The 72,089-nt window shown below is 50.0% G+C and overlaps 1 protein-coding gene and 2 long non-coding RNA genes across 3 annotated transcripts; 2 read left to right on the forward strand and 1 right to left on the reverse strand.

Annotated features, from left to right (window-relative positions):
- Positions 1 to 12,086: 12,086 nt before the first annotated feature.
- On the reverse strand, positions 12,087 to 28,395 carry LOC122390092 (histone-lysine N-methyltransferase PRDM9-like). The gene is made up of 11 exons (XM_043382753.1): positions 28,030 to 28,395; positions 17,616 to 17,848; positions 17,177 to 17,340; positions 16,825 to 16,901; positions 16,516 to 16,602; positions 16,276 to 16,352; positions 15,849 to 15,942; positions 14,476 to 14,582; positions 13,943 to 14,085; positions 13,435 to 13,571; positions 12,087 to 13,127 (listed from the first exon to the last, which is right to left on the reverse strand). The coding sequence occupies exons 1-11, from the start codon at positions 28,160 to 28,162 to the stop codon at positions 12,430 to 12,432; spliced, it is 1,950 nt and encodes a 649-aa protein (XP_043238688.1). The 5' UTR covers positions 28,163 to 28,395; the 3' UTR covers positions 12,087 to 12,429.
- A 25,775-nt stretch (positions 28,396 to 54,170) lies between these two features.
- LOC122390093 lies at positions 54,171 to 55,226 on the forward strand. The gene is made up of 2 exons (XR_006258080.1): positions 54,171 to 54,277; positions 55,116 to 55,226. It is a non-coding gene; the product is annotated as an uncharacterized LOC122390093 (long non-coding RNA).
- A 4,148-nt stretch (positions 55,227 to 59,374) lies between these two features.
- LOC122390094 lies at positions 59,375 to 64,268 on the forward strand. The gene is made up of 5 exons (XR_006258081.1): positions 59,375 to 59,473; positions 59,828 to 60,019; positions 60,605 to 60,813; positions 61,621 to 61,745; positions 62,542 to 64,268. It is a non-coding gene; the product is annotated as an uncharacterized LOC122390094 (long non-coding RNA).
- The last annotated feature ends 7,821 nt before the right edge of the window (positions 64,269 to 72,089 follow it).

The raw sequence follows: 72,089 nt of genomic DNA on the forward strand, positions 1-72,089 counted from the left end.
GACACTAAACCGTACACCAGTGTGCGTCACCAATTGTTTGGGTCGTTCAATGTTGGACGGTAAGTCAGTGAGCCTATGTGGTGAAGTCGGGGGAAGCCTCCAGGCGGTATACTTTTGTCACGGATCTCCTTGTTTGACGACCCCGCAATGATATGATCGCAGCTGTCGGGATTCCATCCCTTCCACGAATGAGAGCTAATACACGAGCCAGTGGCCAACGACCTCTGCTCCCTTCCCCATGCACTAGGACGATTTCTCCAACTTGGGGATTTGGGCCGGACGTCCGCGGGGGCTTGTGCTCCAAGGATACATCTTCTTTTGAGCATATCTCACTGCTTTTTGGGACGCTCCTCTGAAAAATGCCCGCGATCGTGCGCACACTTCCCCCAAATGACGCCGTAGCACTTTCCCGGCGAGCGGGACCGGGCTGCCACTGTTCGTGGCGCGGCCCAGCTGCAGTCTGGCCACGACTGATCCGATACGTTGGTCAGCACTGCACAGATCAGGGCCGTTCCATCGAATGGCCGGCTCCATGGCTGAATTGGCGTGGGTTTTAACTGCCGGTGCATGCCGAACACTTCTTTGACTGCGCTGACCATGCTTCCACTTTCGGGCGGACTGATGAGCCAGATACGGATGACCAGGTCCAGGTACGGCTTTGAGACAGCAGTTTGGCGCAGTAAAAGATGTTTCAGGAGCTCCTGATTCGTTTTCATGCCTTTGCATGCATCGGAATTCGGAGCGCAGCTCATTAAAAGATGGTTGACGATCTCCATAGAGCAGGTGATGGGGACGAGACCTGACCTGTATACAGACAGACGTCGTGACTGACATACCCATTTCTGTGAGGCGCCGGTCCTCTTGTTCAATCATAAACTCCATTGTAGAGCTCAATGGTACCTGAGAGAAGGGGATGGTCGTGGCGGAACATGTAGAGCACCTCAACGGCATGCTGCAAATCTCGTCTCTGGCCACATCTTGAGGCCGAGGGCTTTTTGTTTGATCGTATCTCCGCAGGACATAAGATCAATCAAACACTTTCCGTAGGAGGGCCGTTGGGTAACCGCCGTCATAACATCTATTGTCTATTGAAGTTCTGTCTGTAGCCATCACCATTCGAGAATAATTGTGTTTTCTCTGGATGGGGGGGGAGGCCGACTCGCTCGCCCCAGCACTGAACACATGTCTGCCCTCCTGACCCAAACAGCCTGTAGCCTGTTGAATTGATGTGGAAACCACAGAATTCAACATCGCCTTCCGCGAACTGACATTTGTCCGGGTTGAGTGTGATGCCGTGCTGGTCACATCTCTGCAGAATCTGCTGGACGTGCTGCAGATGAGAGGCGTAGTCAGCATCGTAGGCCAGGACGTCATCCACAACCTTACACGTGCGCAGGATGTCGCCGAGCGCGGCGTCACTGCGCTGGTTTTAGACGTCACTGGAGCTGACGATTCTGATTGGGGCCCTCTTGTACCGGTAGCGGCCCCACGGCGTGTTAAACACGTCAGGTCCCTGTCTTCTGACCGGATCGGATCTGGTGGTACCCCGCCTTACTGTCCAGCTTTGTGAAGTACGCAGCGCCGGGTGAGACGGAGGCGACTGCGTCTTGACGCGAGCGGACCGGGTACGTCGGTCGCTTCACGAACAGGTTTAGTTTCGTGAAATCCACGGTCAGCCGGCAGTTGGACACTGTGCCGTCTGACGACCGCTTGGCCACAGGAACGATCGGATTTATTTATTTATTTATTTATTGCACTTCATCAGATCGTTCCGCTAAAATAGGGCTATTCTCCGATCATCGTCATGACAATATGCATAGGTATGAAAAAAAAACACACATACACACACCAGATAAATTGAGAGGTACAATGACGGCATAGCAGTGACAAGTACTCTATCACGGCATAGACCTACCCGACTGCATTACTCTGGCGCAGTAAGTCCTTCATCTTGGCCTTAAACGTTGCTACACTCAGACCAGCCAAGCCGTTTTGCAGCGCCATTCGATTGTACAGGGAGGCGGCTCGGTGCACAAATCGACGTTTGCCATGGTTGTTTTTCGCACGACATACGGCTAAAAGGTGCGACTGTCTGGTGTCTCGACACACGTGCTCATGGTTATAGGACATATAAGAACGCAGTACATCAGGCTTCCCCGACTTAAGAATGCCATGCATCAGTGACATGTCCACATGCGCTAAAAACTCGGGTACACGCAGCCATGCAAGTTCGTCTAGCACATCAGAAACATGATCAAATTTTCGCCGCCCGGAGATAACTCTGGCTGAGAAGTTAAAAACTTTCTGTAATCTGGCTATGGTCGTGCGATTGGCGCTACCGTATACAGGACCACAGTACCGCACATGGGACAAAACGAGAGAGTCGACAAGCCGAGGTAAAATAGAATGTGGAACAATGTGTCTGATGTGCATGAGACCGATAAGAATGCCGAAGCAGCGGTTGATGATGGTGTTGATGTGCGCTTCCCAGGTGAGCTCGGGGTCCATGACCACACCAAGGTTTTTGACAGTTCGCGATAGCGCAAGGACCTGACCCATAAACTCGATCTGAGGAGGCTCGTCGATCCGAGCCAGCTGGCGACGGTCACCGCACATGAGGAGCTCTGTTTTGCTGGCATTGACCATCATACCGTGCTGGAGAAACCATGTGCACAGCGTGTCCAACACGTTCTCCAGAGCAAGCTTCAGTTCTGGAAGCCGGCTACGAGGGCCAGTTATCGCAACCTGGGTGTCGTCTGCATAGCGAACGGCCAAGATGCGGAAGCCGTTGACGCTGGATGGAATGTAACAGCCGATGCTGTTGCTCACGATGTTGAACAACAATGGGCCGAGGCATGAACCCTGGAAGGTGCCGATGTTAATGGGCAAGGGCTCAGAAAGTCTGTCACCCACTCGTACCCGCTGTGTGTGTCCGGCCAGGTAGCTGCGGATCCAGCCCGTGGATATCTGGAGCTGTTCCAGGCTGGTCAGCAAGGTGGCGTGATCCACAACGTCAAAGCAACGGCTTAAGTCAATCAGAGTTAAAAGGGTGACTTCGGAATGGTCCATGCCAGAGAGTATGTGATCGGTCATAGCTAAAAGAGCCGTGGTAGTTGAGTGACGTGCCATAAAACCATGTTGATCGGGACTAAAGAGACAATAGTGTTCGAGGTAGTTGGAGATCTGCTGGTGTACTAACTTCTCTACGATTTTACATATGACGGGTACATTAGTGATAGGTCGGAAGTTTGATGCCTGCGAGGGCTCGCCTCTCTTATGGAGAGGGATGACAACAGCGCACTTCCAGCTGGAAGGGACAGACTCAGTGACTATGCTACAGTTAATAATTTGCAGTAAAAGATGACCGATGTAGTTAAAGCATGATTTTAAAATTTTGACTGGCACGTCACCCGGTACACACGGGTCTTTGTTTGGCAGGCTAAAGAGCACGGTGTGAAGTTGATCAAGCGTCACTGGGATGATGTTCAGCCTTCCCGTGTGGACGCGTGGGAGCCGAACATCAAGAGGGTGTCGATCTGAGCGCTCAAACTCTGCCATCACTGTGTCGCGAGTAGTTCTACCGATAGAACAAAAATAATCATTCAGCTCTGAGGCAGTGAGATCAACAGGGGACACTGACGGGCCGCGCTTAGGAGCGATAACAGACTCCAGCTCCTTGAACAGACGCGACGGAGGAGCAGCACGCACACGCTCAGTAATATCGTCACGCCGGTCCTTCCTAATTGCACGCTTAGCTAACGCGTTCAGACGCTGATAGGTGTCAGCGTCAGCGCACCGCAAGGCCTCCCTGCGCTGCCGCATGACGTCCAGCGTATCCTCTGTGACCGCTGGAGGAGCGGGGTTACGGACCTTAAACCTACGGATGGGTGCATGTCTATCTAATAAGCGTGTCAATGCATGAGCAAAAGCATCCCACTGCTGCTCACAGGAAGCATCACGTCTGACCAGCGCGCGCCAGTCAACTCCTGCGACATCAGCCAAGAACGCACGCTCATCGAACACCCGCCAGTTACGTCCTGTTCGGTATACAGGCTTATGTCGAACACGCGGTATGGATGAGTGAACAATGACGCGGCGATGATGGGACACAAAATGACAAGTCTCGATAAAGCATGCAGGAGGGTTATTAAAATCACACAAGTCACGTGATAATAGCACCACATCCAAGATGGACTGGACGTCACCTCTGAAAAAAGTGGGCTGGCAAACGACATTACACAGTCCGAAGCGCTCCTCCAGCTCGAGGAGACGACGGTGACCGGCGGGACTCGTGCGCGCGTCCGAGTTCAGGTCACCTGTCACCGCAATCTTCTGAGACGGGTGGGCGGCGAGTACGGCCTGCAACTGCTCCTCTATGTAGTCGTAGTCGGCATCCACCTGAGTGGCACTCGTTGAAGGTGGTCGGTAGATGCAGCCGATGGTGGTGGCTCTCTTCTTATTTAGCTTAACACTAAGCCACAGTGACTCGGCGTGCGACTGTCCAGATGGCGCTGGTGTAGCAATCCGAGCCGCCTGCAGAGTATCACGAAGGTAGACAGCGACACCACCTCCAGCCTTCTTACGTCCCAGCGTCCTGTCCTGCCGGTACAGCCGGTATCCCGGTAGGCTGACGAGGCGGTTCGGTGTCCCAGTCTTGAGGTTGGTCTCAGTGAAACAGTAGATGTCAGTGTCTCTCTGCTGAAGCAGAGAGACACTGCTTCAACTGTAACCAAGAAGGCCCTGCGAGTCACTCTGCATTTGTGCCACCTGACTTTCGATGAACTGTCTGCAACACTCTACGAGCTCTCATTTTTTATCAATCTGCGTCCACTCACCCTGGGTGATGGGGAAGACCTACTGACCCCTGCCCACCTACTGTTCGGGGTAACCACCATAGACGGTGTTCTGTGCCCGACGCTGAAAGAGTCCTCTATCAGCAGGGCCTGGCGGCACCAGAAACGGATGTGTAACCAGCTGACCCGGCGTTGGTGCGCCGAGTATCTCAGCGCCCTGCGCTGCTGGAGCACGTCACCTCGCGGTCGGCCGAATCGCACGCCTCACGTCGGTGACGTCGTCCTCGTGCACGGCGAGGGACCGCGCGGCCGGTGGCCGGCAGCTCGGGTGGAGAGACTGCTGGCCGGGCCGGACGGCCACGCGAGAGCCGCCGTCATCCACTTGCGTGGGCGGATGACGCGCCGCCCGATCAGCCGGCTTTTCTTGCTGGAGGCGGCAGCCTGAGCCGCACCTGTGTGATATCTGTCGCCGCGAAGTGCTGCTCTGATCTATGTGCGTCGCGTTTAGTTTCTTTGTGATGTCTGATGCGCTAGACGTTTGGTTTTCGAAATCTATCTCGATTTCGAGTGGGGAGTATGTCGCGATTCCCCCTCCCCGCCTCGGCTGGGCGGGCCACGTAACTCCATATGCCGTGAGTACCCCTCCCCCTGCCTGACACCTGAGCGGGCCGCCGCGGTCGTCGCATGGAAAGTTACCGGGTGTGTGGACTGTAAAACTGATAATGATTGGCTGTTTTCGACCAATGGTTTGGGCTGTCTGTCTACTTTTATTTGGCAGCAATGTGGAAGCCTGCACTGAACGACCGTTTTCCAATACAGTTCACTACCAGAGGTCCACCCGTTTGTACCGCCGACCGACCGAATCAGCGTTCGTAACCACCATTAATCACATAAGGCAGCCTTGAGGACCACGCCTCCGTCGTAGTGGCCACTCTTGTTGTTTGGCGAAGCCAGTATACGACAGCCTTGAGGACCACGCCTCCGTCGTAGTGGCCACTCTTGTTGCTCGGCGAAGCCAGTATACGACAGCCTTGAGGACCACGCCTCCGTCGTAGTGGCCACTCTTGTTGCTCGGCGAAGCCAGCATACGACAGCCTTGAGGACCACGCCTCCGTCGTAGTGGCCACTCTTGTTGTTTGGCGAAGCCAGTATACGACAGCCTTGAGGACCACGCCTCCGTCGTAGTGGCCACTCTTGTTGCTTGGCGAAGCCAGTAGATACTTGTTTCCAGCTGGGATGCACTTTTCGCGGACTTGCATCAACCTCGATAGAGAGAGGGAGAGAGAGAGAGAGAGAGAATGGATGACACCATTCTGTGCAGTGCTGGGGCAAGACATATTTAAACGAAGTTTTGATATGATTTATGAACATTCTCTATGAACATTTTTATCGTGGCCAATGTGTTGAATCAAAACCTCGAAGTACGAGTCCGACAGGGCCAGCATTAGAAAGGTCGTGCCGCAGTATTTTCTGAGGCGCGTTGCAGTGAAGAGTTTGGGCTGATCGAGCTTCAGCTCCTCAACGACAGCCTTGAGGACCACGCCTCCGTCGTAGTGGCCACTCTTGTTGCTTGGCCAAGCCAGTATACGACAGCCTTGAGGACCACGCCTCCGCCGTAGTGGACACTCTTGTTGCTCGGCGAAGCCAGTATACGACAGCCTTGAGGACCACGCCTCCGTCGTAGTGGCCACTGCTTGGCGAAGCCAGTATACGACAGCCTTGAGGACCACGCCTCCGTCGTAGTGGCCACTCTTGTTGCTTGGCGAAGCCAGTATACGACAGCCTTGAGGACCACGCCTCCGTCGCAGTGGCCACTCTTGTTGCTTGGCGAAGCCAGTATACGACAGCCTTGAGGACCACGCCTCCGTCGTAGTGGCCACTCTTGTTGTTTGGCGAAGCCAGTATACGACAGCCTTGAGGACCACGCCTCCGTCGTAGTGGCCACTCTTATTGCTTGGCGAAGCCAGTATACGACAGCCTTGAGGACCACGCCTCCGTCGTAGTGGCCACTGCTTGGCGAAGCCAGTATACGACAGCCTTGAGGACCACGCCTCCGTCGTAGTGGCCACTCTTGTTGCTTGGCGAAGCCAGTATACGACAGCCTTGAGGACCACGCCTCCGTCGTAGTGGCCACTCTTGTTGTTTGGCGAAGCCAGTATACGACAGCCTTGAGGACCACGCCTCCGTCGTAGTGGCCACTCTTGTTGCTCGGCGAAGCCAGTATACGACAGCCTTGAGGACCACGCCTCCGTCGTAGTGGCCACTCTTGTTGCTCGGCGAAGCCAGCATACGACAGCCTTGAGGACCACGCCTCCGTCGTAGTGGCCACTCTTGTTGTTTGGCGAAGCCAGTATACGACAGCCTTGAGGACCACGCCTCCGTCGTAGTGGCCACTCTTGTTGCTTGGCGAAGCCAGTAGATACTTGTTTCCAGCTGGGATGCACTTTTCGCGGACTTGCATCAACCTCGATAGAGAGAGGGAGAGAGAGAGAGAGAGAGAGAGAGAGAGAGAGAGAGAGAGAGAGAGAGAGAGAGAGAGAGAGGAAAAAAACATTGGTTTTGGATTGAACAGCCCTTGTTGTTGTTCCGACAGCCCAGGTTGTCAGTTGAGCAGCCTAGGTTGTTGGTTGGTTAGCCTAGGTTGTTGCTTCAGCTTAGGTTGTTGGTTGGACAGCCTAGGCTGTTGGTTGGGCAGCCTATGTAGTTGGTTGGACAGCCTAGGTTATTGGTTGAACAGCCTGGGTTGTTGGTTGGACAGCCTAGGTTATTGGTTGGACAGCCTAGGTTGTTGGTTGGACAGCCTAGGTTGTTGGTTGGACAGCCTAGGCTGCTGCTTAGACAATGAACAGCCAACTACTATTTTCCTCTTCACAAATAACTATCTTCATTTGTCTCAAAGTCCGTAAAAACAGAGTCGTCACCAACTGTTTACCTATTGAAAAAAAAAACAGAAACCGCTTCACGAATCGACCAAAGGGTACCGTCGCATCTGCTCTTTGGTCCTTGCCGTTGCCCACCTTTACCCAGGCCTAGATCCGCACCTCCAGGTCAGCAATCGTTTTGACAACCTTGTCATTTACGGTACTGTCCAGCTGAAGGTGAGACACCTTTTCTCGCAAGAAACAGTTGAGGTCATGGGCAGCCTTTCCGCTGCATATGTTAAACACATTACAGGCGACCCCCCACCGCACCACAATTTCTAGTTGCCACACAGCACTGGGCTCCAACGAAGCCCCTCTCACACCCTCCACGGCTAGTGCAACGGCCGGTGATGGTGTGGGTCGCCAGCACCTCTTGCCCACAAGCCTTGTGGTCAGAGCACACACCGCCAGATGCTGCTCTTCCATAGGTCGGTTGAGATTGATGGCCTTGAGCTGGGCCTTTTCAATATAGGTGTGGTTGTCGAGCAGCACCTGAGGGCAAGAAGCATGAATATTGCATCAGTAGAAATATGTAGAGCTTGAAACATGACATATGCTCGTCGTCTAGCTTTCTTGCAAAATTATGGCACCAAGGTACCTATATCACTGCATCATACTCAAATGATGTTTATGATTGTATATGAATCTGAATTTGGTCAGCATGCAGCCCAGGATATAGTATGGCACCTTGTCCAAAACAGTTTGGAAACAATACTGAGGAAAATGCGCTCATCCGTACACTTGTTTTAATAAATTACCTAACAGCCCTTGTTAGCTCTTGAGTAGCGGCAACCCATTAAGTAAAGCCAAGACAAAAGACACATTTATAGCTGTTATAGCTGTTCGGGAAATAGCTAATAGCTCACCACTGGCTCGGTGCTCTTCATTAGCTCACTACTGGTCCATAGCTCCGCCAATGTTTACCGATGGCTCATAGCTCCACGTTAGCTCACTGCTGCGCTGTATCACCAAGGTTGACCGGATCCATTGTGACAAGCTGCTCTTGTATGACAGAAAATAGATGAAGCTGATATGAGATGCGGTGATGACCTGATGGTAATGGTGACGTGATGTATGGGGAACTGATGTGACCTGATGTGACCTGACCTGATATGACCTGACCTTGTGTCACACTGTGCGATCGACGCCAGCGCCTGATGCTGGTTCGTGTTGTTTGTGTGCGTGTTTGCTGGTGTGTGTTTTTGTTTCCCGAAGGCTCCCAGTGTTCATATCCGTGTTTTTGACGGTGTGTGATTGGCGGCGACAAACAATACAAAAATGTGTGTTACCGCTTGATATCGATGGCCTGTTTTCAACAATGTGACCGATATATCGTACCAAACTCGATCATGTCGTACACGGTCGTCCATAAACAGCTTGGTTTGCGGTCGCCAAGATGAAAATAAAAGTTTCACAATGATACATAGTTGAACTGTGGGTTGAATACAAGGTATGTCCTGTGTATTGTACTAATGACGCCGATTGTTCATGATGTGTACCTATATTTGTATGTTGATGATGTTAATACAACGATTCAGAACATTGGACAACGGCGTCTCTTTACTTTTGGAATGTACAACCTTATTTAGTCAGGTGTGCTGTTGTGTACGGGCCAAATCTTCAGAGGGTGACAGAGGTACACTTGAAATAAAGGTTATCAGGAACTTTGATTGGAAAAGCGTAGTTTTTCCGTTCGTGGCAATACAACGACTTCTTATTCAGCGTTTTAGTTATTGCCCTAGCTTAAACTGTAATGCCAATCGTTCATATCACACATTGCCCGTTCGCCAAGCCATCTATTCAATTTAAGGCTGAAGCAGTCATTCAACAGCCGGCAAATCACATTTCCTGACTTGTGGAAAAGTCTGTTTCATGCACCAACAGAGTACCGAACTCATGTCCCCGTGAATATATGTACGTAGCAGTACGTAGCATACGGCGTGCCGAGCAGAGCTAGTTGGCATGGGTGATTGTGTCATGCTGAATTTTCTGGGCGTATTCATGCGTACCCGCGAGGTTGTTTGGACCGACCGTGCAGCAGGTGGTTTAGTTCATGATCTGACCAACGAGGCACCGAGGTACCGTAGCTGACTGTCCATGGTAAGTCACCATGGTAAGTCACCATTTCTAGGGAAGTAGGTATCTGTGGAGGGACCCGTAATCTGTATGTGGTAAACGGATGGGCACTCCATTGCACACATACAAATCCAGGTATCATTTTGTCACACATCATATATGTAGGCATAGGCACAGGTATCTATTTGTTGGGAATGTTAAAACCCAGCTCACTAAAGTGACCGCATTCGAACCTTGTTCACGTCTGTTCCTAGCTGTGCTCCTATGTATATCGTCACAGGCTCCACTCTGACCTCTGCTCACGTCCCGCTCCCGTTTCCAGGCACACTCACCGACCCCTGCGCCTGTCCGGACGGCTGGCTCCTCTGTGCCGGCCGCTGTATCTCCTGGCGAACGACGTCCGCTAGTTTCTCCTCGGCGCGGTCCGGGTGCCAGCAGATGGGCGCTCACCTGGCGACCGCTCGGTCCGAGGCCGAACACCAGTGTACCCTGGGCTCCAAGTACGGCTGGGTGGGTGCCACTGATGAGGCTTCAGAGGGTATTTATGTTGGTGAGGATGGTCTAGGGGTGAGGGCTATCCCCACCACCTGGTGGCAGCCGGGTGAGCCAACTGACAACAGTTAAGTAACAGTTAAAGGGACTATCCCACCTTTAACATCGGGTTTGAGTTGAGATAGCCAAGTTTGCGGCGAGGTTCAGAAACCACTATCTATCTAGGTTGCAACCCCCGCGGCCTCTTGGTGTTGAAGAAATTCGTTCCCTTCATTTGAAAATGGGCCTTGTACAAGGCCCTATCTTCAACATGGAGCGACCGTTAGTGTGACGTCACCTCGTTTAGTCATTCTGATTTAAATGGGTTTGTTCGCTGAAAAATCGCTTTAAAGTTGGTCTGAACTTTGTTGTGGTGCCTACAGAGTAAAAAGAATCAGCTTTATGACAGTAATGTGGCCTGGGGAAGGAGGTAATTTTGGGCTGTGACGTCACATATTTGAAAGTTTGTGTTTGGAATATGGGAAGCCTAAGATGTTTAATGAAAAATAAATGCCAGAACCGTGTTCCTGGTCATCCAATCTATAAAGTCGGGCACAATTTAACTGGTTTTAACAACATTTTAGAAGGTGGGATAGTCCCTTTAAGTAAAAATTTACCGATTGTTTTGGCTTTCCCAACCAAGAAACTACAGCGCCCTTGAACAACAAATTGTTTTAATTCACTACTCGAATAACACATAGCACCTCCTACTACTATGCCGGTGTGTCTGTGAACCCGCCGCGTCTCGCCAGTTGACGTCCACGGAGTCCACAGGAGCAGCGGCGGGACGAACGGCCGTCTTGGACGTCAGCTACCGCCCAAACCAGGGCGGTACCGAGCCAAGATTACTTTACTACCTCAGAGCTTTACTGCTGGGACCGAGCTATGTCTCGACGTTGCTATGTAGCTCTATGTAGCATAGCTGTATGTCCCGACGCTGACCGGGGCCCAGGGGAAAAACAAAACAGAATAAGGATTAAATCGCGCAGTGGCACACAGACTGGCGGATCCAAACAGGCGCTATTGGACGCTGCAGGGGCATATCCTCACTTCAAATTCCAAAAACGCCTCTATCGCAAGCTGAGCAGGAGACATCTAGGGGATGGTCAAGGCCTGGCGCTTGTTAACATTTTAGTACGTTAGGCCCTATCAACACTCAATGAACATTGAACAAGGATACAGATGGATACAGATATCCTGCGGATCCATATACTATCTTTATCATACCTCCAGCCCCATCCACGCAGTATTTTGGTGATAAAGCTAATCATCCCTAACCAGACCTGACCACTACCTATGACTAACCAAGTTCAACCGGTTGACTTCTATCAACTGATTATCAATCTTTAGAACGTTGAAGGCTTTAGAACGTTGCGGTGATGTAGCTGAAACAATTGTCCTGAAGTCAATGGTTGATTTTTTCTGTTCACTCCAATATTATGAGCTCTGGTATAATCACGACCACCACAGAGTCTTACTGCACTGTTCCATTTCCCCCTAATGTAAATCACAGCTGCCGTTCGTCAGGCCCCGGGTCTCCCGTGATATAACCCGTCTGTGTTGGCGGTATGACCACACACACATACTGCAGTGTCGCGGACGGTGTGGCGCCGGCATGGTGCACCGAGACAGGTCACCATGAACGGCCGGACGGTAATGCACCGGCACTGTGCACCACGGCTGTCTAGCCGTATAGAGACTGTATAGGATAGACTGTTTTACCACAGCCAATGGTATGTGAACGGCATGTTTGAAACAGCCGAGATAGGCAAACACCAAATATATTGAACAGATGAAACTATAAAACATCAACACAACGCTCCATGAGGCATACCATTGCAGTATGAGCGAGCCATTTATCGATAGGGTCCAGTAACACAAAGAATAAAACTAATCACAAGGTTATTTAATAACGTAGCGCAATGTCATCGAGTCGTGTGCGTGCGACTAAGTCCAAAATTGATCAAGCAGCATGCACCAACGCCCCTAATCAACGATCACAGCCAACAGTCACATTGTTGCAATAAGTTGATCCACCGGCAATATCATGCAATATAAAATCACAATAGGCTCGTAACAACCACCCCGCCAGTACAGCTGCACACACATCAGCTGGTCACCGTGCACCTCTCGCTGTGTTTCCTCAGTTTACTGGGCGCCACAAATCCCTTACCACACCGCTCACACCTGTGTCGGTAGTCGTGTGTGTGCCGGGCGATGACGTGTTTCCTCATGTGCGACTGCTGCGTGAACCGTGCCGGGCAGAAGGAGCACCCGTACGGCCGCTCCCTCGTGTGAGTCCGCATGTGTGTGGTGAGGTGCTGTCGTGTGACGAACCGGGCCGAGCACACCTGGCACCGGTGCGGCTTCACTCCGTTGTGTGACTGCATGTGTCTGGTGTAATGAGACAGTCTGTTAAACACGGCGCCACACTGCTCACACTGACGCACCTTCTCCCCGGTGTGGATCCGTCTGTGGGTCGTTAGGACATTGGAGTAATTAAACGCCTTCCCACAGACGTCACACACGTACGGTCTCAGGCCGGTGTGTATGCGGCGGTGACGGGTCAGATCACTGAGCTGAATAAACGTCCTGCCGCACTCGTCACAGCGGTGTGGCCGCTCTCCCGTGTGGGTGAGGCGATGGTTACTGAAATGATGCACATCGTTCGTCGAGTACTCGCACCGCTCACACTTGTGCCGTCCGTTCCTGCCGATGTGACCGTGCCATGTCTTCACATGCCTGTCCAGCCGCTCCTGTCCCAGACAGGCGTAGTCGCAGTGGACGCAGCGGACCGTGGAGCCACCTGGCGAATGATACTGATTACCACAAACCAGCATACATGGATGTATGTGCGTGCTATCAACATGTGACATCATGTGCATTTTGTTGAAGCTCATAGTTGCGCTTGTCTACTTATCTATTAGATGAGGCGGCCAGTAATATAGATGTCGCTCTAGTCAGTCTGCCTTTGGGGATGGCAGTCAGCCGCCCATGAGTCATGCCTCGCGGAAAAAAATGATATTTTTCATGTGTTTTACTGATGGGCCAATTACTACTGAACATTTTGTAATATATCTATTCTATCGGAGATGCTATATTCGGTCGCCCACCTGACACGAAGGCTGTTGGCGGCGGGGCGGCGGCCGGAGCCTTCCTGAACGTCTGCACATTGATGTTGAGCTCCCGGGCGTAGGCGTCTCCATAGTAGACCAGCAGCTCGGAGCCCTTCACAATCGGCTTGTACGTCCTGTGGCCATGACGAAAGGTGCAACTATGAGTCAGAAAACGACGAGTCAGCACTGAATTTTGAATCTCGTGCGCACTGATCGCGATAACAATTAACACGTACCGAATACAATCACTGCTGCCAAAAAGGGTCACAGTGCAATAAAAATTGACTTATCACGAATGACCACAATGGAAAGAGTAGTAGAGCTCCGCTGCTGTTATTATTACCGAGTAATGTTCCAATAATTCAACAGTTGTTTCTGACTGCAAAGTACCAGCGCCCCATGACCATATGAGGCCGCGAACTGTATAGCTGAATGACGGCAGCCGTGAGAAGCAGTGAACAAGTTTCTATAGGGCAAGGTCTGCGCTAGACACGTTCACCGTTACCTGTAGTACATCTGGCCCTTGTACTGGAAGGCGATCAGGTTCTGCTCCTGCTCGAAGCGGGCACAGTTGACCAGCCGCAGCCAGTTGCTGGAGCTCGAGTCGCCGGCGTTCACGTAGTGGTGCACGCGGCGACACTTTTTGATCTGCAAAACCGATAGTGTGCATCAGTCAATACTCAATGGCCGTTTAGCGTTTAATTACAACACAAGAAGTTAAGAGTCACTAGTTATCGGGGGTGTCAGCATCACAGAGATGTTGAAGACTGTACTTTCTCATCCATGACAGCAATGTCAATCAGACACCGGCTTTTCTAACATCAAACCAGTAATACGACTTTGGGTAACTGATTCATTTTATTCTCTTCATGTACCACACTAATGCAAATATCTGAAATGGTTCAAAAATGGTTTTCTCTCAATTTCCCTGATTTCCCTGGCTGGTTCCGTTTTTGTTGTTTCCCGATAAGCGCGATTGATATTTAGATTCGAAAATACATCCCACGCAGACCCGCCCCAGACCCGCCACTCTCTCACCTCCCAGCTGTAGCCCGAGTCGGTGGCCTGGCGTCGGTCGGCGGTGACGATACCCTCGTAGGGACCGAACCTCAGCCGCGCCGGCAGGTCCTTCTCCGTCCAAATGCCTGTATGGACCGTGGGAAATTCAGGAGTAACGGTGGTGAACTGTCATAGACTAAGCACAGCTGCGGCTCAGTCTGGTGAGGGCGGAATGTGAGCAGTCGCATTGTGAAATACATCTCAGAAAGCCATAATGTATAATAAGTTACAGGCAGGGTTGGCATTTTTGCCGGCAAAAACTAGTTTATGCCATTTGCCGGTTTAAACCGGTTTTAACCGGCAAAAAGTGGCAAAAACTGGCAAAAACTCAAAACCATTACAATGATTTCCCTAGACATGCATTTGAATTGGAAACATTCTAAGGGGGATTCAGTGAAAGTTGTATGCTTTCAAAAAGAAGTAACCTATTGACCATTCGACCAGTGTTTCATACAATTAAAACATTTCCATGGGCTTCCCGCTTTCCATTAGTACCTAACCAGTACGTCTTTTTGGGGCGACAAATGAGCCAGTGCAAGAGTGATTGCTGCACATGCTGAAGTGCGAAGGGGTGCCTGCCATTCATTTGTGCACGTGACGGCACCCATACTCACTGGTTCCTAACAGTATCAGTACAAAATTTGAGCTCAATCGACGCAGCCGTTCTCGAGAACTTGAAGTGTCGTCCCACACGTGCGCTCGTAGAAAGTTGATCCCGACTGACTTATCTGCGACACCCATACTAATCCGTCTGTAACGGTGTTCCAAATTTGAGCGCAATCGGCAGAGCCATTCTCGAGATCTGGTCGAAAGCGACCCCTGCACGTGTGCACCTGCAATAGGTAGCACCCTAACCGTGATGCATGGAAATGCCAAGATTCTTCGGAAATGCATTGTCTGTCTGACGGATGTCTACCGACATGCATAGACATTGCAGCCCGGGTAGCTAATGGGGCAAACTTCAGAAACTTAGCGCGTCTCTTAAACATCCCGAAATGCATTTGTTCATTTCAAATCAATTGCTTACCAGAAAAGTTGCAAGCCTTGACTACCTGAGTTTTTGCCAGTTTTTGCCAGTTTTTGCCACCAGGGTTTCTGCCAGCCGGTTTAAACCGGTAAAAACCACTGGCAAAAACCAGTTTTTGCCACCCCTTGCCAACCCTGGTTACAGGAAAGGGAGGATAGTCAATGTGGTTACCGAGAAATTGGGAGAGCTGAGGAAACTGAACGACAACAATTTATTGACGCTACAAAAGAGCAATATGTATCAAAACGGCCTCAAGGATCGTAAGGCAGTAACTCGGGGGATCTAAATCGGCAGGCCGGATAAAATAAAATAATGAGGATTTTACCGGTGTTGGCTCCGGGGATTTTGGACCGGCCCGGGTTCAGGAACTCGGGACGGGTCTTGATGTCTCTCTCAGGATCGCCAGTGTCGAACGGGACCTGTGCACGCGTGTTGCGATGATCATAATAACGTCCAATTAAACGTTGGTTTTTACTCAAATGACAGTTTCAAAAATAATTATGACGGAAGACTTTCCTACTGAAATGTTTAAGCGGGTATTCTAACATGACAAAGGGAATAAGTGCCCATCGAAAAGTTGTTTAATGTGAGAAGCGAGAATATAACGAGCAACGGTAACGTGAGCTGTAACAAATAACAATAGCTTACACACATCTGGCATCAACGTGGTTACCAGTTCAAGGTTACATGCTGACAAATGCCATAACATGTAAAAATGGACCAATAGAGCGGCACCCTCCCGAGTTCCGTACCTTGGTGTCGGGTACGACCTCCAGCGGACCGTGGACAGGACAGTCGCCCTCCCACTCGCGGTCACACTCGTCACAGACTGGAACAACACGAAATAGAGATTATCTCTACTTGTAAAAAGACTGAAGACTCGGAAAACAAGACCACGTATTGCGGCCGATATGACCGTATAATACACAGCAGAATGTGGAGACTGACAGGTTGAGTGTTGTTTGCTTATGAGACGGTAGCTGGTTACTCACAGATGTAGTCGTCGTCGTCCAGGTCCTCCTCCTCCCGGTAGTTGACCATGTTCCGGCGGCGTTTGAACACCTCCCGCTCGGGAGGCTCTGTGGAATTTGACATTACATCACGTCATGCCCGCACAGTCAATATTTTAACATACATAGCCACAACAGCACCAGCTGGAATAACATCCAGTTGCTATCGCATAAAGTGAAGGACAAAGCTTTTGGTCTCACGATAAACGCCAAAACCGATCGTGACCGTAAATGGTGTCTTTTCTAGGACATGCTATTCATACCAGCGACAATGGTGATTACGATCATTACCTTCTCCCAAGTCCTTGAACTCGGCGATGATGTGGTTCCACAGCAGTTCAGCTTTCGTGTCCACAGCGTGCCGGGCCCTGAAAGTCGCGTCAAACCATACATAAAATGGTCTTGGAGGTTCTTTTTTTTTGGCGATAAAAAGGTTCTTGAATCTTGCCTTGCAGAAGGTGTGCGGAAAGTAAACCGGCCGCCAAACAAACAGTAGATATCCGACCACAGACAATTCGCTTAAATGCAAACCCAAAGTGCCAGTCGTTGTAATTACAGCAAAATATCGCTAGTTTTATAGGTATCGCTAGATATAGATAGGTATCTTGAAATTTTCACAATAACACTCGCTGTCGTCACTTACTTGAACTGATCCTCGAGCGTAAAGCCGATGAAATCGTACGGCGGCGACGGCGGCCGGTGCGGAGACCGGTCCGCCTCCTTTGCTGCCCCCTCTGTGGTGACCGGCCGCCGCTCCTGCGACTGGACGTGCTCACCGCACACGGCCGAGGAAGCAGCGGGCGCCGTCTGAAATATAGTGACAGGTGCTGATGAGATACTCCAAGAAAGCCAAGCGATGACCTTCCAGCCTCGGGCATATTATTGAACGGGAAAAGACGTGATAACTAGCAAGTATAAGCAGAAATTACGCCCTTATTAAATACTACCGTATAATTACTACCTTGTCCTACAATAAACAAAACAGGTGAAAAGTGCTAATCTACCTCTCCGGATTACAATGTTACATGTCCCGTGCTTTAAAGAGAAGATAGCCACCACCAGCCCAACAGTTCCCCACCAACCTCAGCCGATGTCACCGTCGCCGTCCTCTTCACCGGCGGCTGGAACTTGCTCTTGGCGGCGCCACGTCGCACGGTGGAACGCGACCGCCGCTGGGCCGGCCGGACGCATCGCGACGGACTCCAGTCATCGTCGCCGTCGTCGGCCGACCTCGCTGGTCGAGGACGCTTCGGTCGGGCCGGCCGGGGCGGCGGCGGCGGTGCGCGCATGAACGACGGCGGGTGACCCGCGATTCCTGTGTGGGGACCGACACAAGCACTCAGCCGATAATGGAACACTTAACTGCTTCTCCTGGATTTCTGGCGGAGTCGTCAGCCATAAATGGAGGGCTGGGGCCGTGCTCTAACCAAATGACAGCAGTATTCGTGTGTATAGGCGTGGGGGAACTGCAGGGCTCGCTAACACCTTTACGGCGTGGCGGACATAGTGCCTGCTTTCCTCCCTCATAGTTACGACTGCCGTACCGTTCCAGTGGCAACGCCGATGAACAGTTTGGCTAATCGTACACAAAACGGGGCTTAATGGGCATCAGCTCCTAGGCACGCCTGTCTTGGTGGTGTAACTATGCGTAGCCAAACGCCGAATCAGATCACCACGGTGGTCAAATACTAAATAGAGCCGGGAAATCAAACCAAATCCTGTTACACAGCCAGTCCCGGGCCGACACAACAGCAAACTCTCATACCTGAGATCTGCATAAATTAGACGATTATAATCTTACCCTCGCTTTAGATGTTTTCACAGCCGCTGACGCATAGGATCGATTGGCCGCCGGCACCCTAGCTCACTTAAAGCAATTTAACCCTTGCCCGATTGGGTGGGGGGGTCAAACGGACCCCCTCTCGGTTTTCGCGAACAACTCGCGTAAAAACGGCCGATCACGACACAACTTCTAGTACCCTCGCGTTAAACAATTTCACACCTACCCTGACAATTTCATGACCCTGACCCAAATGACCTTTGACCTACTTTTCGAGACCATGTTTGGCCGGAATCGCGATTCGGTGTATGTGGGCTGGCATTAGCCGAGCGTTTGCAGTCTTTTCGTGGTTTTAAGCATTCAAACATGTGATATGATGCTGCTCCCATGCATTAGGGTGGGTGTCAAGGTCACCTGAAGGTCAGGTCAGGTCATCGACCTTTGATGACCAATGTCCACTTTTTCGAGTTTTACATGTTTTTAGGCTAGATTTGGGAGCTGAATTCGAAGTCAACCATTTGAACTATATGAAGTACTTTGGTGCCTCATAATATATTACGAAGCTGTCTGAGGCGGCTGACACCTACTACGAATACCCGGCAGGACCCCTCCTAGTTGAACTGACCTGACCCGACTTGGCCTAAATGCATGAAGACATCATCTGTGATCAAAACAAACATGACATTCGTGATCAGCACCCCGAAAACCCTTAGCAGCCACACTTTACGACGCTTTAACAGGTCCCGATTTTTCATGCTGTTGGGTCACTTCGTTAAAGGTAGTGTGCCAGCTTTCCTGGACCGTATGGAGTTAATGGCCCAGATAAGGAGAACCGGATTTTTAGAACTTATCCATACCTTCAAAACTCATGGAAACGTCTTAAATTCTTCAAATTTTGAGTACCCCAGTGCGAAATTCGCCCCGACGGGTTGTCGGTCGTACCCCAACCACATTTCACACCACTATGAACAATAAATGCACACACTGAAATCGCTATTACCGATATGCTCATCCTATCAAGTTTCGATAAACCCGTTCATCATCAGCTCCTGCGGTTTCGAACACGCCTGTTAGGTGGTGCGGTAGACCGCGCCCAAAGCCAGGGCCCCGGTAACGTGAGGTAGCCGAGTCAGGGCAGCGTGCGCTGACCCAAGCCGGAGCTGCGCGTCCTCCCGGTGTCATGTGATAGCCCGGGGCTGCCCGCGGGGATGCGGTAGACCGCGCCCAAAGCTGCGGCCCCGGCTTGGGTCAGCGCACGCTGCCCCGACTCGGCTACCTCACGTTACCGGGGCCCTGGCTTTGGGCGCGGCGGTGGTGGTGCGTCGGGCTGCGCGCTCTGACTTCGGCCAAGAAAAATGCGTCAGCTGATCATTGTCATTTCTGCCACTTGCGTGTGATGAAATGGGGCCATAACTTATGAGACGGCTTTTTCATATCAATTATTTTACATAAAATCATATTTCAAACCATAAGTAATGTTCGACAGCCAAATAAAAGAAACAATACCAATACAGGCTTACAGTTTAAGGCTCGACATTGTGTTGTCTACGATTAGACAGCTGATAACTCATTCCCGTACGTCGTATGGTCGTAACACTATAATGACCTTTGCTTATTGTCACATGTGCGCCGCATTCGCGATTGTTGCCGACGCCTGTTTGCAGGTGAGCCCACTACAGTTGTTATACATATCGAAAAACCGATAAGCTTTTAGGCGAAAAAGGCACTATTCCAGGCCCATTTTTGACTTTTTTTGCGATATTAGGTAAAAACAGAAGCTTCTTATCCTAGGAAAAATAAAATGGGAAATCTTTCAAAGGTGGCACACTACCTTTAAAGGTAGTGTGCCAGCTTTCTTGGACCGTATGGAGTTAATGGCCCAGATAAGGAGAACCGGATTTTTAGAACTTATCCATACCTTCAAAACTCATGGAAACGTCTTAAATTCTTCAAATTTTGAGTACCCCAGTGTGAAATTCGCCCCGACGGGTTGTCGGTCGTACCCCAACCACATTTCACACCACTATGAACAATAAATGCACACACTGAAATCGCTATTACCGATATGCTCATCCAATCAAGTTTCGATAAACCCGTTCATCATCAGCTCCTGCGGTTTCGAACACGCCTGTTAGGTGGTGCGGTAGACCACGCCCAAAGCCAGGGCCCCGGTAACGTGAGGTAGCCGAGTCAGGGCAGCGTGCGCTGACCCAAGCCGGAGCCGCGCGTCCTCCCGGTGTCATGTGATAGCCCGGGGCTGCCCGCGGGGATGCGGTAGACCGCGCCCAAAGCTGCGGCCCCGGCTTGGGTCAGCGCACGCTGCCCCGACTCGGCTACCTCACGTTACCGGGGCCCTGGCTTTGGGCGCGGCTTCTGCTCATCCTTTGTGGTGCGGTGGTGGTGCGTCGGGCTGCGCGCTCTGACTTCGGCCAAGAAAAATGCGTCAGCTGATCATTGTCATTTCTGCCACTTGCGTGTGGTGAAATGGGGTCATAACTTATAAGACGGCTTTTTCATATCAATTATTTTACATAAAATCATATTTCAAACCATAAATAATGTTCGACAGCCAAATAAAAGAAACAATACCAATACGGGCTTACAGTTTAAGGCTCGACATTGTGTTGTCTACGATTAGACAGCTGATAACTCATTCCCGTACGTCGTATGGTCGTAACACTATAATGACCTTTGCTTATTGTCACAAGTGCGCCGCATTCGCGATTGTTGCCCGACGCCTGTTTGCAGGTGAGCCCACTACAGTTGTTATACATATCTAAAAACCGATAAACTTTTAGGCGAAAAAGGCACTATTCCAGGCCCTTTTTTTTGCGATATTAGGTAAAAACAGAAGCTTCTTATCATAGGAAAAATAAAATGGGAAATCTTTCAAAGGTGGCACACTACCTTTAATGTTCAATTCAAATGGTTGCTTAATTCAAATTCAGCTCCTAAAACTAGCTTAGAAACATGTCAAACTGGAAAAAAGAACCGAGGTAATCAAAGATCAGTGACCTGACCTGACCTTCAGGTGACCTTGACACCCACATTAATGCATGTCACAGCATCATATCACATGTCTGAACGCTTGAAACCACGAAAAGACTGCAAACGCGCGGCTAATGCGAATCGACATCCACCGAATCGCGATTCCAGCCAAACATGGTCTCGAAAAATAGGTCATAGGTCAAAGGTCATTGGGGTGGTCAGCCGGGTCATAACATTTAAAGGGTAAGTGCAAAATTGATTAACGCGAGGGTATTGAAAGTTTCATGGCAATCGGCCGCTTTTTACATGAGTTATCCGCGCAAACCAGGGGGGGGGGGGGGGAGAGGGTTCGTTCGACCTCCCCCCCCCCCTATATATGGGCGAGGATAAACTTAGGTTCTCCAAATAGCCGTTCCGTATGGATTACACTTTAAAGCAGCTCCATCCTCCCGCTAGAGATACAAACTACCGAATAATGCACGTTTAATTCATACCATAATTTAATTCATGCTGAATACCGGCAACATGTTTACAGCTTGCTTTTCCGTAATCCTAGCACACCTTTTCCGTGGATTAACCCTCGCCCGTATTGGTGTTTTTCCAGCCGTGAACGTAACGTATAAGGGGGGGGGGGGAGCGTTGGACCCTCCTTGCCGTTTCGCCCCTGATTGAGCTAGAGTTTCGCGGTAAAAACGAGCATGTAGTTGACACCCACCCTAATGCATGGGGCCGGGGCAACATCATATCCCATGTTCATGTTTGAACGCTTGAAACCACGAAAAGACTGCAAACGCGCGGCTAATGCGGCGTATGTCGGCCCGACATACGCCAAATCACGATTCCGGCCAAACATGGTCTCGAAAAGTAGGTCACAGGTCAAAGGTCATTTGGGTCAGGGTCATGAAACTTTAAGGGTAGGTGTAAAATTGATTAACGCGAGGGTACTGAAAGTTTCGTCGCGGTCAGCCGCTTTTTACGCGAGTTATTCGCGAAAAACCGAGAGGGGGTCCGTTCGACCCTCGTTCGACCCCTCCCTAAGTACTGATACGGGCGAGGGTTAACGACACCTCTATACTGATACCTTTAACCCTATTAGTGGCAGGCTCCTGGCTACCCCCTATTAGTGGCAGGGGGGGCTGTTTACGACCCCCCTTGATATCTCGAGATCTAACCGGCCGATTTTCAAAATTCAAACGGCATTCGATTTCGCTCAACGAGATCTACATTTCTAAAAAAATAAAATTAAAAAATGTCAATAGGGGGGTAGAGGGGGGTAAAAACGGGCAAATTGCAGATACATTTTAGACTGTTTATCACGGCCAGGTTTCTGAACCAATCTTAATGCAACTTTTGCCGATCGATAGAGAATGAACCAGGAATTCACATGGATCCTAAAAATATGCATTTTCAAAAATCATAGGCGGATACAGATCATTGAGATTGGGGGTACACAAAAAGTATAGTAAATAAGGTTTTTGTTGGTACTGTTTCTAAAAAGGGTGGCAACGGTCTTGTTATGTTACAATTTTCTTATGAGAGAACGACTAAAATTGTATTGGTCATGCATAGGCGGTGTCAGGGCACCTATGTTGGGAGGTAAAAAATAACCCCCCTTTTTGGACGCCTGGATCCGCCTATTATAGCAAAAACGTGTCAAAAGAGGATGCACAATAACTTTGTATATGTAATCACATGATACCTTTCATTCACTGTTCGTAAAACTGGTGCAGCATCGTGATCTTCGCCCAAATGACTCGCTTCACGAATAGGACCCCCAATTCCCAGTGCTCTGGAGCCGCCCCTGGTAAAGTTATGAACTTGAAATTTTCAGGGAATGTGCCCAATTTAGTTTTAGGAAAAGTCAGAAAATTTCAGCATCGTAGCTTCAGCGGTTTCGGAGATATTCCCGAAAAACCTGAGGGGTGGATAAAAACAACCCCCCTGCCACTAATAGGGTTAAAGATTCCTCGTTGATGGAGCTACACAGTACACGATTACTCGGCCAGAAACTGACGGGCTGTTTGCCATTGGTTTTGTTTTGTAGGGTTAAGGTTCGACGAGACATTCATTAACCCTATTAGTGGCAGGGGGGGGGGTTGTTTTTATCCACCCCTCAGGTTTTTCGGGAATAACTCCGAAACCGCTGAAGCTACGATGCTGAAATTTTCTGACTTTTCCTAAAACTAAATTGGGCACATTCCTTGAAAATTTCAAGTTCATAACTTTACCAGGGGCGGCTCCAGAGCACTGGGAATTGGGGAGTCCTATTCGTGAAGCGAGTCATTTGGGCGAAGATCACGATGCTGATGTATTATCACTGTATGCACCAGTTTTACGAACAGTGAATGAAAGGTATCATGTGATAACATACACAAAGTTATTGTGCACCCTCTTTTGACACGTTTTTGCTATAATAGGCGGATCCAGGCGTCCAAAAAGGGGGTTATGTTTTACCTCCCAACATAGGTGCCCTGACACCGCCTATGCATGACCAATACAATTGTAGTCGTTCTCTCATAAGAAAATTGTAACATAACAAGACCATTACCACCCTTTCCAGAAACAGTACCAACAAAAACCTTATTTACTATACTTTTTGTGTACCCCCAATCTCAATGATCTGTATCCGCCTATGATTTTTGAAAATGCATATTTTTAGGATCCATGTGAATTCCTGGTTCATTCTCTATCGATCGGCAAAAGTTGCGTTAAGATTGGTTCAGAAAACTGGCCGTGATAAACAGTCTAAAATGTATCTGCAATTTGCCCGTTTTTACCCCCCTCTACCCCCTATTGACATTTTCTTAATTTTTATTTTTTGGAAATGTAGATCACGTTGAGCGAAATCGAATGCCGTTTGAATTTTGAAAATCGGCCCGTTAGATCTCGAGATATCAAGGGGGGGGGTCGTAAACAGCCCCCCCCCCCTGCCACTAATAGGGGTAGCCAGGAGCCTGCCACTAATAGGGTTAAGGCTGCGCGTATACAGCATACGCAGCCTTCATTAACCCGGGCCCGGCTGGGGGTCCTGGATTTCCACGCCCTGGGCCTCGTTTCATAAAGCGAGTCCGTAACTTACGCCGGTTTTTGGGCTTGTATTGCAAGTGCATGTGAAGTGATAAATTTATTTCCCCTTTTCCCTTCTGTTCTTGTTTGCAAGATAAATAAACTCAACGATTCAAATTATCGTCATCGCTTCACAATCACATGCACTTGCAATACAAGACCAAAAACCGGCGTAAGTTACGGACTCGCTTTATGAAACGAGGCCCTGCTGGGGGGGGGGGGGTTGAACACCCCCCCCCCTCTAACTCGGCTCTTGGGCCACGTAGCGATACGCGAAAAGCGGCGTTCGAAAGAGCGCCAAAGATAATGACGAAATCACTTCGGTCACTTTTTTGGTCAGGTCAAATGTTAGGTCACCAGAGGTCATTGAAGGCAAAATTTCGCCGATTTTCAGGTCGAATGTCGACAATTTCCAGGAAGCCAACGCATAACTCGGGAACCAATAGAGCTAAAGCGCCGCAGAAAAGCGCATTCGATAGCCCTATTAACCCTCGCCGGACCTATTGGTTTTCTACATACGCGCCGGCCGAGGGGGGGGGGGGCGGGTACGACCCCCCCTCGCCGTTTCGCCCCTGGTGGAGCTAGCGCGTCGCGGAAAAAACGACCGTGTGCGCCGTTACGAGACGCAGAGATTTGTACCCGATTTTAAGGTCCTAGGTCAACCGGTGACCTCTGAGGTCAGGTCAAGTGCCCCAGGGTACGGTTCAGTTTTTGGTGAATAACTTCGCAAAAAACGGCCGCAGAGCCGCGATTTTGGCAGCATCGTGTTCGTCTCGCTCAGGCGCGTCGAATGATATACTTTTTGTTCGGGTCAGGTCAACTTGGGGTGTTGACCTCAGGTCAAGGTCAGGTCAGCACCCCCAGGTCACGAAGTTGGTCGAAAGAGGTCATGTCGCATATCATTCGATTCGGTAGGTCTTCCTGAGTCCATTGGTGGCTTTCTCGACTCGCTAGCTCAATTTGATCGGGAGTTATTGACGAAAAACTAATATGACCTTGATGACGTCATAAATGACGTCACGGAAGGTCAACATTGCAAAAGTGACGCATCTAACCTTGCAAGGAGTGCATCAAATCACGATTCTGTGTGCTTGAGATAGTTGGAGATCGTTCCCGGCGCCAGAATAGCAGTTTTCATTTTTCCCCATTGACTTATAATGGTGAGGTCACGAAAATGACCTGACCTCATATGACCTTTAGGAAAAATCCGAGATATACAAGTTGTGAGACTCATAATGGATACTAGATCCTGCAAGTTTCATTTCCCTGTGACATCTCCTCTGGCAGTGAGAGCGTTGCGAAGTTGCGACATCTGAAGACCGTGCAGAGGTTCACTTATGACGTCATAGGTCAGTGACCTGACCTGACCCAAAAATGCGGTTGGTGTCAAAAGATGCGGCTTGGATCAAAGGTCAGGTATGCCAAGTTTCAGCTCTCTATCGCCAGCGTGTTCGGAGCTATCGCGAAAAAACCCTATGGGGGGGGGGCGGCACCCGCCCCCCCCCCCTCGGCCGGCGAGGGTTAACCCGCGAGTTGCTGGGGGGGGGGGGGGAAGTAACGCCCCCACTTTTTTCGCCGGGCCATAGCATAATAACTATTAACTAACTAATAACTCGCGTAAAAAGCGGCCGATCGCGACGAAACTTTCAGTACCCTCGCGTTAATAAATTTTACACCTACCCTGAAAATTTCATGACCCTGACCCCAATGACCTTTGACCTGTGACCTACTTTTCAAGACCATGTTTGGCCGGATCCCGATTCGGCGTATGTCGGCTCGCATTAGCCGCGCGCTTGCAGTCTTTTCGTGGTTTCAAGCGTTCAAACATGTGATATGATGTTGCCCCCATGCATAAGGGTGGGTGTCAAGGTCACCTGAAGGTCAGGTCAGGTCATTGACCTTCGATGACCTCGGTTCACTTTTTCGAGTTTTACATGTTTCTAGGCCAGTTTTTGGAGCTGAATTCGAATTTAGCAACCATATGAACATTTACGAAGTAGTTTTGGTGCCTTCGTAACATGTTACGAAGCTGTCAGAGGCGGTTGACACCTACTAGGAATACCCGGCAGGACCCCTACTGGTTGACCTGACCTGACCTGACCCCACCTGGACTAAACGCATGAAGACATCATCTGTGATCAAAACTAACATGATATTCGTGATCAGCACCCCGAAGAACCCCATTGCAGCCACACTTTACGACGTTCTAACAGGTCCCGATTTTCCCGACTTTTGGGTCATTGACCTGACCTGCAAGGTCAACCAATGACCTAGGACCTTAACCCGCGCCCCACTGGGGTCTGTGTATAACACGCCCTACTGGGGGGGGGGGCTATTCATAGCCCCCCCCCTCCTAACTCCGAAACTACTGGGCCGATCGTCAAAATTCAAACGGCGTCTGATAGCCCCGGAAAAACTGTCGAGCGAAACCTAATTTCATTTACCTCGAGGTCACCGATGACGTCACAGGTCAGGTCAAAGTAAAAATTATTAGCACTTTGGCTTGTTCACATTTTGGGCTCTGGCCGCCGTCTTACAAGTAAGATCAGGCTCATTTTTGGTTTCCACACTCGTGAACAGATGCTCTAGATACCTTGAGGGTACCAAACTTGTACTTTGATTTTCAGGTCAGGGTCAGGTCATCACAGGTCACGAAAATATTATATCATGCGTCGGTCACGTGACACATGTTTTATGGTCCATTTAGGCCATAGATTTCGAATTTGATGTCGTCTATGTCATTCGAGGTCATTTTGAGTCGAATTTAGCTTAGGTCAGGTCACTTTCAGGTCAAAAAAGGTCAAATTTTGAAGTTGAAATTTTTCAACAAAAAGGGTGTCTATTGGATGCAGTTTGAGCTCAGAAACACGATGGTGCCATTTATATTGGTGTACGATGCCAAATACGTACTGAAAAATTGATTTGAAAAATTAATAATTGTGAATTTTTTGCAATAATGCGTATAACTTGGCCATTTTTGAAGATATTTAGCTAAAACTTGCTACAGTTAGTCATAATCATGCGTTCTGTCACATATATTCCGGTTTTTTTCGAAAAGTCAAAAATCTTTTGAAAAAAATATAAAAATATAAATTTTGAATATTATTATATAAAATTTTCGAAATTTTCAAAATTTTGAAAATCCGAGATAGCAGTTTGATAGCGCGATCAATTCTGAGTTCTTTCATGCAAAGAAATTGGATCTAGCTTAAAAACTGAGCTCTTGGGAGCGATTGCCGTGGTTCAATGTTTTGCGTCGAAATCGGACGAACATGACGTCACTTTGACGTCATTTCCGGCCGACCTATGGTAGCTACGAAGTTCAAATTTTGACACAAGGTGTCAAATTGATGCAGCCGAAGGTACTGAAAGTTTGTCGTCGATCCGTCAAGCGGTTTGGAAGTTATTGCAGAAAAACGGGAGGGGGGGCTATAAATAGCCCCCCCCCCCAGTGGGGCGCGGGTTAAAATTAGGTATCATCGGCTTCCTCTCGTCACGGGCAGCACGCTCGTTTTTTTCCGCGAAGCTCTAGCTCAATCAGGGGCGAAACGGTAAGGGGGGTCCGTTCCCCCCCCCCCCTTATACGTTCGCGGCTGGAAAAACACCAATACGGGCGAGGGTTAAACATATAAAAACGTAAAAACTGGGTAGCTCTGACTCACCGAGTTCAGATAACTTGTCATAGTTGGACTTCATGTTACAATAAACTTGCTTCTCGAGATCACTTAGGGCTTCCCAGGCGTCCTCGGCAAAAAACTGTCGTATGTGTCTAAACTTCCCATCTTCGACTTCCATCTTACGATATAATCAACGGTCGCAGCAGCAAGCAAGGGCAAAAACAACACAATCGCGATATTATAGGAGCTTAAATATCAATCTGTTGCTTTCCAATATAGATCCAAGCGATCTAATTTAATTATACCCTATGTTTCAAAAGCCTCTTCTTGGCTTCCTGCCCAAAGCCATATATTTCCCAGATTTCCATTTCCTGCCACTTCCTGCTTCTTGTTTGTTGCTGTTTACATTCCAATTCATCTTCTGCTTGGGACGATGCATTCAAGGTTTCATAGAAATAAATCAAATATTTATTGAGGCAAGATTCCCTTTCTCTTCCATTAAGTTACTATTTTCTTTATTATCCTGTAATTTTGTCAAGATGATGTAGTAAAATTTAAAATAAGGATGAAAAAATTCACCAGGAATATCACAAGAAAGATTGTAAATTTGCCATGAATAAAGTTATCAAAGAGTTTTACGACAAAATTGCACATGCTATTACAACTTTTGCAAATTCTAAAAGGGCATATGTACTTTAATATGGTTTTCCCTTATTTAATGGCTGCTTATTGACTTGAAGTATGCATCAAATGGCATCAAATCATAAAAGAAACCTTGCATAGTCTTCAATGACTTCATTTATGTTTGACAAATTCAATGTGCATTTTACGCAAATTTCACGCTAGGTTGATGCCAAGTTGATGATAACATTAACAACGCGTTTTGAACGTTCACGTGCGTTTTGAGTGGTTTTCGGCGCGCGTGTTGGTGGTTATTGTTGTATGTGGGTGTGGTGGGTGTTTCTCGATGATTGTTGTGAATGGCAAGATTCTTTTTATTTCTCAGTTCGTATTTCCGAGCCGTATGTTAATTTTTACCAGCTAAAATTCAAAGGTAACCCATGGAGCATCCGTCAAATTGCGCTGCAAATGTCGCGGTTGCGTCATATATATCTGAGGGCTGTTCACGGTACATAGAATACTAGGTAACACCGGTTTGTCCGCTCAACACAGGGCCAATGGTGACCACTTTCTTCAGCTGACGTCTGTGACCTTGAGCTGACCTAGGATGATAAACAGCTGACAATTTAGGCCATTTGGAACTCACTTGACAGTTGAAGAGCGTCATTTAAAATATAAATGTTTGTCAGATGCTGGCAAAAGATATTATTCACCAGTCATTTTTCAAGCACATTCTGTCATAAATTAGCTGACTCCCTCTGGTCTTCCACACGGCAGAAAATTCAAGTGCAAATTCTGCAGTCTTGAAGTGAACCAAACGCTATGATACACATGTTCGTTTCTCTCAGAGCACAACGGGAACTGCGAGAAAACAAGAGAGAGTCGGACTCTACAAATCAATGAATTTGGAAGAAAAATAGCTGTATTTTTTCCTGTAAAAATGTTGACTTTTAAAACATTGGCCATCAACTTTAAAATTGCCCCCAAATCTGAAAATGTGTGAATTGACAAAACAGGCAATCTTGCTGTTTTTACCCAAGTTTGCTCATGATTGAGAGAGATTCGATGCGAAAATGCACCGATATATTCTTCTGAAAGCGAGGTCTCGATCAGTGTATTAATTTTGATTTTTAACTTAACGCTTGTCCCACTTTTCCTCCCAAGAAAATATTTTTGTCAATTTTTCAATAATTCTTTTATGCGTCATTGCTTTAAAAATAAAGCGAGTCGGACCGTAATTCTTTCAAAATGACTGATCGTGCTCAATATCTATCGGAATATACCAACAGATTGGCCAGACTCATTGGCTAAGTATGTTTAAATTGCATTTTTCTTACTTTCTGCAGATTTTCCTGCAAAATTTTACTGTAGTTTAAGCTGCGTTTCCTGCAGATTGTGTTCACAGACCAATGGGAGACAAGTATTTCTTCATCAACAGGTTCATTCGCCATCAATTGGTCTAGCGGGTGTTTTTCGCATGCGCAGCTTATGTCACAGCTGCGTAAGAACACGTTCGCTATAAATCATTGTGGATATTTCTTTTCGGAATATCAATATCACAGGGTCAATATGTTTCGTGAGATTTGTGACGGCGTGATTATCGTCATTAACTAGTTACTTGAAATGAGATTTTAACGGGGAGTGGTGTAATGCCCGCACGACTGTTGACTTTCATTGTAATTGCCTGAGCTGGTTCCTGGGCCGCCTCAGATAGCAAGATGGTGTGTCGGGTGTGTCAAGTATCTTGACCTGACAGGAAGGTGGGTACCCTGACCCCTAACTCAATATTAATCTCAGATGAAGCCCGTGTGTATGTCTTAGAGCTTGTTTAAGTTTTAACCTCACCTACATATAACCTAACATAATTTGAAATCAAATACCTAACCAGACATCATAGGGCATTGGTAGAGCAGACGTCACACGAAGGGTTGCCACTCAAGTCACCGCTGAAAAGTCTCTAGAAGGTCTCTAGGGCTAGTGATTTTAACCTCGCAGCACGCAGGGGCGGCTTCAGGTACGAAATCTAGGGGAGCACAGCCGGTCGGAAAATGCCACGGAGGGTGCAGCCACAGGTGCAGCTACAACAGCTCACTGACTCACTGCAAATGCGAAGGTCACGGGTTCGAATCCCACCATGGCGCTGACTTAGTGGCCGACTTTATCGTACTTTTTCGAGTTTTAGGGGTCGAGTTCAGCAGCATGAATGGTGCTACAGCCCACTGACTCATTGCAAATGCAAAGGTCAGCGGTTCGAATCCCACCATGGCGTTGGCTCAGTGATCGACTTTATCGTACTTTTTCCGAGTTTTAGGGGTGGAGTTCAGCGGCATGAATGGTGTTACAGCCCACTGACTCACTTCAAATGCAAAGGTCAGCGGTTCGAATCCCACCATGGCGTTGGCTCAGTGATCGACTTTATCGTACTTTTTCCGAGTTTTAGGGGTCGAGTTCAGCAGCATGAATGGTGCTACAGCCCACTGACTCATTGCAAATGCAAAGGTCAGCGGTTCGAATCCCACCATGGCGTTGGCTCAGTGATCGACTTTATCGTACTTTTTCCGAGTTTTAGGGGTGGAGTTCAGCGGCATGAATGGTGTTACAGCCCACTGACTCACTTCAAATGCAAAGGTCAGCGGTTCGAATCCCACCATGGCGTTGGCTCAGTGATCGACTTTATCGTACTTTTTCCGAGTTTTAGGGGTCGAGTTCAGCAGCATGAATGGTGCTACAGCCCACTGACTCATTGCAAATGCAAAGGTCAGCGGTTCGAATCCCACCATGGCGTTGGCTCAGTGATCGATTTTATCGTACTTTTTCCGAGTTTTAGGGGTGGAGTTCAGCGGCATGAATGGTGTTACAGCCCACTGACTCACTTCAAATGCAAAGGTCAGCGGTTCGAATCCCACCATGGCGTTGGCTCAGTGATCGACTTTATCGTACTTTTTCCGAGTTTTAGGGGTCGAGTTCAGCAGCATGAATGGTGCTACAGCCCACTGACTCATTGCAAATGCAAAGGTCAGCGGTTCGAATCCCACCATGGCGTTGGCTCAGTGATCGACTTTATCGTACTTTTTCCGAGTTTTAGGGGTCGAGTTCAGCAGCATGAATGGTGCTACAGCCCACTGACTCATTGCAAATACGAAGGTCACGGGATCGAATCCCACCATGGCGTTGACTTAGTGGCCGACTTTATCGTACTTTTTCGAGTTTTAGGGGGTCGAGTTCAGCGGCATGAATGGTGTTACAGCCCACTGACTCACTTCAAATGCAAAGGTCAGCGGCTCGAATCCCACCATGGCGTTGGCTCAGTGATCGACTTTATCGTACTTTTTCCGAGTTTTAGGGGTCGAGTTCAGCAGCATGAATGGTGCTACAGCCCACTGACTCATTGCAAATGCAAAGGTCAGCGGTTCGAATCCCACCATGGCGTTGGGTCAGTGATCGACTTTATCGTACCTTTTCCGAGTTTTAGGGGTCGAGTTCAGCAGCATGAATGGTGCTACAGCCCACTTACTCATTGCAAATGCGAAGGTCACGGGATCGAATCCCACCATGGCGTTGACTTAGTGGCCGACTTTATCGTACTTTTTCGAGTTTTAGGGGGTCGAGTTCAGCGGCATGAATGGTGTTACAGCCCACTGACTCACTTCAAATGCAAAGGTCAGCGGTTCGAATCCCACCATGGCGTTGGCTCAGTGATCGACTTTATCGTACTTTTTCCGAGTTTTAGGGGTCGAGTTCAGCAGCATGAATGGTGCTACAGCCCACTGACTCATTGCAAATGCGAAGGTCACGGGATCGAATCCCACCATGGCGTTGACTTAGTGGCCGACATTATCGTACTTTTTCGAGTTTTAGGGGTCGAGATAAGCATTATGAATGGAGCTACAGCGCAATGACTCACTTCAAATCCAAAGGGGACGGGTTCGAATCACGCCATGGTGTTGACTTAGAGGCCGACTTTATAGTACTTTTTCGAGTTTTAAGGGGTCGAGATAAGCAGTATGAATGGTGCTACAGCCCACTGACTCGCTTCAAGCCCTTCCAGGCGCCATTGTGAGGGCCCTCAGAAACACTGGTGTGGGCCGTGGGGGCATAACAAACAAGTGTGGGGCCCTTACAGCTGATCCTCATAAACCTTCAAGGGCCCTCAGAGGCCGGCGAGGTCCTTCAGAACCTGGGGTGGGGCCCTTCTGGAGATAAGTGTGGCTACATAAGAGCCCATGACGTGTTCTCAAAAGCCCCGTGGTGTCCTTTCACTCCTTTCCAGTTGAAGCGTGGCCAGCGCGGACCCTCTGATGTCAATTGGCACCGTAGGGCCCCTCGGGCCCAAGGGGACCCTAAACCATATAACGGACGCGTGCCCCTCGCCTCCTAGCTATGCCATTAAATCCAAGTGATCAGGGGCCCTTTAGGTAATCAGGGGCCTCTCAAGTGATTGCAGGGGCTTTTCAATTGATCAGGGGCCCACCAGGTTACCGTGACCAGGGGACTCTCTGATAATCAGGGGCCGTTTATACCAGGGGCTCCTCGGTCAACTAAGGACCTTCATGTGACTGCAGAGGCCCTTCAGATAACCAGGTACTCCCCGGATAAACATGGGCCCCTCAGGTGACCAGGGCTTCTTCAGATGACTGGCCAGGGGCCATCCAGGGGATCAGGGGCCCCTTGGGTATCTAGGGGCCCCTCAGATAACTACGGGTCCCTTAGGTAACCAGAGACCCCTCGGGTAACCAGGGGCCCCTGAGCTAACCAGGGGCCCTCGTAACCAGGGGTCCTTTACCAGGAGTCCTTCAGATAACCAGGTGTCCCTCAGGTAACCAGGAGCTCAACGATCTCGGCCCAATCGACCTGATCGGAGCGCGCAATATGGAGTCACCTAAGTGTTCGCGGTGCCTCGCCGCCGTCGCCGTTAACCCGCGTGTAAATCACAGGCGATAAGCGAGATCGACGATTCAACGGAGCAATTAGTGAGAATGAGAAGCGGTGGGGGAACAACATCGAACGAGAATCACAAAAATCACGAGAACAACATCAACAGCAAGAATGGAAAAGCAATCATTAGCACGTACAATCAATGGCGCGGCGGAGAGAAAATGGCGAAGAAGCACGTAGGAGAGAATGAAGTTTCTGGCACTAGGCCAGGCCGGGGGTTAAAGTTGGTAGAAAAGTTGCGCGTCATTGAGGAATGCGAAGAGTTTTTCGAGGAGAAGTGGATGGTCGTCTCCCAGGAGAGTGGGGAGATCCAGGTTGAGGCCATGTGAAGTAATGTATTGAGTTATGTGTCGCCGGTGATGGTGGAGGTGTGGGCAGTGTAGTAGTATGTGTTGTATGGTGTAACAAGTGTGTGGGGTGCAGTGTGGGCATGTTGGTGGGGGGTGCTCGGAGAATTAGAAACCGGTGTGTAGGGGAAGCGGGGGGAGCACCGCCACCTTAAGCATTTCTGCTCACCGAGCTGATATGCGTAGTAAAAACGAAGCTCTTTTGCATTCATGTGAAGTTAGGGATGTTTTCCTACATGTTGGCAAAGTTTCCAGCGCTCCATTATAAAATTAGGCTACTTCACAGACGTCGAAAACAAGTCCTGCATTTTTCGTCCTCCAAAAATGTGCGGGTAGCACCGCCACCGATGGTGGTGTTATCCACATATCGGCCTTACGGTGACAGCCGCCCTTGGTAGCGTTACTGCTGTCTTAAATAGTAACTCATACTCATATAAGACACACAAGAGTTGGTTGTTAGTTTGCCACAGATCAGACTGTTTGGTGCGGACAATATGCATACAAGGCCTGGCCCCGAATTCAGCCCAGATTCGGGACACCTCCGATCAAGCTGAAACGCGCACACAATGTAGGCCATGACATGCCCAATCCACATTCCGAGTCATTCGGCGGCACTCCTAGCCGTTTGACCTACAGAGGTCAGCAAAGGTCACGTGGCCCAAATTTGCACAGCAGATTATGGCCCACCCAGTAGAGCTAGAGCGCTAAAAATGGCCCCAATCGACTCGCCAGCATCTAATCTTACTTTCCCAACACTCATTTGACCTGTCAAGGTCATGCGATGACCTAAGGTCATTTGTGGGCTATGTCGAAAATACACTTGCACAGCAGTTTTCGAGTAGAGGAATTGACCGAATTCCGAATCAAAGCACAGCATCGGGTAGCCCATAAGCCGTAGTAACTTTCCTTCAAAACCGCTTCTCGATATGTGACCCCGTTTGACCTCGGCAGGTCAAAATGTACAAATAAACGACACTCCATACGTCGCAGCCCGGATTCAGCCCAGATTCGGGACATCTCCGATCAAGCTGAAACTCGCACACGATGTAGGTCCTGACATGCCCAATCCACAGTCTGAGTCATTCGGCGGCACCTCCAGCCGTTTGACCTACAGAGGTCAGCAAATGTCACGTAGCCCAAATTTGCACAGCAGATTGTGACCCACCCAGTAGAGCTAGAGCGCTAAAAATGGCACCAATCGACTCGTCAGCATCTTATCTTACTTTCTCAACACTCATTTGACCTCTCAAGGTCATGCGATGACCTAAGGTCATTTGTGGGCTATGTCGAAAATACATTGCACAGCAGTTTTCGAGTAGAGGGATTGACCGAATTTCAAATCAAAGCACATCATCGGGTAGCTCATAAGCCGTAGTAACTTTCCTTAGAAACCGCTTCTCGATATGTGACCCCGTTTGACCTCGGCAGGTCAAAATGTACAAATACACGACACTCCATACGTCGCAGCCCGGATTCAGCCCAGATTCGGGACATCTCCGATCAAGCTGAAACTCGCACACGATGTAGGTCCAGACATGCCTAATCCACAGTCCGAGTCATTCGGCGGCACTCCCAGCCGTTTGACCTACAGAGGTCAGCAAAGGTCACGTTGCCCAAATCTGCACAGCAGATTGTGGGCCACCCAGTAGAGCTAGAGCGCTAAATATGGCACCAATCTACTCGGCAGCATCTAATCTTACTTCCCCAACACTCATTTGACCTCTCCTCTACTCGAAAACTGCTGTGCAAGTGTATTTTAGACCTGGCCCACAAATGACCTTAGGTCATCGCATAACCTTGAGAGGTCAAATGAGTGTTGGGAAAGTAAGATTTGATGCTGGCGAGTCGATTGGTGCCATTTTTAGCGCTCTAGCTCTACTGGGTGGGGTGGGCCACAATCTGCTGTGCAAATTTGGGCCACGTGACCTTTGCTGACCTCTGTAGGTCAAACGGCTGGGAGTGCCGCCGAATGACTCGGACTGTGGATTGGGCATGTCAGGACCTACATCGTACGCGAGTTTCAGCTTGATCAGAGATGTCCCGAATCTGGGCTGAATCCGGGCTGCGACGTATGGAGTGTCGTTTATTTGTACATTTTGACCTGCCGAGGTCAAACGGGGTCACATATCGAGAAGCGGTTTCGAAGGAAAGTTACTACGGCCTATGGGCTACCCGATGATGTGCGTTGATTTGGAATTCGGTCAATCCCTCTACTCGAAAACTGCTGTGCAAGTGTATTTTAGACCTGGCCAACAAATGACCTTAAGTCATCGCATGACCTTGAGAGGTCAAATGAGTGTTGGGAAAGTAAGATTAGATGCTGGCGAGTCGATTGGTGCCATTTTTAGCGCTCTAGCTCTACTGGGTGGGCCACAATCTGCTGTGCAAATTTGGGCAACGTGACCTTTGCTGACCTCTGTAGGTCAAACGGCTGGGAGTGCCGCCGAATGAATTGGACTGTGGATTGGGAATGTCAGGACCTACATTGTGTGCGCGTTTCAGCTTGATCGGAGGTGTCCCGAATCTGGGCTGAATCCGGGCTGCGACGTTTGACCTGACCTGGAAGGTCAATGACTGGCCTGATGAGATAAAATTTGTATCATTGGATTCGTCTCTTCCCAAAGAATCTGTTGCTCTTGACCGCGAGGCTTAAAATCTTGTAAAAAATGTGGTGATGTCGAATAAGATACCTACACAAGCAGCGGGCCAACCCGTCATATACCGATGACGCTGCCGTATTAGTGCCAAGCCAGCTAGAACAGCTCTTTGTCACACTATCCGACTAATTTGCTGGCTGTGGTCATTTCACGGGAAGTTAGGTCGAAGTCAATGATATGTGTTTGTATGTCTGTGTATGTCTGTGTATGTACTGATGTGTGCACAGATCGGTTTGTGTGTCCCTATTATGTACATTAGATCATGAACTGAGAAGCTTTTCCTAAACATGCAGTCAAAGAAACTTCACGAAAAGTAAATTCAGCTTGCCTAAAGCGCAATAATTTTAGATGACCTAGGCCCTGACTCTGACCTTGACCCTGACCCTGACATCTGTACATCGCAGAACAACAGGTTCAATGATAGGTGGGAGGTAAGACTGGCAAAAAAGCCGAAATCAGGGTGTCAAAAGCTCACAAGGCCCATAGCCAACGCAAGATATTGGGTATTCGTCATTTAGGACATGACATAACCTGAAGAACAAGGTCATATCTCCAAACCCAAAAGAACTTGAAATTTTCAATGGACGCTGAGAAAAGATAGAAAAGCAGCTATACAAAAAATCAGGTTTCTAGCTTCAAAATGTTAAGTGTAGAGCAGAAAAACTAACTTGGGGGTGGCAACCCTCCCCCCAGGTGCGGGCGAAGGTTAACCCTCACACTTTCTGGGGTCGGCTAGATTCCTTGCGCAATGCTGTGCCGTTAAATTCTTTTTTTCTATAATAAAGGCATTGTGTTTTATTGTCAAAAGTGAAAAGCCAGAAATTTTCGTCGATTTCGGACGCTGCGCGGGATATTTACATGCAATTTCACCCTGCTGGCCTGGATCCACCAGTAGGGTCAGGTGACCTACCATTTCTTTATCAATATAAAAAAAAATCATGGCATCAGAGCTGTGACGAAAAATAAGTGGCCTAAATCCGATGAGAAAACTTGATATGCTGGTACCCTAGGTTTGGCTTCTGAGCCTCTGGTCCCCCAATGAAAATTTCTTAGAGGAGGCCCTGGCGTGGTTCGTAAATTACCACTTCCGCAATTGGAGGCCCCTAATTGCTTGGAGGCCCCCACTAAATGGAGGCCCCCTTGGACGTTTGGGACCCCAATGGTGATGTCAAAGTTTCACCCATGCCTCCAAATCGGCCCGGATTCTGGCTCTGGTTAGAAAGGTCGATTCCGGTCGATTTCAACTCCGACTCTGACTCTTACCCTGATTTCGCAGCTCTGGTTTCAATATTGGGACGCTGTTTCAATAGCCCACTTTATCATCGCGGGAGAGCTTAATTGGTATGTAGATGATTTAATTGGTATGTATTTGATTTTAATTGGTCTAGTTGCTTTTCTTTACCTGAACTTTGTAGTAAACAACTAGTTGCTTTTCTTTACCTGGCCCATGGGGAGGGGTTGGCAACCCCCCCCCCCCCGGACGGCGAGGGTTATATGTATAGTTATTCATCATTTATTTCGTTTGGAACTCCGTATTCACGGCTATTCTGTCCAAGTGTCAATTACATAAATACATATACGCTGAATGGTAAAGATGTTAAAGGAAAAAAAAAGTACAGCACGTATGACGTGGTATCACACATTATAAGAGCCTAAAGCGCCCTCCTAAAGCGCCTGCGACACCCAGCAGACGTTTTACTGTCACGCACATCCAGGGCCAGTGAGTTCCAGCGTGCAATGGCGCGGTACCGGAAGAACCGCCGCGCCTGCTCGGTGCGGGGTTTCGGCAGCTGGAGCAGGTCGCTCTCAGTGGCACGAGTCTCCCTACTAGAGACGTCACTGCGGCGCTCGAGCCGCTCCGAGAGACACCTCGGCGCACTGGTATTGTTAACCAAGTAGTGAACAACACCGCAGTCACTCTCCGCCACAAGCTCGTCTATCTGGGGCCACCCGAGCTCCTCCAACAGCGGAGTCACGTGTGCTGAGCGGCGCGCTCCCATAACCACCTGTGCGCAGTGATTAATAACTCGCTGCACGCGGCGACGCTGAACAACGCCACAGCCCGACCAGACCGACAAACAGTAGCGGATGTGGGGGAAGATCAGCATCTCAACGATCAGTTTCTTCACTTCTTTCGGTAAGCATCGCGAAGATTTACACAGTCCTCCTAATGTGGCGTAGCATCGGCGAATCACCTCCGTCACATGTGGCTCAAAGGTCAAGCCAGAGTCGACAATTACACCCAATACCTTAATGCTAGCGGAAGTTTGAATAACATCATCTCCAAACTGTACATTAAAATCAAAGTCAAGCTGCCTCCTACGTGATTTTACAACTAACAGTTCGGTCTTTTTGGGGTTGATTTTTAGGCAGTTTTGAACAAACCAATGACTCGCAATGTCTAAAGTACATTCGGTATCTGTCTTCAGCTCTAAAATTCGCTTCGGTGATGCTAGATGTAAAAACTGAACGTCATCGGCGTACATCACTATTTTGGAGTCGACATAGGACGCAAGATCGTTTGAAAATAGCAAAAATAAGATCGGTCCCAAAAGTGATCCCTGTATCACGCCGTGGGTGATTGGCTTCACCTCCTCACCACCCCGCACCATCTGGCACCTGTCACTCAGCCAGTCACGGAACCAGTGTGCGCTAATGCCGTACCAGCCCAGCTTTTCCAGGAGCCGGGGATGCTGGACACTGTCAAAAGCCTTGCTAGTGTCGGCGGTCGTGAGAGAACCGATGAGACCGTCATCCAGACCATCCATGAGAAAACTGACAGTATCCAGCATCGCCGACTCCGTGGATCGGCCGGGCCGGAAGCCGTGCTGCACCTCGGAGAGAATATTGTGCGTGAGCAGGTAAGTCATCAGCTGACCGCAAACAACACTCTCAGCGACCTTAGCAACAGTTGACAGGAGCGACAGCGGACGATAGTTAGACGGGTCATCCATCGAGCCAGACTTATGCAACGGTATGACATGGGCCACTTTCCAGTCGGCGGGTAACTTTCCAGACACCAGCGACGAGTTAATGACCTTTAACAGATGCGGGCCTATCACTGGGAAAGTCATGCGCAGCATACCTATCGTGATACCGTCACCACCACTCGCATTAGACGCTGACATACGTTTCACGGCAGCTGACAGCTCTGACAGTGTCACGGGGTGGACGCGGAAAGCGCCGCTGACCACGCGAGGCGGCCGCGGCGGCAGCGGCTCGGTCACGCGCTGCGCCTCCTCCAGCGCGGCGGCCACGCTCGGGCCGACCGACGCGAAGTACTCGTTTAGTCTGTCAGCCCAGCGAGGGCCACTCGGAGATGAAGACGCAGAAGACGCTCCGGCTCTAGGTGAGATGAGGAAGCGTCTGATGTCCTTCCACGTGGTACGGCGCGACCGGCGGTAAGATGTCAGAAAGAAGTCTGACTTGGCGCTGATCTGGGCGCTCTTCACTCGGTTCCGACAGAGTCTGTACCGCTGGGCCGCTTGCTCGTCAGCCGGCTGAGCACGTCTCTCAGCGTCGGCCAAGTCACGCTCTCTCATCATGGTCTGCAGCTCGTCGTTTTCGGTGATCCATGGCGCCGGCGAGTGTCTCGGTCTGATCTTCTTCTCAGGCATGTGTCGGTCAATGACCGGCGACCACACCGCCAGCCATGCCTTCCACTTGTCGGCAGGATCAGTGGCGCTGTATACGGCCGACCAGTCGGATACTAGCAGCTCCAAACAGAGAGCGTCCGGCACCAGGTCTCGCGTGGACCTGATGGTGACCTCCGCGGGACGGCGGCGCTCCCGCTGGAGGGTGGTCTCAGCGATCACCAGATCGTGATCCGACCAGCTGCACGGCTCCACTCTGGTCGCCGTGATGTCATCAGATTGCCGCACTAGGACGTGGTCGATCAGACTTCCGCTAGCCGGTCGAGTTGGACAGCTGACCAGCTGCTTCATGTCCATGGCGCTGATCATCTGCAGGTAGCGATGAACATCGGCCTTGTCGGGTTTGAGTGTGTCGAAATTGGTGTCTCCGACACCAATATTAGTTACACCATTGCATACCTGCCTTTTTTGTCTCGAGTGTGCCAATAAGTGCCTTCTAAATTCATACCCTAGGACGTAAAAAAATAAAAATGACGAACTAGGAGCACCGTTCCTAGTAAACCACAGAGCTGTCATAGATTCGAGTAAAATATGAGTATCATGAAAACAATAACTTTGAAAAATTGAGGTTCCTACTCTATTAAAGTCTGACAAATTTTGAAAGAACGGACTTGAAGTGCAAATACTGTAGATATACGTGCCTTTATATTGCCTCAAATATATCCGGAAACATTTTTCTCTCATAGCTTTTTTAACATATCGTGGCTTGCCCAGATAATATACAGCGGTAGTACTGATGAGTAGTACTGAGCGGTAGGAGATGCATTTTATTCTCCAGATCAGGAGGTGGCCGTCTTCAGGTTATACTCAGGACCACGGAATCTGCCACACAGTCCACAGTCCAGCAGAACGACATCAGGAGCAGTAGAAAAGGCATCGAGGCTGCCGCTCACTTAGAACATATCAAAGAACATTTCTGTCACGAAAACACATACGCACGCACGCACGCACGCACGCACGCACGCACGCACGCACGCACGCACGCACGCACAACACACACAACACACACACCACACACACACACACACACACACAGCACACTTGCACACAAACACGTATACACGCTTAGTCACTACAGTCTCGGGCTTGTGTCGCAGGTTGGAACGGTCGAAGGTTTGAACGTTCACTGGGGGTATGCCTCCCTGATCAGCTGCAGGATGTTCAGGAACGGGCGCACGTCGTCGCGATCTCTTGACTGCCACCAGAGGCGTGCCAGGTGGCCGGGAAGCAGCTCAGGCGATGTTCCTCTCTTCAGTCGCATGAGGTCCAGCTTGGCACGAGACCATGCTCCTTCGATGCCCTGCGTGTGCACCGCCTGGTCTGCTGGGTTGATGAAGTTGTTCTGCAAACATGCAACACATGTGGCTTTTCATCATCAAGTTTCATTAACCCGCGCCCGGCTGGGGGTCCTGGATTTCCACGCCCTGCTGGGGGGGGGTGTTTGAACACCCCCCCCCCCTTCTAACTCGGCTCCTGGGCCACGTAGCGATACGCGGAAGGCGGCGTTCGAAAGAGCGTCAAAAATAATGAGGAAATCACTTCGGTCAATTTTTTGGTCGGGTCAAAGGTCAGGTCACCAGAGGTCATTGAAGGCAAAATTTCGCCGATTTTCAGGTCGAATGTCGACAATTTCCAAGAACCCAACGCATAACTCGAGAACCAATAGAGCTACAGCGCCGCGAAAAAGCGCATTCGATAGCCCTATTAACGTCCTTTCTGAATAATTCTCTCAGATTTGACCTAACGTCAACGGTTTTGCCTGCAGGGGGCAAAAACTGCAAAAATAGCCGATTTTTTCGGAAACAGTTTTTCTGCAATAACTTTTGACCCAAGCCTTGTACGAGCTTACTTTTACCGGCATCGTGTTCCTCTCGTCAAGACGCATCGAATGAACTATAACTTGACCTTGAAAGATCAACTTGAAAATTTGACCTCAGGTAAAGGTCATGACCTGACCGGAAAGGGTCATGTTGCATATCAGTCGATCCGTATCGTCGAGCTGAACACATCTAAGGCGTTTTCATCGCTCTAGCATGCCTCTATCAAAAGTTATTTGCGAAAAACTGTTAGATACCATTCGTGACCTAAGATGACCTCAGGGCATAAACAGGGGTCACGGACACCATTTTCATGTTCAGTGTGTCTAAACCACTTGTAATTCAGTGTTTGGGAGTGTTTATAATGTCTTTCGTCCAAAGGAGGCGCATTTCAATTTTCTCCCATTGACTTATAATGGGGAGGTCGCAAAATTGACCTAACCTTAGGTCATCGATATCAAAATTCTGAGATATACATTTTGTACATGCTATTGCTCTTAGCAATCGCTGAAAGTTTCAAAGCGATCGGTCACTCGGTGTAGCTATGACAGACATTGAAACTTTTTATGAGGTGAGGTCACTTCAAGTGACCTGGTGACCTGACCTTGAATGACCTTGGTCTGAAATTTTCACAACATGTTCAAACACCACCCCAGCAGGGCGCGGGTTAAGGTAGCGCAAAAACATTTCACTAGTTGTATCTAGGCATTTCTCATATCGTATCGATGCTGCAAATTTTAACCCGTCCAGTAGCCTACCTGGTGGTTCACTGTCCGGTGGATGTAGTTGCCGCCTGGGATCGCGTCTATGCCATGGTAAGCAGCCCATTCGTCCGAATACACGGTGGTCCCAGGAGCGATGTGACGCTGAATCAGCGGCAGCAGAGTGGCCGCGTCCCGCCGGTCCACGCTGTAATTCTACGGACGGCCTGCTGATCTGTGCAATCTACTGAATCTGTGTCAGCAATCTAAAGAAGGGCCGTCCGTGAATACAACAGCGGGCAGAGCCTGGCGGCGCGGACTGGTGTGACTCCCGTTACGCTCGCCTGGAGCGCCCGAATCGCTGCGGCACTTGCGGTGCGGCGAGCGGTATCGGTGGGTGTCAGCAGAACGCTGTTGGGCCCGGCAGACTGGCGGTAGCCGAGCACTCGCTCTTAGGAGAGCGTCTGGACTGGCAGGCGTGTCCGCTAAGACAGCCTGAGCCAGAGCCAGTGGCAAGGTCCGTGTCAGTATACCGGGTCCGGCCAGGGGTACCGGCTTGGCTACAATCAGAGGCGTCTTTAAGGGCGTGTTGCCCACCTCGCTCGACCGTAGCTCGGTGCGACCTTGAAGGTCGGTTGTGCGTGTGTCTCTCCGTCGTCAGCCTTCAGCCCCCTCCGTCTTCCTTCGCCTCTCTTCTTCAAAGTCCTGCTCCGGTTAGAAGTCGAATGTATTTGCACACAATTGGGCGACCATTGTACTAACAGTACCAAGTGGTAACGAATAGTGCGCATGCGCTATCATGTAGAACGGTGCACAGTTCCTGGAGGTCCACACGCGCAGTGGCGGACACATTAGGTACAGAGAATATATACACGATACAAACATATGACAACAAACATACGCAAACAAACATAACATATGTACACTACGCGATCGGGCACAGCTCGTCACTACAACGCGGATGAGGCGCAGCTCTCCTGTCCTGCGCCACAACATCCCAAAGACCCAAGGTCCAGCGATCCTCCTCCCATAGTTGCGGTTACCACCGCCGCGCAATCCACCGCCGGCCACCGCACCGCCGGCCACGCCGGCCACCGCACCGCCGGCTCCCGCACCGCCGGCTCCCGCACCGCCGGCTCCCGCACCACCGGCCACGCCGGCCACCGCACCGCCGGCTCCCGCACCGCCGGCTCCCGCACCGCCGGCTCCCGCACCACCGGCTCCCGCACCGCCGGCTCCCGCACCGCCGGCCACGCCGGCCACCGCACCGCCGGCTCCCGCACCGCCGGCTCCCGCACCGCCGGCTCCCGCACCACCGGCTCCCGCACCGCCGGCCACGCCGGCCACCGCACCGCCGGCTCCCGCACCGCCGGCCACGCCGGCTCCCGCACCGCCGACCACCGCACCGCCGGCTCCCGCACCGCCGGCCACCGCACCAGGCACACCGCCGGCTGCACCACCGGCTGCTTGGTCACCCAGGAGCAGACGGCCCCTGTTATATTTACGTTTGCCCCTGAAGAGGCTTTCATCTATCTCAACCTCTTCTCCTGGGCCGCCCATGGGTGGCGAGCGGCGAAGGGCAGCTTCAAACAGCTCTCGCACATAGTTCCGCCAGTCAATGACGGTGTCTTTGACGATCGTTAGGGTTGGAGCAGTCAGTTTGATTGATTGGGACACGGACATGCCTTTTGACATGGAGTACTTTTGACAAGGCGGTCCCATACGGCCTGGGCCTGAGACTTAAACGGATCTGTCAGAAAGAGGAGGACTACCAGAGACACAGGGAGAACCTGAAGGCGAGACTGATGGAGCGGCAGTACCCGGCACCTTTTGTAGAGCGACAGCTGCGCAAGGTTGACAAGATCGGCAGTAGGCAACCAGGTAGTAAGGCACCGGAGAACGACAAGACAGGCCGGGTTCCCATGGCCATAACCTTTTCCCAGTTCCTTCCAGACATGACCAAACTGTTGAAAAGCAAGAGACACCTACTGCAGAGATCCGAAAGACTGAGCCAGATCTTCTCCATGGACCCAATGATTGCCTACAAACGGGGTAAAAATTTACGCGATATACTTGTTCATAGGAAAACGAGAGGTGCCGTATCGAGCGGGACTGAACGCAAGATCGACAGCTGTGGAAAGGAGTGTGTGATCTGCAAGCGCATGTACAGAGATGTAGAGCGAGTGGCAGGCGTGAGTCCAGGGTGTGTAACGACGTATGACAGGACAATTGGGTGCAGAAGTGAGAATGTTGTGTATGGCATCTGGTGTGACGCATGTAAGTGTGTATGCTATGTGGGCGAGACTGGCGGGCGTCTTTATACCCGTATCCAAAATCATCTGTCCTCCATACGGGCTGAAAATCCAGCCGTCCCTCTCCCTGTCAGCAGTCATTTCCGCTCAGCAGATCATAACGTGAGCGACGTACGCGTCGTAGGGTTAGAGCGCGTGTGGCGGCAAAATGTAGAATACTGGAGGGCAAGGGAGCGTCGGTGGATAAGCCTGCTGGGAACGCGAGTAGGAGGCGAGAGCCTGAACAAGAGAAACGGTTAGGTCTGCAGTACCGGAATGTGGACCCTACGGCGACCTGAGTTGTCGGGTCACGGCGATACGTGATTTTTGTATTGTTCGAATTTGTTTGTCCGCGTAGTACGATCTATGTTATTCAATACCGGGATACGAATTATCTAATGATTATCTCCAAAATAGTGGTCGGGTAAATCTAGTCGCACGTTAATGCAGTTGAAAGACAATTGCGGCTTGGTGGTGACGATAACTGTATCCCTCGGCGAAACGGAATGGCCATTATATTATCTGATGAAGCTGAGAATACATCAGCGAAACGTCTGAAGTTATTTAATTTTTCTATCTCTATGATCTCTATGATGATCGCGCTCCAAGCAGCCGCCGATTACCTAGAAGACAACCCTGCACACGAGGAGGACCCCATCATCTTCTGCACCGACTCCATGGCGGCACTCGCGCGCCTTCGCGAGGGACCGACGGTGCAGACGACACCGCTCGGAATCCAAATCTGGAGAGCCCTTCGCTCTCTGGCCTCTTCAGGACGAACCATACACCTACAATGGGTCCCCTCGCACTGCGGGATCCATGGAAACGAGAGGGCAGACACCCTGGCAGGGGAGGCCTCCGCCCTAGACCAGAACGCAGCCACGCCACTGGACACCAGGACGATCCAGACAGCAGCGGCAAGGCTGGCGCGCGCGAGGACAATAGCAGCCTGGCCCGACGGCTGGTACCAACAGCTACAGGGCCCCCGTCTCCCCCCGCCGATCCCGGGGGGTGACCGGTCAAGCGCTGTGGACGTCCATCAGCTGCGCGCCGGACATTGGTCCAGGTCCTCACAATACCTACACCGAATCGGCAAGAAACCCTCCAATGCCTGCGCCGGGTGCGAAAACAAGAGGTGCCCCGCGGCACGGTGCGAGCTCTGCCGCGAAGAGGCGGACACCCCGGCACACGTGCTGATGCGGTGCCCCGCCCTGATGAACAGCCGATTCTGTGTATTCGGAACGATACACCCGACCCACGAGGACCTGCGCAGCAACGACGCGGTGGCGACCCTGAGGGCCGCCTTCGTCTCCCTCCAGAGCCGACTGGCTACGCCCTAGGGCTGGAGGGAGACAACAACAACAACAACAACAACAGGTCGCCCATCCGACCCATATCTCATAATTGTCAACCCTGGGGCTCGGGTCGGCAATGTACCGGCAAGGAAATCAGCTTTAGGTGAGTAAAAAAGTTATTAAGAGTCATTAGTTGTCGTTACGTTCGTCGTTCAGCAATTACAACTATACGGTGCCAAATGTACAGTATGTCTAAAAAGAATGTACCGTCGCCACTACGTGGCGCTGGTGTCGCGAGCCGGTAGTTGGCTGAATCCGCACCAGACCACACATTCCCAAGCGCAAGGTGACAGCTGCGCAGCGGCCGGTAGTAGCGTAAGCCCGAACCTTCGTGACACGACCCGGGGGGGGGGGGGGATCGGGCGGGGCAGCGCGTGTAGGGAGGGGTGCTCCGGTGGGCTGGCAGTTGTCGCGGCCAAAGGTCAAGGAGTCACACACCAAGCGAACGGACGCTGATGTGGGTTCGTGGGGATCGTGAACTTGTGTGTGGTAGGTGCGTCTTGCGATGCACGGGTGATACGCCATGGGTCTAAGCCAAATGATTCAGGGGAGAGCTGAAGAAAAACACCTGGTCAACTACGGCGAATAATGGTGCTGAAAAATGGAAAGTATGGGTCAATGCAAGCATTCATGATTACAAACAACTTTTCTGAGGACGCAAAGGCCAGCATTGAATAACTATATCCGGATCGAAATTAGCAGTGATTTATAATTACATGCCAAACTAATAGCGCTGCAAAACCCACCTAGTAAATTGTCAAGTCGGATTCATACCGACTTGAATTGCAAAACCCACCTAGTAAATTGTCAAGTCGGATTCATACCGACTTGAATTGCAAAACCCACCTAGTAAATTGTCAAGTCGGATTCATACCGACTTTAATTAAACTATCCTAAATTAAATTGTTAATTAACTTTCTAACACTGACATTCTTTATCATATGATAAGTATGGGGTTAACCAAGATTCAGCATCTTCCGCGCTCAAACAATCACCCGTAAGGTTAGAAAATTAATGGCCAGGGAAAAACAAGGTCGGGATTTGATTAACCTCGCAAAATGGTCACAGGGGAAGGCGGCTCGGTGGTATTACGTTTGTCATGCTCAGCCGCGCCAAATAGTAGAAATATGCAGTATGCACATTGCACAGTGTATACAAAAAATATATATGTTACAGGGAGTTTGAGAAATCCGTGAGTTTGCAAACTCCCTGACCCATCAGTGAGTTTGCAAACTCACTAGGGAGTTTACAAATTCACTAGGGAGTTTGCAAACTCACTGACCGGTCAGGGAGTTTGAGAAATTCCACAGCGATTGGGCCAAATGAAAACAAGTGTGCAGCATGTGGGTGGCAAACGTGCCGTCCGTGATGTTAAAACAAAGGTGGCTAGTTATAGGGCCTCGCACGCTGACAAAAAGCTTACAGATCCTTAATTGTTTTACCGTAAAAATGCTACTCTCGCGGCTACGTAAAGGGGAGGTTCGGAGCAACGTGCTCCTCCGTTCCGTCGTTTCCATCCTCAGGAATCAGGATACTGAAATCCTTCTCCTCCACGCCGAAACCCCCCCACTCCGGGCTGGACCTTTATCTCATGCGGGCTGCTCCCTTGGAGCGGCACCGCTACTCCCGAGGGGGGGGGGGGGCTGGTCGGTCTGTCCATTCGGACGGGCTCAGCCCCGGCGACTCTGTAGGGTGCCTGCCCAGACCAATGTCTCCCCCTGATTCCTATCATTCGTCCGGCTCTGAAATGGTCTTGTCAGACCGAAAGGGCCGAACCCAACAAAACAAAAACAAACAAGCAGCGTGCGCCAGTCGCAGCTGGGCTGGCTGCCAGCAGCGCCGGCTCTCGATGACACGTCTATGGCGGAGTGCGAATGGGCGTGAATCGGTGCGTGTGCCTGTACTTTAGCATAAGTGACCAACAGTGATCTGTTTCTTCTTTTATATTGAGCCTGACTCTGGAATAGCCACACTTGAGTGGAACGGATCTAATTGGGACGTGAACTAAATAAATGTATGACTAAATAAGGCGAATACGAATACGAATACTAAATTAGGTGAATACGACATTATCTAATGCCGTGAATACGACAGCATTTCATTTATAAGATTGGGACAATGGAGTCGCGCCCCGCGAGCTCGGTTTTCCGCTCGGCCGCTACGGGCCGAGGAAGTCGATCTTCGCCTGAGGGCAGGACGGAGGTCAGCGAGGGAGCGCGGGGTCAGCCAGGTATTGCCCAGTGCCGAACGAGTGCCGCTCCCTCCCCTCTCTTCCCCTCTTCTCCCCTCCCCACCTCGGTATAGATGGGGAGGGACCGAACTGCCAATGACATGCGAGCGGTCAAGGCCGCTCGCGCAGCAGCGACCCTGGCGGCCGGGTGCCGCAACTGGGATTCAGCCAAGTTACCGATTCGCCTCTTGTGGGAGCGCCAAACCAGGGGACATACTTTTTAGATATACTGTTCCCGACGTACAGCTTGGAGCCGGGCGCCGCCCGGTCTCCACCACTGACGTCACGTTAATGCTTAGCGACCGGTCCATTGGAAATCGCGGGATGATTCTACCTCTCTTATACGGCCTTGGTTTCAATGGCCGGGAATCCCCGGAAGGGCGGGCGCCGATTCCGCCCGGGTCAGCCTAACATCCATGGTGACTATACTAACATCCAGGCTCGCACGTCAAACTAGCCATAGCTCACCTCCAACGAATGACAATTGTTCATTCAAAAACTGCTAGCATTCCTATAAAATATACATTTTTCAAATATCAACAGCATTATCGGTGTAATTAATTAAGTAGGTATAGTACCTATAGGTCTATATAACAGGAACTTTTCAGTTTCCACCACATGGCTATTGCAGCAAATTCATAGATGGGCTCTGGAGCTGTATGGTCGCTACACATGTTTGCTTGATAGTTTATAAACATATTTGAGTACCTGATGAAGGGCAATTAAATATTCATTGTGCCCAGTTTGAGATGAGACTGTGAGCTGAAAGGTGACTGTATGAGACCTGCCACAGCACGCTCCGCTGATCACGATGATCGGCTTTTGGTCGTCCATTACCTGTTTACGTTCGGCAGGGTTACCATCGGCCTCTTCATTCAGTATTAACCCTCGCCGGCACAGGGCGGGGGGGGGGGTGTTGATGCAACCCCCCTAAGGTTTTTCGCGAATAACTCGCGTAAAAAGCGGCTGATCGCGACGACACTTTCAGTACCCTCGCATAGATCAATTTTGCACCTACCCTGAAAATTTCATGACCCTGACCCAAATGACCTTTGACCTGTGACCTCTTTTCCGAGACCATGTTTGGCCGGAATCGCGATTCGGCGTATGTCGGCTCGCATTAGCCGCACGTTTGCAAGCTTTTCGTGGTTTCAAACGTTCAAACATGTGATTTGATGTTGCTCCTATCCTATACATTATGGTGGGTGTCAAGGTCACCTGAAGGTCAGGTCAGGTCTTTGACCTTTGGTGACCTCGGGTGACCTCGGTTCACTTTTTCGAGTTGTACATGTTTCTAGACTAGTTTTTGAAACTGAATTCGAATATAGCAACCATTTGAACATTTACGAATTAGTTTTGGTGCCTTCGTAACATGTTAGGAAGCTGTCAGAGGCGGTTGACGCGTATTACGAATACCCGTCACAACCCGTACCGGTTGACCTAACCTGACCTGACCCGACATGGTCCAAATGCTTAAAGACATCATCTCTGATCAAAACTAACACGATATTCGTGATCAGCACCCCGGAAAACCACGTAGCAGCCACACTTTACGACTTTCTAACAGGTCCCGATTTTCCCGGTTTTCGGGTCATTGACCTGACCTGGAAGGACACCCGATGACCTAGGACCTTAAAATTGGGTATCATCGGCTTTCACGCATTCCATTTTTCCTGCAAAGCTCATTCTCGGTCGTCGCAACTTGTACGGACATTCCGTATAAGTTTTCGGACCTTCCAAAACTTGTACGGACACTGTCCGTAGTGTCCGTAGTGGTGGCGACGCCCATGGCGGTATGCCAAATTTGGCGGCGCTACGGGCGCCGTGTTTACGCTAGTTGCAAAAAAATCTTCGGGGGGAGGGGGGGTGCATCAACCCCCCTCGCCTTGCGAGGGTTAAGAAGTTGGCCACTAAGTCGACGCATTGTGGGATTCGATCCCGTGACCTTTGCATTTGAAGTGAGTCAGTGGGCTGTAGCACCATTCATGATGGTAATCCCGACGCCCTTTAACTCGAAAAGGTAAGATTAAGTCGTTCACTGAGCCAACGCCAAGGTGGGATTCAAGCCGTGACTTTTGTATTTAAAGTGAGTCAGTGGGCTGTAACAACATTCATGCTGCTGTTCTCGACCCCTTGAAACTCTAAAAAATACGATAGTTTCGGCTACTGAGCCAACGTCATGGTGGGATTCGAACCGGTGACCTTTGTATTTGAAGTGAGCCAGTGAGCTGTAGCACCATTCATACTGCTGATCTCGACCCCCTGAAACTTGAAAAAAGATAATAGCCGTTTTCACGACGGCCATCTGATACACATTTGGTGCACATCTGGTGCAGGTCAGGTGCAGATTTGGTCAAAACAGGTTCAGTGTGTCTCTTAGTAGCTATCAGCTATGAGCTAGGGTTACACTAACAGCTTATATGCCTGCTTTGTCGTATTATTAGAGAGCATGATCGATTAAAACACTGAAATAAATTCATAAAATGAAGATGTTTGCTGTAAAAGAGATTAGGTGCAGAGTTGGTCAAATCAGGTGCACCCGCCGGATAGCCCGTAGTGAAAACGGCTAATGTCGGCCGCTGAGCCTACGCCATAGTGGGTTTCGAACCCCTGACCTTTGTATTTGAAGTGAGTCATTGAGCTGTAGCTCCATCCATAGTGCTGACTGCTGATCTCCAAAACTCGGAAAAGTACGATGAAGTTGGTCACTGATCCAACGAAATGCAGAGATTCGAACCCGTGACTTTCGTATTTCCAGCGAGTCAGTGGGCTGCAATACCATTCATACTGGTGATCTCTATCCCCTAAAACTCGAAAAAGTACGATGAATTTGGTCACTGAGCCAACGAAATGCTGGGATTCGAACCCGTGACTTTTGTATTTACAGTGAGTCAGTGGGCTACAATACCATTCATAGTGGTGATCTCGACCCCCTAGAACTCGAAAAAGTACGATAAAGTCGGCCACTAAGCGAACGCCATGGTGAGATTTGATCCCATGACCTTTCCATTTGAAGTGAGTCAGTGAGCTGTAGTACCATTCAGGGATGGAGATCTGTCCAAATTTCAGGGGTGGGGGGTCCAGGTCGGGCAGATGGAGGCGGGCTGGATGCAGTACCATTGACTCACATAGCAGTAATTCGTTTTCAGGGGGGATCCTGACCCCCGACCCCCCGAGATCTCCACCTCTGGTACCATTCATAAAAGTACAATAAAGTCGATCACTGAGCCAACGTCATGGTGGGATTCGAACTGGTGACCTTTGCATTTGTAGTGAGTCAGTGGGCTGTAACACCATTCATGCCGCTGAACTCGACCCCCTAAAACTCGAAAAAATACTATAAAGTCGATCTCTGAGCCAACGCCATTGTGGGATTCAATCCCATGACCTTTGCATTTGCAATGAGTCAGTGGGCTGTAGCACCATTCATGCTGCTGAACTCGACCCCTAAAACTCGGAAAAAGTACGATAAAGTCGATCACTGAGCCAACGCCATGGTGGGATTCGAACCCGTGACCTTCGCATTTGCAGTGAGTCAGTGAGCTGTGTTCAGTGCCCACACCAGTGTTTCTGAGGGCCCTCACAATGGCGCCTGGGAGGGCTTGAAAAGAGTCAGTGGGCTGTAGCACCATTCATACTGCTTATCTCGACCCCTTAAAACTCGAAAAAGTACTATAAAGTCGGCCTCTAAGTCAACACCATGGCGTGATTCGAACCCGTCCCCTTTGGATTTGAAGTGAGTCATTGCGCTGTAGCTCCATTCATAATGCCTATCTCGACCCCTAAAACTCGAAAAAGTACGATAATGTCGGCCACTAAGTCAACGCCATGGTGGGATTCGATCCCGTGACCTTCGCATTTGCAATGAGTCAGTGGGCTGTAGCACCATTCATGCTGCTGAACTCGACCCCTAAAACTCGGAAAAAGTACGATAAAGTCGATCACTGAGCCAACGCCATGGTGGGATTCGAACCGCTGACCTTTGCATTTGAAGTGAGTCAGTGGGCTGTAACACCATTCATGCCGCTGAACTCGACCCCCTAAAACTCGAAAAAGTACGATAAAGTCGGCCACTAAGTCAACGCCATGGTGAGATTCGATCCCGTGACCTTCGCATTTGCAATGAGTCAGTGGGCTGTAGCACCATTCATGCTGCTGAACTCGACCCCTAAAACTCGGAAAAAGTACGATAAAGTCGATCACTGAGCCAACGCCATGGTGGGATTCGAACCGCTGACCTTTGCATTTGCAATGAGTCAGTGGGCTGTAGCACCATTCATGCTGCTGAACTCGACCCCTAAAACTCGGAAAAAGTACGATAAAGTCGATCACTGAGCCAACGCCATGGTGGGATTCGAACCGCTGACCTTTGCAGTTGAAGTGAGTCAGTGGGCTGTAACACCATTCATGCCGCTGAACTCGACCCCCTAAAACTCGAAAAAGTACGATAAAGTCGGCCACTAAGTCAACGCCATGGTGGGATTCGATCCCGTGACCTTCGCATTTGCAATGTGTCAGTGGGCTGTAGCACCATTCATGCTGCTGAACTCGACCCCTAAAACTCGGAAAAAGTACGATAAAGTCGATCACTGAGCCAACGCCATGGTGGGATTCGAACCGCTGACCTTTGCATTTGAAGTAGTCAGTGGGCTGTAGCACCATTCATGCTGCTGAACTCGACCCCCTAAAACTCGAAAAAGTACTATAAAGTCGATCACTGAGCCAACGCCATGGTGGGATTCGAACCCGTGACCTTCGCATTTGCAGTGAGTCAGTGAGCTGTTGTAGCTGCACCTGTGGCTGCACCCTCCGTGGCATTTTCCGACCGGCTGTGCTCCCCTAGATTTCGTACCTGAAGCCGCCCCTGCGTGCTGCGAGGTTAAAATCACTAGCCCTAGAGACCTTCTAGAGACTTTTCAGCGGTGACTTGAGTGGCAACCCTTCGTGTGACGTCTGCTCTACCAATGCCCATCATAGAACCCTAATTTTGGTCAAATGCAGGGCCCTGTTCAAGTGTCCGCGGCCGCCGCGGCTCCCGCGGCCAAAAAGGCGGAGCCTAGCTGGCGGCCAATCAGGCGAGAGCAGCATTCTGGGTAATGCGTAGCTCTTCCTGCGGCTCCCGCGGTCGCTCGGGAGCGACCGCAAGGAAACTTCGACATAAACTGCGCGCGTGAGACAAAATATTGCGGATTTCGCTCTTTGTTTCGGTTGATTTTATTATGTTGTTAAGGTATAATTGCTTCAAAAAGGTACTAATTGAAGTAATAAAGCCATTATAAAGCAATTACGCACAAAATTTTGATCAGCATCTCCTTTCAAAACAACCGTGCCATTCTCGTCGCCGGCCGCAGCGGCCGCAGCCGCAAGGGTGTTCAAGCTAACCGAAATTAGGCTCCGCCTCCCGGCCGCGGGAGCCGCGGCGGCCGCAGAGCACTTGAACAGGGCTCAGATGAGCAGAAAAATATTATTTTATTTGATGATTTTCCATGCCTACCTATGTCTTGACGAGGGTTCGTTGGTTACTGTGTAGATAAACTATGGTGAAGATAACATCATCTACCTTAGCCTAACCTTGCGTACTAACCTACACTACAACTTTTGGTTAATGTTCAGAAAGAGTGCGATTCACTTTTCAGGCATACATTTTGTACATTGTTACACTATTTGACATCCTAAATCCAGATAGGTATGATGATGCAAATACAAAACAAAAATCAAACCTTACCTAACCCCATGTTGCGTATTCATATCAACTCAAACTGTAAATCAGATATTTTTTGAACAAATACCCATCTTTCATCCTTTCAGCTGAGCATACATACAACCTACTAAACAGCCTAGGTATCAACCTACCATTCATACTTTATCTACACATACATATTGATATGTGGGGTATGTTTTGTTCAGTAGGTTATAGTAGGTCGGGTGCCTACATGCTATCATTTGTCATGCGACATGCTTCGCTTTCAGGTGGTGTCTTGTGGGCTTTATAGTGGGCTTTGTGGCCCTCTCTAAGTGCAAGGGTTAAGTGTTGATGCACATAATGCAATGTGTTTTTTTCCATCGGCGCAGGAACCTCACGTTAAGTGTGTGTGTGTGGGGGGGGGGGGCAGAGAACTTCAATGTCACTTTGTGGGAAACCCCAATACCCCTATGAACAAATTCTTTGCAGTTTTGTGCTCATCTCACGTTGTCGAACTATTTCTCACTCTTAGTGTTGACTTTAAATGAAAAATAAATATTTTACTTTAAAAATTAGCTTAGCTGAAAAGTGCCCCCCCCCCCCTCGCTCCTACGCCTATGTTTTTTTCCTTAATGGCGCAAATCATCCAGACTCATATGAGAAGGGTAGGTAGCTAGCTACAAAACCAATGCCTCAATTGTTTATTGTTTTCTTACAATAAGTCCCTCCTCTGCCAACCGCACTAAACTATCTACTGTCACAATGCAGTGTGCGTCATGATTTCTCAACTCTGTGCATACAATATGTTTCCATTTGGCAATCACACATTGTTTTTTTACAGGCTTACCGGTCATGACTGAGGCCGGCATCTCACCTGTCCTGGCTACGCCAAATCACTGTGGATGCCGGATGCCGAGGACCGGAGAGCCAACCGCTTTGAGGCGTGAGCTCTGTGGCGTGGCTCGAGTGATCACCAGGTTCTGACGGCTACGGCGCCGTCGACCTGGTTGAATAGCTGGGGCCTGAACGAGGGTGACCTCAGTACGGTGGGCAATCGGTTACGTCCGAGGGGCGCTCGAACACGCTGCCGTCGCGTGGCTGCCGGTGGCCGCCCCCTCGCACGTGGATCTCCTGGAGCGAGGACTGTGAGAGGCGGCCGCATCATCACCTGTGTCCGCGCTCAACACCGTGCCACGCACTAATGGCGTAAGCCCGACTTTCTCCGATGGAGGAGAGAAACTGGACGCCGGCTGCCAGGCTGCAGGGGAGGGCGCTGGCTCTGCCATTAGGGGACCCCCTACGCGCGACCGCTGAGGCCTCGGCACCGGCGCACCTGTCTTCGGTCCGAGGCTGGAGATTGCGAGGCCGCCAGGCCTGGGCGAGAGCGAGAATCCCACCGTGGCAACAGACGACTGGCGTCACCTTCCGGTTGGACGTGTGCCCGATCCGGGCTGGGGCCACGGCGGCGGAAAGGGAAAGCGTGGCTACTAGAGCACTTCACGGATAGGCTTTTTAGGATCCGGCCCGGCCCATATCCGGCAAGTCATATCCAGATCCGCCCATTATCCGCCTTTCTTTGAATATCAGAATCCGGCCCACCCATGGCCCGTATTGCAGCCAAACTTCCAAAAAATCCGTTTCACCAATAACTGGTTTCACCCAAAACTGGACTAACAAATTCAATCTAAGGGACCAGACAGCCATACAAGTCTTGTGACAAGTGAGTGTCATAAAATGATGCCTATTATTTTAATCAAACCTCCGCTGCCGCTTAGCACATTAGGTTAATTTTTAACTTCAATGTTGAATGTTAAAATTTTGATCCGTTTTGATCCGGGTTCAACCTTCAATTCCCAAATCCGGCCCGCCCATATCCGTTCTTTTTTAAAAAAAATTTAGAATCCAATCCTATCCGGTCCGCGGATTTATCCGTGGATAACGGATTTATCCGGCCCATGAAGTGCTCTAGCGGCTACGCTGCACCTCGCGTCCCTGCCCCTGTGTGCTGTCGGGTTTTGGACGGACGGATCTGCGGAGGGCGGAGTCTTCAGGCGCTGGGTGGGAGCCGTGCTGGTCTGGCTGGACGAAGAGGCCGAGGAACTGCGGGCCCCGGCCGGAGAGCTGTGCTATAGCTACCGCGCGGAGATGGTGGCGCTGGTGACCGGTCCGGAGACCCTACTCGGAAGAGACAGAGACCAGGACCTGCGTTCCGTACCTATCTGCTAACTGTGCGGTGGTGCTGGTGTAGTGCAGCATTTTTGGATGGATAGCTACATTTCACGATTAAATAGCTGTTACGTTTCAGTGCAGGTGGCGTGACGAACAATGTGGTATCTGTTGGCCACTTCTGCGACCGCTGCTATTTCCTACTCGAAGGCGGGCGGGCTGTTTGGCTGGGCCGGCAGGATGTTCCCATTATGTGTCGAGGACAAAGCGAGTATATTCATGTTCTTTTAATGCACAGAGGTCTGTTGTATATTTGTCTGAAGTTTTATTTCAAGTTGACGGTTGCGTAGGGCAGATTCATCTTCTCTCTTTCATTTTTGTTGCCACTTTAGCGTTCATGTTTGTTATGTGTCCTGGTCCGGCTTGGTTGTCATCGTTATTCGTGATGTATTTTATTTTATGAACATGCTGGTGATCAATGCAATACACTTTTGGTTAATAATGCTGCTTTAGCTCTGATTTTTTTTATTTAGGCCTCCCTCCAACGGGCTCTGGTTGTCCCATTTACAGGAGGGCTCCTCCTCCTCCCGGCCGCGAGTTACCTAAGTGTGGAACTACCCAGCGCCGAGCCGGCCGGATGACGTCACACCACGGCCAGCGCCGGCGCGGCGGCAGACTGGCCGAGATTGGCATGGTCTTAACTTGGCGAAGAGGCATCGGACGCCAAACTTCTGCTGCAGCTATTAATCACATTTCATGCGTTTCTTCCATGTGTATGAGCTATCAAGTCCTTCGAATACCTAATGTGTAGGTGAGCGTACCTGCATTTAGCAGTGTGTGCTATGCTATGTGGATGGGCACATCCGACAGTCGACACACTGCGCAATGGATTCCGATATTGCTTGGCTGATTCTGGCTTTGTGTCTTCGAACGAACCATTGAAAGGGAGGACGTCATTTTAAAAGGTTGTTAGGTGCACTCAAACGTTTTAAGATAAGCAACTGCTGATTGAATTTCTGGCGAGGGTTGGTGGAACGCTCTGTTTACAAATGAGTATCTACCTACCTAGTACCTACCTGCAGTGGCAAATAACTGGGCCGCGGTCAGTTAGGCATGATTCACGAAGTCCCTTATCTTTTATTAGACTTATTAAGCCCAATGTGCAACATTTGCGTCTTTTCGCGTTGTATCGGGTAGCAAATAAGAAAATCTGCTTCTTCTCCACAGCCCTCAATTCAAGAAACCGTCCTTTTCCTTATCGCATCATTCCAGAACATAATTTTCAAACATGGGTATCTTCCCCACAAAAAAACTGAAGCAGTTTCCTTCGGCTCCAATGCGCCACTCGCCCAGGGAGACGGAAGTGTTATATTCTCGGCGGTCCAGTCTGCATTCTGCAGCACACTCAAACTTGGCGGACCCCCAGCGCACGACTGAACGATTCGTATTGTTGTGAGTGACTGTGACAATTCACTGGTGGTTTCGGAATAATTAACAGGCGGCGCAGCCCAGTGCCTCTTACAATGAATTACAGTGGCGAATGCACTATTGCAGAGAAGAAATGGATTGAGCAGATGCCCAACCTCGCTGTATTATCAACTAAACATTAGGTACGCTTTACATTTTAATCAGGCAATCATGTAAACAAACGACTTGCGAGTTGCGACCCTTCCGCCTTACATAACTCGGCAGAATGCCCCTGAGTCGGCTAAACTACACTGCATCTCTTCAAACCTTAAGTATTTTACAATTTACCACTCAGCTATGCAACAGGCTTATAATTTACTGCTCAAGTCTCAACCCCTTTTTCCCTATCATCTTTTTGGCACCGTCAATCGCCATCTGCGCTGCCCACTTCCAGCAAATAATCCGGCCGTCTCCAGTTCTCTGGCAGGGGCTTCCAAACTCAAGCGAACTCGCCGAAGTTTCGCCATTCAATGCGCAGGATCTGTACAATTGAGTTTGAGAGCCTCTGGGTTGGCTCGGCGCGCCTGCGCCGCGCCGTTGGTCCGGCCGAGTACGCGAGTGACGTCATGCTATAAGCGTCATCCCCCGACCAAAGTCACCAATCAGAGCCCTAGAATCGACTTGTAGTTCCACACTTAGGTAACTCGCCTCCCGGCCCTTTGTGGTATGTCTTGATTGTACGACTGCGATAGTGATTTTCCTCACCAAAATATGCAGGTAACCAATGTAAATGCTGCCAAAAGTTTGTCATTACGTGATATGTCTAAAAAAACATCAAGTTCCTGAACGTGGTCGTGTACTACGTAACCGGAAACTCAATAGGACGTGGAATTCTGTGAAGCCAAACTACAGAAGTGAGGCTGGCCACGCCAAAATCAAGTGAGGTATGTCTAGCCTTTCTTCCGCCGCGAAGGCTTCGACAGACTATCCCCGGGTTCGGTGTCTCTCGAACTACGAAGATTTAACGTCGTCCGGCCAATCCTGGTTATTTAAGGTCAGCGGGGACTTAGCTGTGGTTATGGAACAGGATTGGCCGTCCGAGAGACTCCGAACCTGGGGTATGTTGCAGCACGGCTATGTCGACCGAGTGTCGTCGCAAGCCTGCCCCACTCGACGAGAAAAAGTAAAACCGTCCCGTCCTAGGCTGACTAGGCTTAGCTAGGTGGCAGCACAGTCGCGCCGGCAGGGGGCAGTGCCACAACCAGCCGACTGATATTTTCGTGTGACGTCAGAACCGGTGCCTCCCTGGGGCTGTTCACGGGCTCCTGTGTGCGGTCGGACCGTACACAGCCTCTAAGCTCCGCCCACTGTGTCCCTTGTCAGCCTTCCGTCACCGCTCCTGGCCGGTCGGGACCTGCCACAGCGGACTGTCCACCGCACGCAGCCGTGACGTCAGAACCGCCTACCCATCCCCCAAGCCATCCCCTACCCCCACGCCTGCGGCCCACAACGCACACACCGCACTCAGCAGTTTGCGGTGCCCGTGAACACCCCTCTGGTACCTATGCTAGCTCAGTTGTTTTGCTTTTTAGTTTTTACATAAAAATAGAAGCACACCCAATCACGGTATTAGTATATAAAAAAACTTTTTTTTTTTGCTTTACTTCTTTCTTCAGGTACCTTACCAGTACAGGAACTTTGATGGCCACCATGGCCATTGGCCTCAGGCCTATAGACTCAGGCCTGTAGGGTCCCTATGGCATCGAGCTCCTGAACTGAGGACTCTCGTGGAAGCTAATCTAGGAATTAGGATAGAGTATCTGATTCAGTTTCAGTAATTGTCCGGTCTGGTCTTGAATTGGTTGAGAGTGGATACCAGGATCACACAAGGCACCAAATCAGAACCAAACTGAACAAACCAGAATGGAACAAATCACCTCTCATGAACTAACCAATTGCTGCCTTGCCCCTGATCTTCAGCCCTCCAGGATGGACTCTCAGAAATTCTGCCTCAAATGGGACTGGTTCCAGGACAGCGTCACGTCTGTGTTTGACCAGCTCTGCTCCGGAGGGGAGCTGCTGGACGTCACGCTCTGCTGTGAGGGACAGCGTGTCTGGGCCCACAGGATGATGCTGTCTGCCTGCAGTCTGTACTTCAGGGAACTGCTAAAGGTGGGTGATGGGGCAATTAACCTACTAGAGTCCTGGAGAGTCATATGGGGCTGATGACACTGACAAATGACTTGAAAACTTTGAATGTAATGATTATTGTCATTCGAATATGATAGCAGTGGCATTTAGTTATAATACTGACAAAATACCTAAAAGGCTTTGAACTTTGAAGTGTAATTGTAGTTTACCTTGCAGTCGGCACGCCCCTAACCCTCAGCAAACAAACAAATGTAATTGTAGTCTTGCTTTAAAGAGTAAAAGACATGCTTTAAATCTAGCAGAGGAATGCATTTTCTTCATAGGCATCCTGAATAACTTAAATAGCGATTCGGGACGTCAAAATAACAAATATTACGCTTGTTTAGTAGAACAAGAGCCGAACGTTCCTTCCTTGGGCGGGCAGGCGGTTCCGAGAGTGGTTACGGGGTCTGCAAGCCAATAAGGGTCATTTCATGCTTCTCTGGGTGGCTGCCTATGTTCTTGCAGGTAGTGGTCTTGCACATGCAGCTCAGTGCTAATCCATAATGATAATTAAGTAGTACCTATAGCCGTAAAAACACTGACCTCATTCCCCTTCCCTCTCAGGCTCGGCGGCTAATGCTCCGGGCTCCTTACCAATGACGGAGGAGGGTCCTTCTCTCCGCCTCTGAGGGAGCTCACTGAACTACCCTCTCGCCCCGCGCCATCTGCGCCGTCCTCACCGCCGGCCGACCCGACCAACGAGAATGACACAGACGCCCTCCGGCACTGCTGGCAGAGGAAACTGAAGGAGAGCGTCGCTGCCAGACTACCCGGTGAGTGCGGGTTCGAATCTCGAGAGGAGCGGAATTTTTAAGAGTGATTTTGGATTGGGGCGTAGCTCGCCACCGGTCTATATAGATAGGTGGCCGGCTTGTTTGGTAGAAAAAGCAGTCTATTTGCAATCAACTGAAATACCACACCATGGTCCTGGATTTGAGTAGTTTTGTTCTGTGTCGCTGTGCTAAGATTTTACCATCGCGATTGAAATCGAGAGACTCCTGACTGTTTGAATTCCCAGCAATGTGGATATTTGATAGCTTTTGTTCGTAATGTTACTGGTGTTTGTGTTTCGAGTGAACCGTTTTAATTTACGTGTGATTTGCGAGAGTTATTTATCAGATTAATGGCCGTTACTGGCGTCTTCAACCGCCCGTAGTCGGGTGCCTGGCGCCGCCCATGGCGCCTCCCGGTGGGGCGTGCCTGGCGCCGCCCCTGCCGCGTGGCCCGGGGTGGGGTCAGCGGTCGGCGGTCGAGGCACGGCGTGTGGAAGCCGGCCGTGGTTAACGGCTCGCTCCCCCGTGCTCTTGGTGCGTCCCGTCAGAAATAAATTCACCGCATTGATTGCAGGTGTCATTGGCTCCCACTATCAACATCTTTTAATTTGTATGTGTGTGGGCGTGTAACATGGTGGTACGTGATTTCCTCGCTACGTGTTTTCCTGATGGACGCCTTTTATTTTGAATGATATTGAGGGTTTCTTTGAAAATTGTGTGGAGCCCCATTATGATTAAAAAATAAGGAAGTAATAGCCTTTGGCTCATTGTATAATTGACAATGAGGACGCCTTTTCTCTTCAACAGAGGGCACCTACCTGCACCAGCCGCCGTCCCGGTACATTTTCCCCGTAGCGGAGGTGCTGGTCGATCCTGACGACTCGGACAGTGACAGAGATTCGCTGGACTCGGACCGCGGCAGCGACGATGAGGTGAGTTACTGCGAGTGAGTGGGTTCGATTCTAACCACAGGATGTTGTGTTGTACGATTTGTTTCGTATTGCGACAGTTTTTATTCAAGTTTAAAGAATCGGCGTTGTTAAATGCTGTCATTCATATCGAATGCTGACTTTCAACTCCTGAGTTGCGTTAAATGTGTTCGTGTTCGGGACTTTTTATGTTGGAAAACGGAAATAAATCTGTTCGCATTCCATATGTTTGTAGGATTCCTAATTCCTATCAATTTTTTCGTTTTATTATGGTTCATTTTTTCTAAGTTTGACCCTCACTGTAAGCATCTTTTTGAACTCAGCACGAGAATTGCTAGCTGACTTACTGAGAAAACTGGTCAGCGCACATTGTATGGAAGATATGAATGATATATTCAAAAGATGGTTTGAAAACCGATGGTGGATCGTTATGTTATACGCCGTGCGATTTCTTAATTAGTTCAGTAATAATTCCTGACAAGTCTTCTATCCCTGTGGGGTCATAAGTAAGGCCAAATACGAGCTACGAGTCTGAGAAATGGGAGCCAGGTAGAACTAATTTTGATCAGGTTGATCGTCTGTGAAATCAATGTGCGCCAATCAGTTTTCTCAGTAATTCAGCTAGCAATTCTCGTGCCGTGTTCAAAAACATGTTTACAGTGGGGGTCAAACTTAGAAACAAACGAACTATAGCATGTAGCTCCATCATCAGAGCTCATAATCTCTCGGAAGCGCATCATCTCTGGACACATCAGGGCACGTCGGGACAATAACACCCCACCCCTCTCTCTGTCTGCAGTATGTGACCGCTGACGACCATCTGGACCACTCCTCGGACACTCCAGAGACGGGCGTCACGCCTCCGACTCCTGTCCTCCAACGCCTCCTGGACGAACTGCAACCTCTGGAGCATCATCAGGAGCACCGGGAACGTCTTCTTCATCACCGGCTGCAGTGAAGACTTCAGCTACGCCGACGGTGAACCCTTCTTCGACATCGGATATCGAGGTGGAGCCAGAAACGGTGGGTTCGCCGGGCTCAGCCCTGAAAAGGCCGATCAGTGAAACACTAGGTGGAGAGGAGGGGAGCGGTGTGAAGAGACCGGCGTTTGGTGGCGGAGGTGAGCCTGGCGTGTCTCCCGCCACCGCCAAAACCACCCCCGCCGCCGCCGCCGCTGGAGACAGTGGTGGTGCGCAGAGTGCGTCGGAAAATACTACCGGCGCAGCTGCGGCAATCAGCTAATCTACCGCTTCGGGATTCGGTAGAACACACCGAAGTTGGGTTCAGATTAGTGACTTTTCACGTGAATACCTACACTGGATGGTGACCATAAAGATCTATTTTCATACAGTGTCTATCAGTGTGCGTTAAATAGCGTTGTGTCCTGTGAATAGTGCAGTTAGACTGAGTTTGGAACCAGGAAGTGGAAATCATGAATCCGACCGATTCGGTTAGAAATCAATAATGTGAACTGTTGTGGAGCTATGAGCCAATGCCCAATGGTGAGCTAATTTAGGGCTACGAGCTCCATGGAGCTATGAGCCAGTGGTTAGGTTCATTGAGATTTCAGCCAGTGGTGAGCTAATTTGTAGCTCGGGATGAGCTAATTGGAGAATCTGTTGACCAGGGATGAGCTATATGAACCAGTGGTGAGCTATCCTGGAGCCCTGAACCAGTGTTGAGCTGATTATTAATCCCCTTTGTCGGCAAGTAGCCGAACACGCCAGGCGCGGATACAAGGGGGGGGGCCATGGGGGCCATGGCCCCCCCCCCTTGGCCGATTTTTTTTCAAAAATAAAATAAAAAGTTAAAAAGCTGAAAAGGGGGCCTCCTGAAAATAAAGTGGCCGAAATCCGATGAGTTTTTTTTTAACCTACCCACTTAGTTATTTCTTAGAAGACTAGCTGAGAAGACTTCTTTGTTAGAAGATTGGTAAAGCTTTTCATAACTTGGAGGTCTCTTATACTCACAGAGATGACCACTTTTACAGGGCCTCCTAACCTGCACAGAGGGCCTCCAAGCCTGCACAGATGTTGAGATGTTGCCTGAACAGCTAGATAAGCTCAATAGACGCAGTTTTTTTTGGGGGGGGGCCAACAAGTGGGAAGATGGGGCCTCCAACAGGTGGGATTATGGGGGGGGGCCTCCTGGTTTCTAATGGCCCCTCCCTTGGAGATTTTCTGGATCCGCCCCTGGAACACGCACCCACCAGATAACCAATTTTATTCGTGACATCATGAAACACCGGAAGTTTCTTTTTTCTTCAGTTCTTCGCTTCAGTCTAATCATGTGTTTCAGAATAAAAAGAACCATTTCATCTATCGTTATTGGTGATCGATTTTATTTTTCCATTTATAACCGCTCACCTTTCAAAGTAATGGCATGTTTTAGATACATGCATGCGTTACTTTCAATTCAGATGATATTTGATCGGAAATGAGATCATTTGATCGCGCCCGATGTAGCTGAACCTACAATTTTCTCTTTATCAAAGGTCAGGAGCAGGGCCTCGGCTAACATGTTAACTACTGGGGCAAATGCCCCAGTAGAGTCGAGGAATGCCCCAGTAGTGGTCAGGCTTTGCCCAACCTCCACAAAATGAGAATATATCAATATTAACGTACATTCTTTCATTCGGGAGCGGTTGAAGACGTTTGTGGCAAGAAATCAGGGGCGGCGGAAGAGGGAGTGCACGGTGTGCAGCTGCACCCTCAATTTCCATCCAAAAACATAGGCGTACAGCCCACCGCTAAAGTAATGTAAGGTTTTACCAATCTCAACGATTGGCTTTGACTGGCGATTGTTTAATGCGGAGTGATCGAAAAGAAGATGTCAATAGCTAAAATTGCAGCTGCAAGGGTGACGACTGACGATACATATAAGCTACATTCAAAGTTTCATTGTAGTCTGACTAATCGTTCCTAAGCTTCAGAAGCAGAACATACCCATGACTGAAACCGCACATTACTTCTGCTGTGGACTGTACATTAGCAAGCATATCTTTTTACACCCCATAATCCATCTTCGTTCGAAAGAGCGTCAAAAATAATGACGAAATTACTTGAGCCACTTTTTTGGTGAGGTCAAAGGTCAGGTCATGGTGAAGGCCAACTTTCGCCGATTTTCAGGTCGAATATCGACAGTTTACAAGATGCCGACGCTTAACTCGGGAACCAATTAGAGCTACAGCACCGCGGAAAAGCGCATTTGATAGCCATATTAGCATGCTTTCTGGTTATTTCTCTTAGATTTGACCTAACGCCAACGGTTTTGCCTGCAAGGGGCAAAAACTACTAAAGACGATTTTGGGGGAACAGTTTTTCTGCAATAACTTTTGACTCATGCTTTGCACGAGCCAAGGCCCAATGCAAGCGCTTTCTTTTATCCGACATCGTGTTCCTCTCGTCAAGACGCATCAAATTAACTACAATTTGACCTTGAAGGTCAACTTGAAAATTCGACCTCAGGTTCAAGTCATGATCTGACCGGAAATTGTCATGTTGCATATCAGTCGATCTGCATCGTCTAACCAAACACGTCTAAGGCATTTTCATCGCTCTAGCATGCCTCTTTCAAAAGTTATTCGCGAAAAACTGTTAGATACCATTCGTGAACTGAGATGACCTCAGGGGCATAAAAAAGGGTCACGGGTGCTATTTTCATGTTCAGTGTGTCAAAGTCACGTACAGTGTTTTATAGTGTTTAGAATAACTTTCGTCCAAAAGAGGTGGTTTTGAATTTCTCCCATTGACTTATAATAGATCGGTCGCAAAAGTGAGCTGACCTTAGGTCACCGATATGAAAATTCCGAGATATAAATTTTGTACATGCTGTTGCCCTTATCAATCGCTGAAAGTTTCAAAGCGATCGGTCACTCGGTGTAGCTACGGCATACATGGAAACATTTCATGAGGTGAGGTCACTTGAAGTGACCTGGTAGCCTGATCTTGAATGACCTTGGTCTGAGATTTTTACAACACGTGTAAAATTGATGGGTGATGGAGCGCCGCCGTTTTTTAGATATCCGCGAAAAACCGCAGGAAAAACCGCAGGTGTTCAAACACCTGCGGCCCCCCCCCCCTGCTGGGGGGCCCCCCCAGCAGGGCGCCAACACACTTTGACGATTTGCCCCAGTAGTCAAAATTCCTTAGCCGAGGCCCTGGTCAGGAGAATATAATTATGAAGATATAAATGAATATATAATAGGATAAACACCGCATAACCGTGCATGCGCGTCGTGCATTATCGCCATTGGAAGCGAAATGACCACACTATTGACGTTCCCTGAGAACCCAAGAAACAGAACAATAATATATTTTACACTTAACTCTTATACATTCAAAGAACTCTTTCTGCGCCACTGAACTGGTGTCTGACGCAGTAGGGTGGAAGCCCAGCACTGTTTGGCGCTTGTGGTAATACCGGAAATAACTTATAACTAACTGGATGCCACTTTTCTGTGCCAGGCTGTGGGATGGCGCCACACTCTTTTTCTATCATTTGGTACGAGCGATCCCTCAGTCATTGTCTGCTCTGAGAGGACTTGGCTGAGTCTGTTTCTTGAGGTGGCTCGTACGTTGACTTGTCTTTACCCCGACCGTCCGTCATTGTACTTGCGGTTCGTCGGGTATACATGTTAAGTGTAGTGTTGGACGGTGAGCTGAAGTCCTCGTCATGCCATCTGACACACGAGTCACCAGACGTTGTGGTGATATTCCAACTAGAACATTCAGTGTTGGCACTCTTGTAGAGAATATGTGGCCCGCTGGAGGACTGGGCTACTTGGCCGATTAATTTTGATTTCAGTACAGTCCAAGTGAATTGGCGGATCAGCGGAACAAACCGTACGCTCTTGGGTACCCCGAACCTACGAGGTGTCATCCCGTGCCGCCGCTGGTGGAAAATCCACCTCCAGGTGACAGCCGTCGAGCTGGTATTCTGCCGGCTACCACCCGCGCACAAGGATATAAGGCACGTGGTCAGTACCACCGTCATCACGAGATGACTTGACGTTGACCGACGGTCTCGCGGTGCTGATTTGTCCGTCTATAATAACCTGACAAAATTCCAGCATGAGCTTGCGCATTGTGTGGGCCGGTAGTGCCTCCAGTGAGGTGTAGTGCCTCTAGTGCCTCTAGTGAGAATGGGCACTATTATTTGAGGTGGGTGCCCATTCTGTCTGTTCCCGAGGTTCCGACATGGTGACACTGCGTGAACCACAGGCTAGACTGTTGCACCTACTCGGTCTCACTCCCACTCATGACACCCCACCGCCTCAGGCGGTCACGTGATGGCACACAGCCCAGTGGCGGCGCCAGGCACGCCGCAGCGGGGCGCTGGGTCAGCGCGCAAGGGCGGCACCAGGCAAACAACCACGGCCCCAGTGATGTTTCCCGGTAACCCCATTCCGGATAGGATTGTATTGGATCTTAAATGCCATTGGATCGCAACAGGTGTTTACCAAGGCTGCGCTTTCGCTGATAAATGAGCTCCAAGGTTGAGCAATGAGCATAAATGCGAAAAAAGAAAATGTATTCATAATGACAAATATCACAACACAACTGTGTATACGTTATGTAACAAATATTATACCCTTACGAAGTGATAAATACCGAAGGGGTGGGAAAGAAGGGAAGGGATACGAAGGAATACCCACCCATGGATAGCCGAAAGGCCGCAGGGAGTGGCCGTATCTGGAAGGGGGCGAGTACCATGGTGCCATGGTATACCATGATACCATGTACCATACCATGATATCATGGTATACCACTCGTCGGGACGGCCGCGTTCCCGATCTTTCACGACCGGCTGTGGTCCGCTCTTCCGACGGCAGTGGCCGAACCAAGTTCACGTATATAAATGAACATATGCTGAGCCGCGGCGCCCTTTTGTCCGCACAGCAGCTAGTTGTAGCAGCGTATCTGTTCCCGTCTTGAACGCTGCCACAAAGGGAAAAAGCAGAAAAACAACTCTGACTTATTGATGAATCTGTTTGGGACACACTGCCCCAAACACTGTCTTGACGGTGGCCGTGATCGCCTTTACCCTGAAGGAGATCACGGTGCCGCCGCGGGCTGGAACCCGGGGTTGGCCCCGACGACAACCACCCCACGCAGAGGCGGGCTGGCATTTTATTGTTTGCCCCACCACGCGCTCTCACGGAAGTGTCACGACCAAATGAACACATCGCGCTGTTTAAAGCGGAGCTCGTCTTCAGATCCGCCTTTCTGTGCATCATGGCAACGATCACCTTTATCGTGAGATCGGATGCCTCAAGAAGGTCACGGTGATTCCATGCTATGTTCGAAGCAGTGTGTCGGTCAGCAGAGCTCGTCTTCAGACTTGCGATCCTGTGCATCATGCGTCTGGCACATAATTCTGTCTCGCCATCTTTGAGACCCATGACCGTCGTCCGGAACAACGCTACCAGCTTCTCCACAGCCTCAGCGTTCATCTTGTTGGTCGGTTTGCCGGCTGCTGCTGATATACCCACCACGCTGACAATATCGTCACTAGAGTCAGACTATACTGGGTCAGCTGTCTCAGGTACCACCTCTTCCTTTACCTCTGATGGCTCTGGCTCCTGAGCGGTGTCTTTCACCCTCTCCGAGAATTCAGCAAAAAAAAAAACAAAAAAAAAACGAGAAGCGGCCCCGTGGCCGAGCGCCACAGACACCAGCCAGCCAGTGACGAGTCTCCTTTCACCACGCGGCGCACTTTGGCAGAGCGATATTGGCTCCCAGCCTGGCCTTAGCGCGCAGGCCTCAGGATTTACCATCCCTACGCCTCCCACCCTCCTCGTATCTATCTAGTTTTTACACGCACACATACACGGACTAGCAGACACCCACCTTTCGTCGTCGTCATATGACGGATAGCGGGACAGCTTGAAGTTGCCGTCAACACGAACACCGGCCAGCTTTTGCCCACATGCTTCGCAAATCGCATGACATGAAGTATGTAGCCATCATCGTTTGCTGCTCGAGCTCCATGTTTGCCCATTCTGAGTAGGCCTTCTCAAACCGTTGGAGATCAATGGGCGCCACATGAGAAGTAGTGAAGCGCTGTGAATTTGGTTCTTTTCTCCAGCATTTGTAAAAACGCTCTAAGCGGTCACAGGAGATGGAAACCGAGCTCCCTCCACATGATTAGCACATTCTTCGTACCGTGAACGTTTGGACGAATGACGTCACAAATTAGCCGCAGCCGCTAGTCGCCGTAACGGAAATAATTTTAATTCGTTACGCCACATGTGTTATGCGTGCTATGCTACCAAAAGGCTTATATGCTATGCTAGCAATGCTGTTCGTGCTATCAATCTTGCAGTAAGAATATGCTATCAATATGCCTACTTTTGTTTGTGTAGGTAGAGCTCAATCATCCAGGTTCCTCTATTTCTTGGCTCTGCACCCTTTTCCATAGTTGTCATCATCTGAAGGAGAAGGATCGTCATTATCTTGTTGGCTTCCGAAATACTCCTGTTTTTCTGCTTCCAGCCCCCACTTCTCCGTGATGACTAAAGTGCAAATTGTAAATGCTATCAGCAGGGTTCTTAATGCGATCCACCCGACCGTCTCGGTGGTGCTGAATAATGTCGTGAACGCCGTGCGGCTCCCGGGCATCAGGACCGCCACCTCGCCGGTCTCCGGCAGGTGAAAGCGGCGCTCGAGTTCCGTGTAAGTGTTCCGTGTTCCGTGTTTCCGTGTTCCGTGTTCCGCTCGTGTTCCATGGCGGGCCGACGCTGTGCGCTCAGAACGATTCTGAGTGGCTATTCTTCTCGGCGCACCAGCTCAAGGTGCCTCGCCTCCAGGGGGTGCCTGAGTGGAGACTCGGTCAGAGTCGGGCACACAACACCACCGATTGTGGTCACACCGAACAGTAGGGTGAGAGGCGTGAGCAGGTCCTCCCCATCACCCTGGGTGAGGGGGCGCAGATTGACAAAGAACGCCAACTCATAAAGAACGACCAGACAGCTGATCAAAGGAGAGATTACAGAGATGCAACGATGCAGGCAGAGCCACCTTCGTCACACCGAACATGCGCTCCCAAAAGCCTCCCCACCATGGGGCCGATTCAGGGATGAACCGCCAGGTGACACACCTTGGGAGCTGACCCAGCAGCGCGCGAAAGGTCGTCGCGTTATCTCTGTAGATGAGCGCAGGTGTCCCACGAAGCGCGAAGAACCGCCTAAGGGCCAGGACGAGGCCGGCTGTGGAATGAACCAGCTCGGCTGGGAATGAACCAGCTCGGCTAGGAATGAACCAGCTCGAGGTGGCCCAGATGACGAGAAGTACCCATACCTTGCTAGCGCTGCCTTCCACGTACATTCCCAGAAACGGAGTCAACCGGCAAATCATATTCCATGAACTGAGGATCATCGTGCGCCTAAGGGTCCGGAGAGTCGTATGCTCTCGCCTTCCTGCCTAAAAGCTAACCTGCCTACCTACAAACTAGCCAGATCGTTCGGCGTTTACTGACGCCGGATGCCTTTATTGACTCTGGCCTGCGGCCGAGCGCTGCAAGCTACCCTTCAAGCCTTTTGAGGAACCCCTAAAGGTCATTTGTCTTCGTTGAATTGGGTATCGCTGAACTCAGAAACGAGAATCGCACCACATGAGCCATGAGCCCGTATACTTTTACAAAATTCGTTTTTTTTTCAACAACCCTACTATACATACTGCGCCATCCGCGGTCACTTCTTTGGGGGATTGGTGTTATGTGTAGTACCTTTACGCAGATAAGGTACTCAGTGATACTGATGCATGGCCTTGTGTAGAATTGGGCGAAATGGTAAAATATGCCCCCCAGATCAAAAGTTGGCAGACCGCCGAGGTCAGCTCTTTGAACTTGACAACCGCCTCATTCTCGACGTAGAGTGTGCCATCTGGAAGGTGCGGCCAGGCTCTGGGGATGACTGGGAACACAGCTCCGTACTCTCGGTACAGCAGGTGGTCGACTGCATCGTCTGCAAGGAGAACGAATATTTCCGATATTATAAATGATTACATCCCGAGCACGTTGCCTCGGGTGGATTAACGCATATTTTACTCTCGAGTGATGTAACGGTTTTATCCTGAGCCGTCAGATAAAAAAAAAACTAGGTCGGCCACAGGCGACATAGGCTGCCTTCTGGATGTACCAGGCGCTCGCCGACTGATAGAGGCAGGCTGGCACTAGATTTTGCCCCACTACGCGCTCTCACGGAAGTGTCACGACCAAATGAACACATCGCGCTGTTTAAAGCGGATCTCGTCTTCAGACCCACCATCCTGTGCATCATGCGTCTGGCACATAATTCTGTCTCGCCATCACTGAGACTCCTCTACCATTGGATGCATTAGGATGCAACAGATCCGAAAAGGATCGTTGCAGACCGTTTGCTTCGCTGTTCATTTCCAGGAGCGCTGCGTCAAGCTCCTTCACGTTTACTTGAGGCATGCTCTCAGAGGTGGCATTGTCAGCGGCGTCTACGTTATTGCGTCTTATTTCAGAGGCGAGTCGTTCCAGAGACGTTTGAGCAGCAGTCAGATCACGAGCTTGTCTTCTGAACGGTTTAATGTTAACCGACACGGTTGTAGCCCAGGAGCTATAGCTGGGGTACTTCTTACCCACGGGAATAAAAAGATGTCCGAGGCCCATAGGGGTAGCGTCCATTGCCCAGATTACGGTGGCGAGCCAGTCGAGAAACACGATCATTGCCACGAGCTTCATGGTTGCGCTTGTCCTCTGCTGACGTAGCGAAGTCCTCCTCGCCAGTCGTCCTCTTCCAGCTGGTCGGGTGTCGGCTGCGGCAGGACGAGTGGCGGTGGCTGGGTTCGTAGCCGGTTCCTGGGCGCCCCTGCAGTTGGTTGGGCCGGCCGGCGCGGTGGTGTGGCTCGTTGATGGCCAACGGGATTTGAGTTGGCTGGGTACTGTTGGCAGCGTCAGAAACCTACGGAGCTGTCGCTCTTGACGTGAGTTGCGTCATCCCAGGGGGTCCTTGATTTGGCTGGGCAGGGGTCGCAGTTGTTGAGTTCGGGCAGCTGACCCTCGCCTGCGCCCCTTTCAGGATGATATGTCGGCGCTCCTGGATGAACATTTGTTGGCAGGTGTGTCTTGAGGCTGTATGGACAGATGTTGTGCAGCACCTGGCAAGAAATTACGTGCAGGAGCAGCGGTGCTGAAATACGATTTCTATGAAACTTAAAAACATCACAACCGGCCTCACACCGTACAGCTGCAACAGCTGCTTGCGGCACCGCACGCAACGGTACTGGGGCCTAGGGCCGTTCGCGAACACACGCATGATTGTCGTGACATTACCTCTGCAGTTAGGGCGGTCCGGATTAACGCCGATTTCCCCACAGA

This window comes from Amphibalanus amphitrite, unplaced genomic scaffold (assembly GCF_019059575.1).
Source record: "Amphibalanus amphitrite isolate SeventyFive unplaced genomic scaffold, NRLGWU_Aamphi_draft 000382F_arrow, whole genome shotgun sequence".
Taxonomy (NCBI): domain Eukaryota; kingdom Metazoa; phylum Arthropoda; class Thecostraca; order Balanomorpha; family Balanidae; genus Amphibalanus; species Amphibalanus amphitrite.

What these genes read in the sequence shown, in the direction of transcription:
- LOC122390092 (XM_043382753.1), bottom strand. Translation starts at nt 28,162, where the DNA reads ATGGAAGTCGAAGATGGGAAGTTTAGACACATACGACAGTTTTTTGCC. An exon ending in ACGCTCGAGGATCAGTTCAA is followed by an intron (nt 16,902 to 17,176) that starts GTAAGTGACGAC and finishes CGCGACTTTCAG; the next exon opens with GGCCCGGCACGCTGTGGACA. An exon ending in GCCAACAGCCTTCGTGTCAG is followed by an intron (nt 13,128 to 13,434) that starts GTGGGCGACCGA and finishes ATCATTCGCCAG; the next exon opens with GTGGCTCCACGGTCCGCTGC.